Source organism: Silurus aristotelis (assembly GCF_946808225.1).
Source record: "Silurus aristotelis genome assembly, chromosome: 1".
Classification (NCBI taxonomy): domain Eukaryota; kingdom Metazoa; phylum Chordata; class Actinopteri; order Siluriformes; family Siluridae; genus Silurus; species Silurus aristotelis.
This window is the reverse complement of record NC_139574.1, coordinates 27,002,113-27,073,745: the sequence shown is the minus strand read 5'-3', so window position 1 is coordinate 27,073,745 and position 71,633 is coordinate 27,002,113.

Here is a 71,633-nt window from a genome sequence, read left to right as displayed (position 1 = left end):
TTTGTGACATTAAACTGTAAATCAATTTGTTTATTAAAGAGACCTGTTCAAAAGATTGCTTTATTTATTTGTCTTTTGTGAAAAACTTGTTTGGCCTACTTTTAATATGAGTTACATGGTGTTAAAGTATAGAAAAAAGCCATGTTGGTTTATTAGGCTTATTGACTGCTTGATGAAGTCAGAAATGTTAGCTCAGTAGGTTAAGCTGGTGGTTAACTGACTATCAGGTCCCCACAAGGTTGTGGGTTCAAGCCCCAGTATTGGCAAGTAAAAAAATTTAATTCTCTTTTTAAATGTAATAGTTTGTTTGCTTTTGTGACATTAAACTGTAAATCTATTTGTTAATTAAAGAGACCTGTTCAAAAGATTGCTTTTTTTCTTTGTCTTTGTTGAAAGACTTGATTGGCCTACTTTTAATGAGTTTCATGGTGTTGAAGTATGGAAAAGAAGCTATGTTGGTTCATTAGGCTTATTGACTGCTTGCAAAAGTCAGAAGTGGTAGCTCAGTGGGTTAAGCTGGTGGTTAACTGACTAACAGGTCCCCACAAGGTTGTGGGTTCAAGCCCCAGTATTGGCAAGTTAAAAATGTTAATAACTTTCTTAAATGCAATAGTTTGTTTGCTTTTGTGACATTAAACTGTAAATCTATTTGTTAATTAAAGAGACCTGTTCAAAAGATTGCTTTATTTATTTGTCTTTTGTGAAAAACTTGTTTGGCCTACTTTTAATATGAGTTACATGGTGTTGAAGTAAAGAAACAAAGCCATGTTGGTTTATTAGGCTTATTGACTGCTTGAACAAGTCAGAAATGGTAGCTCAGTGGGTTAAGCTCGTGGTTACCTGACTAACAGGTCCGCACAAAGTTGTGGGTTCAAGCCCCAGTATTGGCAAGTAAAAATTTTTAAATGTAATAGTTTGTTTGCTTTTGTTACATTAAACTGTAAATCTATTTGTTAATTAAAGAGACCTGTTCAAAAGATTGCTTTATTTATTTGTCTTTTGTGAAAAACTTGTTTGGCCTACTTTTAATATGAGTTACATGGTGTTGAAGTAAAGAAAAAAGCCATGTTGGTTTATTAGGCTTATTGACTGCTTGAACACGTCAGAAATGGTAGCTCAGTGGGTTAAGCTGGTGGTTAACTGACTAACAGGTCCGCACAAGGTTGTGGGTTTAAGCCCAAGTATTGGCAATTAAACATTTTATTTCTCTTTTGAAATTTAATAGTTTGTTTGCTTTTGTGACATTAAACTGTAAATCTATTTGTTAATTAAAGAGACCTGTTCAAAAGATTGCTTTATTTATTAGTCTTTGTTGAAAGACTTGTTTGGCCTACTTTTAATGAGTTTCATGGTGTTGAAGTATGGAAAAGGAGCTATGTTGGTTTATTAGGCTTATTGACTGCTTGAACAAGTCAGAAATGGTAGCTCAGTAGGTTAAGCTGGTGGTTAACTGACTAACAGGTCCCCACAAGGTTGTGGGTTCAAGCCCCAGTATTGGCCATTAAACTTTTTATTTCTCTTTTGAAATCTAATAGTTTGTTTTCTTTTGTGACATTAAACTGTAAATCAATTTGTTTATTAAAGAGACCTGTTCAAAATATTGCTTTATTTATTTGTTTTTTGTGAAAAACTTGTTTGGCCTACTTTTAATATGAGTTACATGGTGTTGAAGTAAAGAAAAAAAGCCATGTTGGTTTATTAGGCTTATTGACTGCTTGAACAAGTCAGAAATGGTAGCTCAGTGAGTGAAGCTGCTGGTTAACTGACTAACAGGTCCGCACAAGGTTGTGGTTTCAAGCCCCAGTATTGGCCATTAAACATTTTATTTCTCATTTTGAAATCTAATAGTTTGTTTTCTTTTGTGACATTAAACTGTAAATCAATTTGTTTATTAAAGAGACCTGTTCAAAAGATTGCTTTATTTATTTGTCTTTTGTGAAAAACTTGTTTGGCCTACTTTTAATATGAGTTACATGGTGTTAAAGTATAGAAAAAAGCCATGTTGGTTTATTAGGCTTATTGACTGCTTGATGAAGTCAGAAATGTTAGCTCAGTAGGTTAAGCTGGTGGTTAACTGACTATCAGGTCCCCACAAGGTTGTGGGTTCAAGCCCCAGTATTGGCAAGTAAAAAAATTTAATTCTCTTTTTAAATGTAATAGTTTGTTTGCTTTTGTGACATTAAACTGTAAATCTATTTGTTAATTAAAGAGACCTGTTCAAAAGATTGCTTTTTTTCTTTGTCTTTGTTGAAAGACTTGATTGGCCTACTTTTAATGAGTTTCATGGTGTTGAAGTATGGAAAAGAAGCTATGTTGGTTCATTAGGCTTATTGACTGCTTGCAAAAGTCAGAAGTGGTAGCTCAGTGGGTTAAGCTGGTGGTTAACTGACTAACAGGTCCCCACAAGGTTGTGGGTTCAAGCCCCAGTATTGGCAAGTTAAAAATGTTAATAACTTTCTTAAATGCAATAGTTTGTTTGCTTTTGTGACATTAAACTGTAAATCTATTTGTTAATTAAAGAGACCTGTTCAAAAGATTGCTTTATTTATTTGTCTTTGTTGAAAGACTTGTTTGGCCTACTTTTAATGAGTTTCATGGTGTTAAGGTATGGAAAAGAAGCTATGCTGGTTTATTAGGCTTATTGACTGCTTGAACAAGTCAGAAATGGTAGCGCAGTAGGTTAAGCTGGTGGTTAACTGACTAACAGGTCCCCAAAAGGTTGTTGGTTCAAGCCCCAGTATTGGCAAGTAAAAAATTTTAATTCTCTTTTTAAATGTAATAGTTTGTTTGCTTTTGTGACATTAAACTGTAAATCTATTTGTTAATTAAAGAGACCTGTTCAAAAGATTGCTTTATTTATTTGTCTTTTGTGAAAAACTTGTTTGGCCTACTTTTAATATGAGTTACATGGTGTTGAAGTAAAGAAACAAAGCCATGTTGGTTTATTAGGCTTATTGACTGCTTGAACAAGTCAGAAATGGTAGCTCAGTGGGTTAAGCTGGTGGTTAACTGACTAACAGGTCCGCACAAAGTTGTGGGTTCAAGCCCCAGTATTGGCAAGTAAAAATTTTTAAATGTAATAGTTTGTTTGCTTTTGTTACATTAAACTGTAAATCTATTTGTTAATTAAAGAGACCTGTTCAAAAGATTGCTTTATTTATTTGTCTTTTGTGAAAAACTTGTTTGGCCAACTTTTAGTATGAGTTACATGGTGTTGAAGTAAAGAAAAAAGCCATGTTGGTTTATTAGGCTTATTGACTGCTTGAACACGTCAGAAATGGTAGCTCAGTGGGTTAAGCTGGTGGTTAACTGACTAACAGGTCCGCACAAGGTTGTGGGTTTAAGCCCAAGTATTGGCAATTAAACATTTTATTTCTCTTTTGAAATTTAATAGTTTGTTTGCTTTTGTGACATTAAACTGTAAATCTATTTGTTAATTAAAGAGACCTGTTCAAAAGATTGCTTTATTTATTTGTCTTTGTTGAAAGACTTGTTTGGCCTACTTTTAATGAGTTGAAGTATGGAAAAGGAGCTATGTTGGTTTATTAGGCTTATTGACTGCTTGAACAAGCCAGAAATGGTAGCTCAGTAGGTTAAGCTGGTGGTTAACTGACTAACAGGTCCCCACAAGGTTGTGGGTTCAAGCCCCAGTATTGGCAAGTAAAAAATTTTAATTCTCTTTTTAAATGTAATAGTTTGTTTGCTTTTGTGACATTAAACTGTAAATATATTTGTTAATTAAAGAGACCTGTTCAAAAGATTGCTTTATTTATTTGTCTTTTGTGAAAAACTTGTTTGGCCTACTTTTAATATGAGTTACATGGTGTTGAAGTAAAGAAAAAAAGCCATGTTGGTTTATTAGGCTTATTGACTGCTTGAGCAAGTCAGAAATGGTAGCTCAGTGGGTTAAGCTGGTGGTTAACTGACTAACAGGTCCGCACAAGGTTGTGGGTTCAAGCCCCAGTATTGGCCATTAAACATTTTATTTCTCTTTTGAAATCTAATAGTTTGTTTTCTTTTGTGACATTAAACTGTAAATCAATTTGTTTATTAAAGAGACCTGTTCAAAAGATTGCTTTATTTATTTGTCTTTTGTGAAAAACTTGTTTGGCCTACTTTTAATATGAGTTACATGGTGTTAAAGTATAGAAAAAAGCCATGTTGGTTTATTAGGCTTATTGACTGCTTGAAGAAGTCAGAAATGTTAGCTCAGTAGGTTAAGCTGGTGGTTAACTGACTATCAGGTCCCCAAAAGGTTGTGGGTTCAAGCCCCAGTATTGGCAAGTAAAAAAATTTTATTCTCTTTTTAAATGTAATAGTTTGTTTGCTTTTGTGACATTAAACTGTAAATCTATTTGTTAATTAAAGAGACCTGTTCAAAAGATTGCTTTTTTTCTTTGTCTTTGTTGAAAGACTTGATTGGCCTACTTTTAATGAGTTTCATGGTGTTGAAGTATGGAAAAGAAGCTATGTTGGTTCATTAGGCTTATTGACTGCTTGCAAAAGTCAGAAGTGGTAGCTCAGTGGGTTAAGCTGGTGGTTAACTGACTAACAGGTCTGCACAAGGTTGTGGGTTCCAGTATTGGCCATTAAATATTGTATTTCTCTTTTAAAATCTAATAGTTTGTTTTCTTTTGTGACATTAAACTGTAAATCAATTTGTTTATTAAAGAGACCTGTTCAAAAGATTGCTTTATTTATTTGTCTTTTGTGAAAAACTTGTTTGGCCTATTTTTAATGAGTTTCATGGTGTTAAGGTATGGAAAAGAAGCTATGTTGGTTTATTAGGCTTATTGACTGCTTGAACAAGTCAGAAATGGTAGCGCAGTAGGTTAAGCTGGTGGTTAACTGACTAACAGGTCCCCACAAGGTTGTGGGTTCAAGCCCCAGTATTGGCAAGTAAAAAATTTTAATTATTTTTTTTAAATGTAATAGTTTGTTTGCTTTTGTGACATTAAACTGTAAATCTATTTGTTAATTAAAGAGACCTGTTCAAAAGATTGCTTTATTTATTTGTCTTTGTTGAAAGACTTGTTTGGCCTACTTTTAATGAGTTTCATGGTGTTAAGGTATGGAAAAGAAGCTATGCTGGTTTATTAGGCTTATTGACTGCTTGAACAAGTCAGAAATGGTAGCGCAGTAGGTTAAGCTGGTGGTTAACTGACTAACAGGTCCCCACAAGGTTGTGGGTTCAAGCCCCAGTATTGGCAAGTAAAAAAATTTAATTCTCTTTTTAAATGTAATTGTTTGCTTTTGTGACATTAAACTGTAAATCTATTTGTTAATTAAAGAGACCTGTTCTAAAGATTGCTTTATTTATTTGTCTTTTGTGAAAAACTTGTTTGGCCTACTTTTAATATGAGTTACATGGTGTTGAAGTAAAGAAACAAAGCCATGTTGGTTTATTAGGCTTATTGACTGCTTTAACAAGTCAGAAATGGTAGCTCAGTGGGTTAAGCTCGTGGTTAACTTACTAACAGGTCCGCACAAAGTTGTGGGTTCAAGCCCCAGTATTGGCAAGTAAAAATTTTTAAATGTAATAGTTTGTTTGCTTTTGTTACATTAAACTGTAAATCTATTTGTTAATTAAAGAGACCTGTTCAAAAGATTGCTTTATTTATTTGTCTTTTGTGAAAAACTTGTTTGGCCAACTTTTAGTATGAGTTACATGGTGTTGAAGTAAAGAAAAAAGCCATGTTGGTTTATTAGGCTTATTGACTGCTTGAACACGTCAGAAATGGTAGCTCAGTGGGTTAAGCTGGTGGTTAACTGACTAACAGGTCCGCACAAGGTTGTGGGTTTAAGCCCAAGTATTGGCAATTAAACATTTTATTTCTCTTTTGAAATTTAATAGTTTGTTTGCTTTTGTGACATTAAACTGTAAATCTATTTGTTAATTAAAGAGACCTGTTCAAAAGATTGCTTTATTTATTTGTCTTTGTTGAAAGACTTGTTTGGCCTACTTTTAATGAGTTTCATGGTGTTGAAGTATGGAAAAGGAGCTATGTTGGTTTATTAGGCTTATTGACTGCTTGAACAAGCCAGAAATGGTAGCTCAGTAGGTTAAGCTGGTGGTTAACTGACTAACAGGTCCCCACAAGGTTGTGGGTTCAAGCCCCAGTATTGGCAAGTAAAAAATTTTAATTCTCTTTTTAAATGTAATAGTTTGTTTGCTTTTGTGACATTAAACTGTAAATATATTTGTTAATTAAAGAGACCTGTTCAAAAGATTGCTTTATTTATTTGTCTTTTGTGAAAAACTTGTTTGGCCTACTTTTAATATGAGTTACATGGTGTTGAAGTAAAGAAAAAAAGCCATGTTGGTTTATTAGGCTTATTGACTGCTTGAGCAAGTCAGAAATGGTAGCTCAGTGGGTTAAGCTGGTGGTTAACTGACTAACAGGTCCGCACAAGGTTGTGGGTTCAAGCCCCAGTATTGGCCATTAAACATTTTATTTCTCTTTTGAAATCTAATAGTTTGTTTTCTTTTGTGACATTAAACTGTAAATCAATTTGTTTATTAAAGAGACCTGTTCAAAAGATTGCTTTATTTATTTGTCTTTTGTGAAAAACTTGTTTGGCCTACTTTTAATATGAGTTACATGGTGTTAAAGTATAGAAAAAAGCCATGTTGGTTTATTAGGCTTATTGACTGCTTGAAGAAGTCAGAAATGTTAGCTCAGTAGGTTAAGCTGGTGGTTAACTGACTATCAGGTCCCCAAAAGGTTGTGGGTTCAAGCCCCAGTATTGGCAAGTAAAAAAATTTTATTCTCTTTTTAAATGTAATAGTTTGTTTGCTTTTGTGACATTAAACTGTAAATCTATTTGTTAATTAAAGAGACCTGTTCAAAAGATTGCTTTTTTTCTTTGTCTTTGTTGAAAGACTTGATTGGCCTACTTTTAATGAGTTTCATGGTGTTGAAGTATGGAAAAGAAGCTATGTTGGTTCATTAGGCTTATTGACTGCTTGCAAAAGTCAGAAGTGGTAGCTCAGTGGGTTAAGCTGGTGGTTAACTGACTAACAGGTCTGCACAAGGTTGTGGGTTCCAGTATTGGCCATTAAATATTGTATTTCTCTTTTAAAATCTAATAGTTTGTTTTCTTTTGTGACATTAAACTGTAAATCAATTTGTTTATTAAAGAGACCTGTTCAAAAGATTGCTTTATTTATTTGTCTTTTGTGAAAAACTTGTTTGGCCTATTTTTAATGAGTTTCATGGTGTTAAGGTATGGAAAAGAAGCTATGTTGGTTTATTAGGCTTATTGACTGCTTGAGCAAGTCAGAAATGGTAGCGCAGTAGGTTAAGCTGGTGGTTAACTGACTAACAGGTCCCCACAAGGTTGTGGGTTCAAGCCCCAGTATTGGCAAGTAAAAAATTTTAATTATTTTTTTTAAATGTAATAGTTTGTTTGCTTTTGTGACATTAAACTGTAAATCTATTTGTTAATTAAAGAGACCTGTTCAAAAGATTGCTTTATTTATTTGTCTTTGTTGAAAGACTTGTTTGGCCTACTTTTAATGAGTTTCTTGGTGTTAAGGTATGGAAAAGAAGCTATGCTGGTTTATTAGGCTTATTGACTGCTTGAACAAGTCAGAAATGGTAGCGCAGTAGGTTAAGCTGGTGGTTAACTGACTAACAGGTCCCCACAAGGTTGTGGGTTCAAGCCCCAGTATTGGCAAGTAAAAAAATTTAATTCTCTTTTTAAATGTAATTGTTTGCTTTTGTGACATTAAACTGTAAATCTATTTGTTAATTAAAGAGACCTGTTCTAAAGATTGCTTTATTTATTTGTCTTTTGTGAAAAACTTGTTTGGCCTACTTTTAATATGAGTTACATGGTGTTGAAGTAAAGAAACAAAGCCATGTTGGTTTATTAGGCTTATTGACTGCTTGAACAAGTCAGAAATGGTAGCTCAGTGGGTTAAGCTCGTGGTTAACTTACTAACAGGTCCGCACAAAGTTGTGGGTTCAAGCCCCAGTATCGGCAAGTAAAAATTTTTAAATGTAATAGTTTGTTTGCTTTTGTTACATTAAACTGTAAATCTATTTGTTAATTAAAGAGACCTGTTCAAAAGATTGCTTTATTTATTTGTCTTTTGTGAAAAACTTGTGTGGCCAACTTTTAGTATGAGTTACATGGTGTTGAAGTAAAGAAAAAAGCCATGTTGGTTTATTAGGCTTATTGACTGCTTGAACACGTCAGAAATGGTAGCTGAGTGGGTTAAGCTGGTGGTTAACTGACTAACAGGTCCGCACAAGGTTGTGGGTTTAAGCCCAAGTATTGGCAATTAAACATTTTATTTCTCTTTTGAAATTTAATAGTTTGTTTGCTTTTGTGACATTAAACTGTAAATCTATTTGTTAATTAAAGAGACCTGTTCAAAAGATTGCTTTATTTATTTGTCTTTGTTGAAAGACTTGTTTGGCCTACTTTTAATGAGTTTCATGGTGTTGAAGTATGGAAAAGGAGCTATGTTGGTTTATTAGGCTTATTGACTGCTTGAACAAGCCAGAAATGGTAGCTCAGTAGGTTAAGCTGGTGGTTAACTGACTAACAGGTCCCCACAAGGTTGTGGGTTCAAGCCCCAGTATTGGCAAGTAAAACATTTTAATTATCTTTTTAAATGTAATAGTTTGTTTGCTTTTGTGACATTCAACTGTAAATCTATTTGTTAATTAAAGAGACCTGTTCAAAATATTGCTTTATTTATTTGTCTTTTGTGAAAAACTTGTTTGGCCTACTTTTAATATGAGTTACATGGTGTTGAAGTAAAGAAAAAAAGCCATGTTGGTTTATTAGGCTTATTGACTGCTTGAGCAAGTCAGAAATGGTAGCTCAGTTGGTTAAGCTGGTGGTTAACTGACTAACAGGTCCGCACAAAGTTGTGGGTTCAAGCCCCAGTATTGGACATTAAACATTTTATTTCTCTTTTGAAATCTAATAGTTTGTTTTCTTTTGTGACATTAAACTGTAAATCAATTTGTTTATTAAAGAGACCTGTTCAAAAGATTGCTTTATTTATTTGTCTTTTGTGAAAAACTTGTTTGGCCTACTTTTAATATGAGTTACATGGTGTTAAAGTATAGAAAAAAGCCATGTTGGTTTATTAGGCTTATTGACTGCTTGAAGAAGTCAGAAATGTTAGCTCAGTAGGTTAAGCTGGTGGTTAACTGACTATCAGGTCCCCACAAGGTTGTGGGTTCAAGCCCAGCATTGGCAAGTAAAAAAATTTAATTCTCTTTTTAAATGTAATAGTTTGTTTGCTTTTGTGACATTAAACTGTAAATCTATTTGTTAATTAAAGAGACCTGTTCAAAAGATTGCTTTATTTTTTTGTCTTTTTTGAAATACTTGTTTGGCCTACTTTTAATGAGTTTCATGGTGTTGAAGTATGGAAAAGAAGCTATGTTGGTTTATTAGGCTTATTGACTGCTTGAGCAAGTCAGAAATGGTAGCTCAGTGGGTTAAGCTGGTGGTTAACTGACTAACAGGTCCGCACAAGGTTGTGGGTTCAAGCCCCAGTATTGGCCATTAAACATTTTATTTCTCATTTTGAAATCTAATAGTTTGTTTTCTTTTGTGACATTAAACTGTAAATCAATTTGTTTATTAAAGAGACCTGTTCAAAAGATTGCTTTATTTATTTGTCTTTTGTGAAAAACTTGTTTGGCCTATTTTTAATGAGTTTCATGGTGTTAAGGTATGGAAAAGAAGCTATGTTGGTTTATTAGGCTTATTGACTGCTTGAACAAGTCAGAAATGGTAGCGCAGTAGGTTAAGCTGGTGGTTAACTGACTAACAGGTCCCCACAAGGTTGTGGGTTCAAGCCCCAGTATTGGCAAGTAAAAAAATTTAATTCTCTTTTTAAATGTAATAGTTTGTTTGCTTTTGTGACATTAAACTGTAAATCTATTTGTTAATTAAAGAGACCTGTTCAAAAGATTGCTTTATTTATTTGTCTTTTGTGAAAAACTTGTTTGGCCTACTTTTAATATGAATTACATGGTGTTGAAGTAAAGAAACAAAGCCATGTTGGTTTATTAGGCTTATTGACTGCTTGAACAAGTCAGAAATGGTAGCTCAGTGGGTTAAGCTCGTGGTTAACTTACTAACAGGTCCGCACAAAGTTGTGGGTTCAAGCCCCAGTATTGGCAAGTAAAAATTTTTAAATGTAATAGTTTGTTTGCTTTTGTTACATTAAACTGTAAATCTATTTGTTAATTAAAGAGACCTCTTCAAAAGATTGCTTTATTTATTTGTCTTTTGTGAAAAACTTGTTTGGCCAACTTTCAGTATGAGTTACATGGTGTTGAAGTAAAGAAAAAAGCCATGTTGGTTTATTAGGCTTATTGACTGCTTGAACACGTCAGAAATGGTAGCTCAGTGGGTTAAGCTGGTGGTTAACTGACTAACAGGTCCGCACAAGGTTGTGGGTTTAAGCCCAAGTATTGGCAATTAAACATTTTATTTCTCTTTTGAAATTTACTAGTTTGTTTGCTTTTGTGACATTAAACTGTAAATCTATTTGTTAATTAAAGAGACCTGTTCAAAAGATTGCTTTATTTATTTGTCTTTGTTGAAAGACTTGTTTGGCCTACTTTTAATGAGTTTCATGGTGTTGAAGTATGGAAAAGGAGCTATGTTGGTTTATTAGGCTTATTGACTGCTTGAACAAGTCAGAAATGGTAGCTCAGTAGGTTAAGCTGGTGGTTAACTGACTAACAGGTCCCCACAAGGTTGTGGGTTCAAGCCCCAGTATTGGCAAGTAAAACAGTTTAATTCTCTTTTTAAATGTAATAGTTTGTTTGCTTTTGTGACATTAAACTGTAAATCTATTTGTTAATTAAAGAGACCTGTTCAAAATATTGCTTTATTTATTTGTCTTTTGTGAAAAACTTGTTTGGCCTACTTTTAATATGAGTTACATGGTGTTGAAGTAAAGAAAAAAAGCCATGTTGGTTTATTAGGCTTATTGACTGCTTGAGCAAGTCAGAAATGGTAGCTCAGTGGGTTAAGCTGGTGGTTAACTGACTAACAGGTCCGCACAAGGTTGTGGGTTCAAGCCCCAGTATTGGCCATTAAACATTTTATTTCTCTTTTGAAAAATAATAGTTTGTTTTCTTTTGTGACATTAAACTGTAAATCAATTTGTTTATTAAAGAGACCTGTTCAAAAGATTGCTTTATTTATTTGTCTTTTGTGAAAAACTTGTTTGGCCTATTTTTAATATGAGTTACATGGTGTTAAAGTATAGAAAAAAGCCATGTTGGTTTATTAGGCTTATTGACTGCTTGAAGAAGTCAGAAATGTTAGCTCAGTAGGTTAACCTGGTGGTTAACTGACTATCAGGTCCCCACAAAGTTGTGGGTTCAAGCCCCAGTATTGGCAAGTAAAAAAATGTAATTCTCTTTTTAAATGTAATAGTTTGTTTGCTTTTGTGACATTAAACTGTAAATCTATTTGTTAATTAAAGAGACCTGTTCAAAAGATTGCTTTTTTTCTTTGTCTTTGTTGAAAGACTTGATTGGCCTACTTTTAATGAGTTTCATGGTGTTGAAGTATGGAAAAGAAGCTATGTTGGTTCATTAGGCTTATTGACTGCTTGCAAAAGTCAGAAGTGGTAGCTCAGTGGGTTAAGCTGGTGGTTAACTGACTAACAGGTCCCCACAAGGTTGTGGGTTCAAGCCCCAGTATTGGCAAGTAAAAAATGTTAATTATTTTTTTAAATGTAATAGTTTGTTTGCTTTTGTGACATTAAACTGTAAATCTATTTGTTAATTAAAGAGACCTGTTCAAAAGATTGCTTTATTTATTTGTCTTTGTTGAAAGACTTGTTTGGCCTACTTTTAATGAGTTTCATGGTGTTGAAGTATGGAAAAGAAGCTATGTTGGTTTATTAGGCTTATTGACTGCTTGAACAAGTCAGAAATGGTAGCGCAGTAGGGTAAGCTGGTGGTTAACTGACTAACAGGTCCCCACAAGGTTGTGGGTTCAAGCCCCAGTATTGGCAAGTAAAAAATTTTAATTCTCTTTTTAAATGTAATAGTTTGTTTGCTTTTGCGACATTAAACTGTAAATCTATTTGTTAATTAAAGAGACCTGTTCAAAAGATTGCTTTATTTATTTGTCTTTTGTGAAAAACTTGTTTGGCCTACTTTTAATATGAGTTACATGGTGTTGAAGTAAAGAAACAAAGCCATGTTGGTTTATTAGTCTTATTGACTGCTTGAACAAGTCAGAAATGGTAGCTCAGTGGGTTAAGCTCGTGGTTAACTGACTAACAGGTCCGCACAAAGTTGTGGGTTCAAGCCCCAGTATTGGCAAGTAAAAATTTTTAAATGTAATAGTTTGTTTGCTTTTGTTACATTAAACTGTAAATCTATTTGTTAATTAAAGAGACCTGTTCAAAAGATTGCTTTATTTATTTGTCTTTTGTGAAAAACTTGTTTGGCCTACTTTTAATATGAGTTACATGGTGTTGAAGTAAAGAAAAAAAGCCATGTTGGTTTATTAGGCTTATTGACTGCTTGAGCAAGTCAGAAATGGTAGCTCAGTGGGTTAAGCTGGTGGTTAACTGACTAACAGGTCTGCACAAGGTTGTGGGTTCAAGCCCCAGTATTGGCCATTAAACATTTTATTTCTCTTTTGAAATCTAATAGTTTGTTTTCTTTTGTGACATTAAACTGTAAATCAATTTGTTTATTAAAGAGACCTGTTCAAAAGATTGCTTTATTTATTTGTCTTTTGTGAAAAACTTGTTTGGCCTACTTTTAATATGAGTTACATGGTGTTAAAGTATAGAAAAAAGCCATGTTGGTTTATTAGGCTTATTGACTGCTTGAAGAAGTCAGAAATGTTAGCTCAGTAGGTTAAGCTGGTGATTAACTGACTATCAGGTCCCCACAAGGTTGTGGGTTCAAGCCCCAGTATTGGCAAGTAAAAAAATTTAATTTTCTTTTTAAATGTAATAGTTTGTTTGCTTTTGTGACAATAAACTGTAAATCTATTTGTTAATTAAAGAGACCTGTTCAAAAGATTGCTTTTTTTCTTTGTCTTTGTTGAAAGACTTGATTGGCCTACTTTTAATGAGTTTCATGGTGTTAAGGTATGGAAAAGAAGCTATGTTGGTTTATTAGGCTTATTGACTGCTTGAACAAGTCAGAAATGGTAGCGCAGTAGGTTAAGCTGGTGGTTAACTGACTAACAGGTCCCCACAAGGTTGTGGGTTCAAGCCCCAGTATTGGCAAGTAAAAAATGTTAATTATTTTTTTGAATGTAATAGTTTGTTTGCTTTTGTGACATTAAACTGTAAATCTATTTGTTAATTAAAGAGACCTGTTCAAAAGATTGCTTTATTTATTTGTCTTTGTTGAAAGACTTGTTTGGCCTACTTTTAATGAGTTTCATGGTGTTGTAGTATGGAAAATAAGCTATGTTGGTTTATTAGGCTTATTGACTGCTTGAACAAGTCAGAAATGGTAGCGCAGTAGGGTAAGCTGGTGGTTAACTGACTAACAGGTCCCCACAAGGTTGTGGGTTCAAGCCCCAGTATTGGCAAGTAAAAAAATTTAATTCTCTTTTTAAATGTAATAGTTTGTTTGCTTTTGTGACATTAAACTGTAAATCTATTTGTTAATTAAAGAGACCTGTTCAAAAGATTGCTTTATTTATTTGTCTTTTGTGAAAAACTTGTTTGGCCTACTTTTAATATGAGTTACATGGTGTTGAAGTAAAGAAACAAAGCCATGTTGGTTTATTAGGCTTATTGACTGCTTGAACAAGTCAGAAATGGTAGCTCAGTGGGTTAAGCTCGTGGTTAACTGACTAACAGGTCCGCACAAAGTTGTGGGTTCAAGCCCCAGTATTGGCAAGTAAAAATTTTTAAATGTAATAGTTTGTTTGCTTTTGTTACATTAAACTGTAAATCTATTTGTTAATTAAAGAGACCTGTTCAAAAGATTACTTTATTTATTTGTCTTTTGTGAAAAACTTGTTTGGCCTACTTTTAATATGAGTTACATGGTGTTGAAGTAAAGAAAAAAGCCATGTTGGTTTATTAGGCTTATTGACTGCTTGAACACGTCAGAAATGGTAGCTCAGTGGGTTAAGCTGGTGGTTAACTGACTAACAGGTCCGCACAAGGTTGTGGGTTTAAGCCCAAGTATTGGCAATTAAACATTTTATTTCTCTTTTGAAATTTAATAGTTTGTTTGCTTTTGTGACATTAAACTGTAAATCAATTTGTTTATTAAAGAGACCTGTTTAAAAGATTGCTTTTTTTCTTTGTCTTTGTTGAAAGACTTGTTTGGCCTACTTTTAATGAGTTTCATGGTGTTGAAGTATGGAAAAGAAGCTATGTTGGTTCATTAGGCTTCTGGACTGCTTGCAAAAGTCAGAAGTGGTGCTCAGTGGGTTAAGCTGGTGGTTAACTGACTAACAGGTCCCCACAAGGTTGTGGGTTCAAGCCCCAGTATTGGCAAGTAAAACATTTTAATTCTCTTTTTAAATGTAATAGTTTGTTTGCTTTTGTGACATTAAACTGTAAATCTATTTGTTAATTAAAGAGACCTGTTCAAAATATTGCTTTATTTATTTGTCTTTTGTGAAAAACTTGTTTGGCCTACTTTTAATATGAGTTACATGGTGTTGAAGTAAAGAAAAAAAGCCATGTTGGTTTATTAGGCTTATTGACTGCTTGAGCAAGTCAGAAATGGTAGCTCAGTGGGTTAAGCTGGTGGTTAACTGACTAACAGGTCCGCACAAGGTTGTGGGTTCAAGCCCCAGTATTGGCCATTAAACATTTTATTTCTCATTTTGAAATCTAATAGTTTGTTTTCTTTTGTGACATTAAACTGTAAATCAATTTGTTTATTAAAGAGACCTGTTCAAAAGATTGCTTTATTTATTTGTCTTTTGTGAAAAACTTGTTTGGCCTATTTTTAATGAGTTTCATGGTGTTAAGGTATGGAAAAGAAGCTATGTTGGTTTATTAGGCTTATTGACTGCTTGAACAAGTCAGAAATGGTAGCGCAGTAGGTTAAGCTGGTGGTTAACTGACTAACAGGTCCCCACAAGGTTGTGGGTTCAAGCCCCAGTATTGGCAAGTAAAAAAATTTAATTCTCTTTTTAAATGTAATAGTTTGTTTGCTTTTGTGACATTAAACTGTAAATCTATTAGTTAATTAAAGAGACCTGTTCAAAAGATTGCTTTATTTATTTGTCTTTTGTGAAAAACTTGTTTGGCCTACTTTTAATATGAATTACATGGTGTTGAAGTAAAGAAACAAAGCCATGTTGGTTTATTAGGCTTATTGACTGCTTGAACAAGTCAGAAATGGTAGCTCAGTGGGTTAAGCTCGTGGTTAACTGACTAACAGGTCCGCACAAAGTTGTGGGTTCAAGCCCCAGTATTGGCAAGTAAAATTTTTTAAATGTAATAGTTTGTTTGCTTTTGTTACATTAAACTGTAAATCTATTTGTTAATTAAAGAGACCTGTTCAAAAGATTGCTTTATTTATTTGTCTTTTGTGAAAAACTTGTTTGGCCAACTTTTAGTATGAGTTACATGGTGTTGAAGTAAAGAAAAAAGCCATGTTGGTTTATTAGGCTTATTGACTGCTTGAACACGTCAGAAATGGTAGCTCAGTGGGTTAAGCTGGTGTTTAACTGACTAACAGGTCCGCACAAAGTTGTGGGTTTAAGCCCAAGTATTGGCAATTAAACATTTTATTTCTCTTTTGAAATGTAATAGTTTGTTTGCTTTTGTGACATTAAACTGTAAATCTATTTGTTAATTAAAGAGACCTGTTCAAAAGATTGCTTTATTTATTTGTCTTTGTTGAAAGACTTGTTTGGCCTACTTTTAATGAGTTTCATGGTGTTGAAGTATGGAAAAGGAGCTATGTTGGTTTATTAGGCTTATTGACTGCTTGAACAAGTCAGAAATGGTAGCTCAGTAGGTTAAGCTGGTGGTTAACTGACTAACAGGTCCCCACAAGGTTGTGGGTTCAAGCCCCAGTATTGGCAAGTAAAAAATTTTAATTCTCTTTTTAAATGTAATAGTTTGTTTGCTTTTGTGACATTAAACTGTAAATCTATTTGTTAATTAAAGAGACCTGTTCAAAAGATTGCTTTTTTTCTTTGTCTTTGTTGAAAGACTTGATTGGCCTACTTTTAATGAGTTTCATGGTGTTGAAGTATGGAAAAGAAGCTATGTTGGTTCATTAGGCTTATTGACTGCTTGCAAAAGTCAGAAGTGGTAGCTCAGTAGGTTAAGCTGGTGGTTAACTGACTAACTGGTCCCCACAAGGTTGTGGGTTCAAGCCCCAGTATTGGCAAGTAAAAAATGTTAATTATTTTTTTGAATGTAATAGTTTGTTTGCTTTTGTGACATTAAACTGTAAATCTATTTGTTAATTAAAGAGACCTGTTCAAAAGATTGCTTTATTTATTTGTCTTTGTTGAAAGACTTGTTTGGCCTACTTTTAATGAGTTTCATGGTGTTGAAGTATGGAAAAGGAGCTATGTTGGTTTATTAGGCTTATTGACTGCTTGAACAAGTCAGAAATGGTAGCTCAGTAGGTTAAGCTGGTTGTTAACTGACTAACAGGTCCCCACAAGGTTGTGGGTTCAAGCCCCAGTATTGGCAAGTAAAAAATTTTAATTCTCTTTTTAAATGTAATAGTTTGTTTGCTTTTGTGACATTTAACTGTAAATCTATTTGTTAATTAAAGAGACCTGTTCAAAAGATTGCTTTTTTTCTTTGTCTTTGTTGAAAGACTTGATTGGCCTACTTTTAATGAGTTTCATGGTGTTGAAGTATGGAAAAGAAGCTATGTTGGTTCATTAGGCTTATTGACTGCTTGCAAAAGTCAGAAGTGGTAGCTCAGTAGGTTAAGCTGGTGGTTAACTGACTAACAGGTCCCCACAAGGTTGTGGGTTCAAGCCCCAGTATTGGCAAGTAAAAAATGTTAATTATTTTTTTGAATGTAATAGTTTGTTTGCTTTTGTGACATTAAACTGTAAATCTATTTGTTAATTAAAGAGACCTGTTCAAAAGATTGCTTTATTTATTTGTCTTTGTTGAAAGACTTGTTTGGCCTACTTTTAATGAGTTTCATGGTGTTGAAGTATGGAAAAGAAGCTATGTTGGTTTATTAGGCTTATTGACTGCTTGAGCAAGTCAGAAATGGTAGCTCAGTGGGTTAAGCTGGTGGTTAACTGACTAACAGGTCCGCACAAGGTTGTGGGTTCAAGCCCCAGTATTGGCAAGTAAAACATTTTATTTCTCATTTTGAAATCTAATAGTTTGTTTTCTTTTGTGACATTAAACTGTAAATCAATTTGTTAATTAAAGAGACCTGTTCAAAATATTGCTTTATTTATTTGTCTTTTGTGAAAAACTTGTTTGGCCTACTTTTAATATGAGTTACATGGTGTTGAAGTAAAGAAAAAAAGCCATGTTGGTTTATTAGGCTTATTGACTGCTTAAACAAGTCAGAAATGGTAGCTCAGTGGGTTAAGCTGGTGGTTAACTGACTAACAGGTCCGCACAAGGTTGTGGGTTCAAGCCCCAGTATTGGCCATTAAACATTTTATTTCTCTTTTGAAATCTAATAGTTTGTTTTCTTTTGTGACATTAAACTGTAAATCAATTTGTTTATTAAAGAGACCTGTTCAAAAGATTGCTTTATTTATTTGTCTTTTGTGAAAAACTTGTTTGGCCTATTTTTAATATGAGTTACATGGTGTTAAAGTATAGAAAAAAGCCATGTTGGTTTATTAGGCTTATTGACTGCTTGAAGAAGTCAGAAATGTTAGCTCAGTAGGTTAAGCTGGTGGTTAACTGACTATCAGGTCCCCCCAAAGTTGTGGGTTCAAGCCCCAGTATTGGCAAGTAAAAAAATGTAATTCTCTTTTTAAATGTAATAGTTTGTTTGCTTTTGTGACATTAAACTGTAAATCTATTTGTTAATTAAAGAGACCTGTTCAAAAGATTGCTTTTTTTCTTTGTCTTTGTTGAAAGACTTGATTGGCCTACTTTTAATGAGTTTCATGGTGTTGAAGTATGGAAAAGAAGCTATGTTGGTTCATTAGGCTTATTGACTGCTTGCAAACGTCAGAAGTGGTAGCTCAGTAGGTTAAGCTGGTGGTTAACTGACTAACAGGTCCCCACAAGGTTGTGGGTTCAAGCCCCAGTATTGGCAAGTAAAAAATGTTAATTATTTTTTTGAATGTAATAGTTTGTTTGCTTTTGTGACATTAAACTGTAAATCTATTTGTTAATTAAAGAGACCTGTTCAAAAGATTGCTTTATTTATTTGTCTTTGTTGAAAGACTTGTTTGGCCTACTTTTAATGAGTTTCATGGTGTTGAAGTATGGAAAAGAAGCTATGTTGGTTTATTAGGCTCATTGACTGCTTGAGCAAGTCAGAAATGGTAGCTCAGTGGGTTAAGCTTGTGGTTAACTGACTAACAGGTCCGCACAAGGTTGTGGGTTCAAGCCCCAGTATTGGCAAGTAAAACATTTTATTTCTCATTTTGAAATCTAATAGTTTGTTTTCTTTTGTGACATTAAACTGTAAATCAATTTGATAATTAAAGAGACCTGTTCAAAATATTGCTTTATTTATTTGTCTTTTGTGAAAAACTTGTTTGGCCTACTTTTAATATGAGTTACATGGTGTTGAAGTAAAGAAAAAAAGCCATGTTGGTTTATTAGGCTTATTGACTGCTTAAACAAGTCAGAAATGGTAGCTCACTGGGTTAAGCTGGTGGTTAACTGACTAACAGGTCCGCACAAGGTTGTGGGTTCAAGCCCCAGTATTGGCCATTAAACATTTTATTTCTCTTTTGAAATCTAATAGTTTGTTTTCTTTTGTGACATTAAACTGTAAATCAATTTGTTTATTAAAGAGACCTGTTCAAAAGATTGCTTTATTTATTTGTCTTTTGTGAAAAACTTGTTTGGCCTATTTTTAATATGAGTTACATGGTGTTAAAGTATAGAAAAAAGCCATGTTGGTTTATTAGATTTATTGACTGCTTGAAGGAGTCAGAAATGTTAGCTCAGTAGGTTAAGCTGGTGGTTAACTGACTATCAGGTCCCCACAAAGTTGTGGGTTCAAGCCCCAGTATTGGCAAGTAAAAAAATGTAATTCTCTTTTTAAATGTAATAGTTTGTTTGCTTTTGTTACATTAAACTGTAAATCTATTTGTTAATTAAAGAGACCTGTTCAAAAGATTACTTTATTTATTTGTCTTTTGTGAAAAACTTGTTTGGCCTACTTTTAATATGAGTTACATGGTGTTGAAGTAAAGAAAAAAGCCATGTTGGTTTATTAGGCTTATTGACTGCTTGAACACGTCAGAAATGGTAGCTCAGTGGGTTAAGCTGGTGGTTAACTGACTAACAGGTCCGCACAAGGTTGTGGGTTTAAGCCCAAGTATTGGCAATTAAACATTTTATTTCTCTTTTGAAATTTAATAGTTTGTTTGCTTTTGTGACATTAAACTGTAAATCAATTTGTTTATTAAAGAGACCTGTTTAAAAGATTGCTTTTTTTCTTTGTCTTTGTTGAAAGACTTGTTTGGCCTACTTTTAATGAGTTTCATGGTGTTGAAGTATGGAAAAGAAGCTATGTTGGTTCATTAGGCTTCTGGACTGCTTGCAAAAGTCAGAAGTGGTGCTCAGTGGGTTAAGCTGGTGGTTAACTGACTAACAGGTCCCCACAAGGTTGTGGGTTCAAGCCCCAGTATTGGCAAGTAAAACATTTTAATTCTCTTTTTAAATGTAATAGTTTGTTTGCTTTTGTGACATTAAACTGTAAATCTATTTGTTAATTAAAGAGACCTGTTCAAAATATTGCTTTATTTATTTGTCTTTTGTGAAAAACTTGTTTGGCCTACTTTTAATATGAGTTACATGGTGTTGAAGTAAAGAAAAAAAGCCATGTTGGTTTATTAGGCTTATTGACTGCTTGAGTAAGTCAGAAATGGTAGCTCAGTGGGTTAAGCTGGTTAACTGACTAACAGGTCCGCACAAGGTTGTGGGTTCAAGCCCCAGTATTGGCCATTAAACATTTTATTTCTCATTTTGAAATCTAATAGTTTGTTTTCTTTTGTGACATTAAACTGTAAATCAATTTGTTTATTAAAGAGACCTGTTCAAAAGATTGCTTTATTTATTTGTCTTTTGTGAAAAACTTGTTTGGCCTATTTTTAATGAGTTTCATGGTGTTAAGGTATGGAAAAGAAGCTATGTTGGTTTATTAGGCTTATTGACTGCTTGAACAAGTCAGAAATGGTAGCGCAGTAGGTTAAGCTGGTGGTTAACTGACTAACAGGTCCCCACAAGGTTGTGGGTTCAAGCCCCAGTATTGGCAAGTAAAAAAATTTAATTCTCTTTTTAAATGTAATAGTTTGTTTGCTTTTGTGACATTAAACTGTAAATCTATTAGTTAATTAAAGAGACCTGTTCAAAAGATTGCTTTATTTATTTGTCTTTTGTGAAAAACTTGTTTGGCCTACTTTTAATATGAATTACATGGTGTTGAAGTAAAGAAACAAAGCCATGTTGGTTTATTAGGCTTATTGACTGCTTGAACAAGTCAGAAATGGTAGCTCAGTGGGTTAAGCTCGTGGTTAACTGACTAACAGGTCCGCACAAAGTTGTTGGTTCAAGCCCCAGTATTGGCAAGTAAAATTTTTTAAATGTAATAGTTTGTTTGCTTTTGTTACATTAAACTGTAAATCTATTTGTTAATTAAAGAGACCTGTTCAAAAGATTGCTTTATTTATTTGTCTTTTGTGAAAAACTTGTTTGGCCAACTTTTAGTATGAGTTACATGGTGTTGAAGTAAAGAAAAAAGCCATGTTGGTTTATTAGGCTTATTGACTGCTTGAACACGTCAGAAATGGTAGCTCAGTGGGTTAAGCTGGTGTTTAACTGACTAACAGGTCCGCACAAGGTTGTGGGTTTAAGCCCAAGTATTGGCAATTAAACATTTTATTTCTCTTTTGAAATGTAATAGTTTGTTTGCTTTTGTGACATTAAACTGTAAATCTATTTGTTAATTAAAGAGACCTGTTCAAAAGATTGCTTTATTTATTTGTCTTTGTTGAAAGACTTGTTTGGCCTACTTTTAATGAGTTTCATGGTGTTGAAGTATGGAAAAGGAGCTATGTTGGTTTATTAGGCTTATTGACTGCTTGAACAAGTCAGAAATGGTAGCTCAGTAGGTTAAGCTGGTGGTTAACTGACTAACAGGTCCCCACAAGGTTGTGGGTTCAAGCCCCAGTATTGGCAAGTAAAAAATGTTAATTCTCTTTTTAAATGTAATAGTTTGTTTGCTTTTGTGACATTAAACTGTAAATCTATTTGTTAATTAAAGAGACCTGTTCAAAATATTGCTTTATTTATTTGTCTTTTGTGAAAAACTTGTTTGGCCTACTTTTAATATGAGTTACATGGTGTTGAAGTAAAGAAAAAAAGCCATGTTGGTTTATTAGGCTTATTGACTGCTTGAGCAAGTCAGAAAAGGTAGCTCAGTGGGTTAAGCTGGTGGTTAACTGACTAACAGGTCCGCACAAGGTTGTGGGTTCAAGCCCCAGTATTGGCCATTAAACATTTTATTTCTCTTTTGAAAAATAATAGTTTGTTTTCTTTTGTGACATTAAACTGTAAATCAATTTGTTTATTAAAGAGACCTGTTCAAAAGATTGCTTTATTTATTTGTCTTTTGTGAAAAACTTGTTTGGCCTATTTTTAATATGAGTTACATGGTGTTAAAGTATAGAAAAAAGCCATGTTGGTTTATTAGGCTTATTGACTGCTTGAAGAAGTCAGAAATGTGAGCTCAGTAGGTTAAGCTGGTGGTTAACTGACTATCAGGTCCCCACAAAGTTGTGGGTTCAAGCCCCAGTATTGGCAAGTAAAAAAATATAATTCTCTTTTTAAATGTAATAGTTTGTTTGCTTTTGTGACATTAAACTGTAAATCTATTTGTTAATTAAAGAGACCTGTTCAAAGATTGCTTTTTTTCTTTGTCTTTGTTGAAAGACTTGTTTGGCCTACTTTTAATGAGTTTCATGGTGTTGAAGTATGGAAAAGAAGCTATGTTGGTTCATTAGGCTTCTGGACTGCTTGCAAAAGTCAGAAGTGGTGCTCAGTGGGTTAAGCTGGTGGTTAACTGACTAACAGGTCCCCACAAGGTTGTGGGTTCAAGCCCCAGTATTGGCAAGTAAAACATTTTAATTCTCTTTTTAAATGTAATAGTTTGTTTGCTTTTGTGACATTAAACTGTAAATCTATTTGTTAATTAAAGAGACCTGTTCAAAATATTGCTTTATTTATTTGTCTTTTGTGAAAAACTTGTTTGGCCTACTTTTAATATGAGTTACATGGTGTTGAAGTAAAGAAAAAAAGCCATGTTGGTTTATTAGGCTTATTGACTGCTTGAGCAAGTCAGAAATGGTAGCTCAGTGGGTTAAGCTGGTTAACTGACTAACAGGTCCGCACAAGGTTGTGGGTTCAAGCCCCAGTATTGGCCATTAAACATTTTATTTCTCATTTTGAAATCTAATAGTTTGTTTTCTTTTGTGACATTAAACTGTAAATCAATTTGTTTATTAAAGAGACCTGTTCAAAAGATTGCTTTATTTATTTGTCTTTTGTGAAAAACTTGTTTGGCCTATTTTTAATGAGTTTCATGGTGTTAAGGTATGGAAAAGAAGCTATGTTGGTTTATTAGGCTTATTGACTGCTTGAACAAGTCAGAAATGTTAGCTCAGTAGGTTAAGCTGGTGGTTAACTGACTAACAGGTCCCCACAAGGTTGTGGGTTCAAGCCCCAGTATTGGCAAGTAAAAAAATTTAATTCTCTTTTTAAATGTAATAGTTTGTTTGCTTTTGTGACATTAAACTGTAAATCTATTAGTTAATTAAAGAGACCTGTTCAAAAGATTGCTTTATTTATTTGTCTTTTGTGAAAAACTTGTTTGGCCTACTTTTAATATGAATTACATGGTGTTGAAGTAAAGAAACAAAGCCATGTTGGTTTATTAGGCTTATTGACTGCTTGAACAAGTCAGAAATGGTAGCTCAGTGGGTTAAGCTCGTGGTTAACTGACTAACAGGTCCGCACAAAGTTGTTGGTTCAAGCCCCAGTATTGGCAAGTAAAATTTTTTAAATGTAATAGTTTGTTTGCTTTTGTTACATTAAACTGTAAATCTATTTGTTAATTAAAGAGACCTGTTCAAAAGATTGCTTTATTTATTTGTCTTTTGTGAAAAACTTGTTTGGCCAACTTTTAGTATGAGTTACATGGTGTTGAAGTAAAGAAAAAAGCCATGTTGGTTTATTAGGCTTATTGACTGCTTGAACACGTCAGAAATGGTAGCTCAGTGGGTTAAGCTGGTGTTTAACTGACTAACAGGTCCGCACAAGGTTGTGGGTTTAAGCCCAAGTATTGGCAATTAAACATTTTATTTCTCTTTTGAAATGTAATAGTTTGTTTGCTTTTGTGACATTAAACTGTAAATCTATTTGTTAATTAAAGAGACCTGTTCAAAAGATTGCTTTATTTATTTGTCTTTGTTGAAAGACTTGTTTGGCCTACTTTTAATGAGTTTCATGGTGTTGAAGTATGGAAAAGGAGCTATGTTGGTTTATTAGGCTTATTGACTGCTTGAACAAGTCAGAAATGGTAGCTCAGTAGGTTAAGCTGGTGGTTAACTGACTAACAGGTCCCCACAAGGTTGTGGGTTCAAGCCCCAGTATTGGCAAGTAAAAAATTTTAATTCTCTTTTTAAATGTAATAGTTTGTTTGCTTTTGTGACATTAAACTGTAAATCTATTTGTTAATTAAAGAGACCTGTTCAAAATATTGCTTTATTTATTTGTCTTTTGTGAAAAACTTGTTTGGCCTACTTTTAATATGAGTTACATGGTGTTGAAGTAAAGAAAAAAAGCCATGTTGGTTTATTAGGCTTATTGACTGCTTGAGCAAGTCAGAAAAGGTAGCTCAGTGGGTTAAGCTGGTGGTTAACTGACTAACAGGTCCGCACAAGGTTGTGGGTTCAAGCCCCAGTATTGGCCATTAAACATTTTATTTCTCTTTTGAAAAATAATAGTTTGTTTTCTTTTGTGACATTAAACTGTAAATCAATTTGTTTATTAAAGAGACCTGTTCAAAAGATTGCTTTATTTATTTGTCTTTTGTGAAAAACTTGTTTGGCCTATTTTTAATATGAGTTACATGGTGTTAAAGTATAGAAAAAAGCCATGTTGGTTTATTAGGCTTATTGACTGCTTGAAAAAGTCAGAAATGTTAGCTCAGTAGGTTAAGCTGGTGGTTAACTGACTATCAGGTCCCCACAAAGTTGTGGGTTCAAGCCCCAGTATTGGCAAGTAAAAAAATATAATTCTCTTTTTAAATGTAATAGTTTGTTTGCTTTGGTGACATTAAACTGTAAATCTATTTGTTAATTAAAGAGACCTGTTCAAAGATTGCTTTTTTTCTTTGTCTTTGTTGAAAGACTTGATTAGCCTACTTTTAATGAGTTTCATGGTGTTGAAGTATGGAAAAGAAGCTATGTTGGTTCATTAGGTTTATTGACTGCTTGCAAAAGTCAGAAGTGGTAGCTCAGTAGGTTAAGCTGGTGGTTAACTGACTAACAGGTCCCCACAAGGTTGTGGGTTCAAGCCCCAGTATTGGCAAGTAAAAAATGTTAATTCTCTTTTTAAATGTAATAGTTTGTTTGCTTTTGTGACATTAAACTGTAAATCAATTTGTTAATTAAAGAGACCTGTTCAAAATATTGCTTTATTTATTTGTCTTTTGTGAAAAACTTGTTTGGCCTACTTTTAATATGAGTTACATGGTGTTGAAGTAAAGAAAAAAAGCCATGTTGGTTTATTAGGCTTATTGACTGCTTAAACAAGTCAGAAATGGTAGCTCAGTGGGTTAAGCTGGTGGTTAACTGACTAACAGGTCCGCACAAGGTTGTGGGTTCAAGCCCCAGTATTGGCCATTAAACATTTTATTTCTCTTTTGAAATCTAATAGTTTGTTTTCTTTTGTGACATTAAACTGTAAATCAATTTGTTTATTAAAGAGACCTGTTCAAAAGATTGCTTTATTTATTTGTCTTTTGTGAAAAACTTGTTTGGCCTATTTTTAATATGAGTTACATGGTGTTAAAGTATAGAAAAAAGCCATGTTGGTTTATTAGGCTTATTGACTGCTTGAAGAAGTCAGAAATGTTAGCTCAGTAGGTTAAGCTGGTGGTTAACTGACTATCAGGTCCCCACAAAGTTGTGGGTTCAAGCCCCAGTATTGGCAAGTAAAAAAATGTAATTCTCTTTTTAAATGTAATAGTTTGTTTGCTTTTGTGACATTAAACTGTAAATCTATTTGTTAATTAAAGAGACCTGTTCAAAAGATTGCTTTTTTTCTTTGTCTTTGTTGAAAGACTTGATTGGCCTACTTTTAATGAGTTTCATGGTGTTGAAGTATGGAAAAGAAGCTATGTTGGTTCATTAGGCTTATTGACTGCTTGCAAAAGTCAGAAGTGGTAGCTCAGTAGGTTAAGCTGGTGGTTAACTGACTAACAGGTCCCCACAAGGTTGTGGGTTCAAGCCCCAGTATTGGCAAGTAAAAAATGTTAATTATTTTTTTGAATGTAATAGTTTGTTTGCTTTTGTGACATTAAACTGTAAATCTATTTGTTAATTAAAGAGACCTGTTCAAAAGATTGCTTTATTTATTTGTCTTTGTTGAAAGACTTGTTTGGCCTACTTTTAATGAGTTTCATGGTGTTGAAGTATGGAAAAGAAGCTATGTTGGTTTATTAGGCTTATTGACTGCTTGAACAAGTCAGAAATGGTAGCTCAGTAGGTTAAGCTGGTGGTTAACTGACTAACAGGTCCCCACAAGGTTGTGGGTTCAAGCCCCAGTATTGGCAAGTAAAACATTTTAATTCTCTTTTTAAATGTAATAGTTTGTTTGCTTTTGTGACATTAAACTGTAAATCTATTTGTTAATTAAAGAGACCTGTTCAAAATATTGCTTTATTTATTTGTCTTTAGTGAAAAACTTGTTTGGCCTACTTTTAATATGAGTTACATGGTGTTGAAGTAAAGAAAAAAAGCCATGTTGGTTTATTAGGCTTATTGACTGCTTAAGCAAGTCAGAAATGGTAGATCAGTGGGTTAAGCTGGTGGTTAACTGACTAACAGGTCCGCACAAGGTTGTGGGTTCAAGCCCCAGTATTGGACATTAAACATTTTATTTCTCTTTTGAAAAATAATAGTTTGTTTTCTTTTGTGACATTAAACTGTAAATCAATTTGTTTATTAAAGAGACCTGTTCAAAAGATTGCTTTATTTATTTGTCTTTTGTGAAAAACTTGTTTGGCCTATTTTTAATATGAGTTACATGGTGTTAAAGTATAGAAAAAAGCCATGTTGGTTTATTAGGCTTATTGACTGCTTGAAAAAGTCAGAAATGTTAGCTCAGTAGGTTAAGCTGGTGGTTAACTGACTATCAGGTCCCCACAAAGTTGTGGGTTCAAGCCCCAGTATTGGCAAGTAAAAAAATATAATTCTCTTTTTAAATGTAATAGTTTGTTTGCTTTTGTGACATTAAACTGTAAATCTATTTGTTAATTAAAGAGACCTGTTCAAAGATTGCTTTTTTTCTTTGTCTTTGTTGAAAGACTTGATTAGCCTACTTTTAATGAGTTTCATGGTGTTAAAGTATGGAAAAGAAGCTATGTTGGTTCATTAGGCTTATTGACTGCTTGCAAAAGTCAGAAGTGGTAGCTCAGTAGGTTAAGCTGGTGGTTAACTGACTAACAGGTCCCCACAAGGTTGTGGGTTCAAGCCCCAGTATTGGCAAGTAAAAAATGTTAATTCTCTTTTTAAATGTAATAGTTTGTTTGCTTTTGTGACATTAAACTGTAAATCAATTTGTTAATTAAAGAGACCTGTTCAAAATATTGCTTTATTTATTTGTCTTTTGTGAAAAACTTGTTTGGCCTACTTTTAATATGAGTTACATGGTGTTGAAGTAAAGAAAAAAAGCCATGTTGGTTTATTAGGCTTATTGACTGCTTAAACAAGTCAGAAATGGTAGCTCAGTGGGTTAAGCTGGTGGTTAACTGACTAACAGGTCCGCACAAGGTTGTGGGTTCAAGCCCCAGTATTGGCCATTAAACATTTTATTTCTCTTTTGAAATCTAATAGTTTGTTTTCTTTTGTGACATTAAACTGTAAATCAATTTGTTTATTAAAGAGACCTGTTCAAAAGATTGCTTTATTTATTTGTCTTTTGTGAAAAACTTGTTTGGCCTATTTTTAATATGAGTTACATGGTGTTAAAGTATAGAAAAAAGCCATGTTGGTTTATTAGGCTTATTGACTGCTTGAAGAAGTCAGAAATGTTAGCTCAGTAGGTTAAGCTGGTGGTTAACTGACTATCAGGTCCCCACAAAGTTGTGGGTTCAAGCCCCAGTATTGGCAAGTAAAAAAATGTAATTCTCTTTTTAAATGTAATAGTTTGTTTGCTTTTGTGACATTAAACTGTAAATCTATTTGTTAATTAAAGAGACCTGTTCAAAAGATTGCTTTTTTTCTTTGTCTTTGTTGAAAGACTTGATTGGCCTACTTTTAATGAGTTTCATGGTGTTGAAGTATGGAAAAGAAGCTATGTTGGTTCATTAGGCTTATTGACTGCTTGCAAGAGTCAGAAGTGGTAGCTCAGTAGGTTAAGCTGGTGGTTAACTGACTAACAGGTCCCCACAAGGTTGTGGGTTCAAGCCCCAGTATTGGCAAGTAAAAAATGTTAATTATTTTTTTGAATGTAATAGTTTGTTTGCTTTTGTGACATTAAACTGTAAATCTATTTGTTAATTAAAGAGACCTGTTCAAAAGATTGCTTTATTTATTTGTCTTTGTTGAAAGACTTGTTTGGCCTACTTTTAATGAGTTTCATGGTGTTGAAGTATGGAAAAGAAGCTATGTTGGTTTATTAGGCTTATTGACTGCTTGAACAAGTCAGAAATGGTAGCTCAGTAGGTTAAGCTGGTGGTTAACTGACTAACAGGTCCCCACAAGGTTGTGGGTTCAAGCCCCAGTATTGGCAAGTAAAACATTTTAATTCTCTTTTTAAATGTAATAGTTTGTTTGCTTTTGTGACATTAAACTGTAAATCTATTTGTTAATTAAAGAGACCTGTTCAAAAGATTGCTTTATTTATTTGTCTTTTGTGAAAAACTTGTTTGGCCTACTTTTAATATGAGTTACATGGTGTTGAAGTAAAGAAACAAAGCCATGTTGGTTTATTAGGCTTATTGACTGCTTAAGCAAGTCAGAAATGGTAGATCAGTGGGTTAAGCTGGTGGTTAACTGACTAACAGGTCCGCACAAGGTTGTGGGTTCAAGCCCCAGTATTGGCCATTAAACTTTTTATTTCTCTTTTGAAATCTAATAGTTTGTTTTCTTTTGTGACATTAAACTGTAAATCAATTTGTTTATTAAAGAGACCTGTTCAAAAGATTGCTTTATTTATGTGTCTTTTGTGAAAAACTTGTTTGGCCTACTTTTAATATGAGTTACATGGTGTTAAAGTATAGAAAAAAGCCATGTTGGTTTATTAGGCTTATTGACTGCTTGAAGAAGTCAGAAATTTTAGCTCAGTAGGTTAAGCTGGTGGTTAACTGACTATCAGGTCCCCACAAGGTTGTGGGTTCAAGCCCCAGTATTGGCAAGTAATAAAAATTAATTCTCTTTTTAAATGTAATAGTTTGTTTGCTTTTGTGACATTAAACTGTAAATCTATTTGTTAATTAAAGAGACCTGTTCAAAAGATTGCTTTTTTTCTTTGTCTTTGTTGAAAGACTTGATTGGCCTACTTTTAATGAGTTTCATGGTGTTGAAGTATGGAAAAGAAGCTATGTTGGTTCATTAGGCTTATTGACTGCTTGAACAAGTCAGAAATGGTAGCGCAGTAGGGTAAGCTGGTGGTTAACTGACTAACAGGTCCCCACAAGGTTGTGGGTTCAAGCCCCAGTATTGGCAAGTAAAAATTTTTAATTCTCTTTTTAAATGTAATAGTTTGTTTGCTTTTGTGACATTAAACTGTAAATCTATTTGTTAATTAAAGAGACCTGTTCAAAAGATTGCTTTATTTATTTGTCTTTTGTGAAAAACTTGTTTGGCCTACTTTTAATGAGTTTCATGGTGTTGAAGTATGGAAAAGAAGCTATGTTGGTTTATTAGGCTTATTGACTGCTTGAACACGTCAGAAATGGTAGCTCAGTGGGTTAAGCTCGTGGTTAACTGGCTAACAGGTCCGCACAAAGTTGTGGGTTCAAGCCCCAGTATTGGCAAGTAAAAAATTTTAAATGTAATAGTTTGTTTGCTTTTGTTACATTAAACTGTAAATCTATTTGTTAATTAAAGAGACCTGTTCAAAAGATTGCTTTATTTATTTGTCTTTTGTGAAAAACTTGTTTGGCCTACTTTTAATATGAGTTACATGGTGTTGAAGTAAAGAAAAAAGCCATGTTGGTTTATTAGCCTTATTGACTGCTTGAACACGTCAGAAATGGTAGCTCAGTGGGTTAAGCTGGTGGTTAACTGACTAACAGGTCCGCACAAGGTTGTGGGTTTAAGCCCAAGTATTGGCAATTAAACATTTTATTTCTCTTTTGAAATTTAATAGTTTGTTTGCTTTTGTGACATTAAACTGTAAATCTATTTGTTAATTAAAGAGACCTGTTCAAAAGATTGCTTTTTTTCTTTGTCTTTGTTGAAAGACTTGATTGGCCTACTTTTAATGAGTTTCATGGTGTTGAAGTATGGAAAAGAAGCTATGTTGGTTCATTAGGCTTATTGACTGCTTGCAAAAGTCAGAAGTGGTAGCTCAGTAGGTTAAGCTGGTGGTTAACTGACTAACAGGTCCCCACAAGGTTGTGGGTTCAAGCCCCAGTATTGGCAAGTAAAAAATGTTAATTATTTTTTTGAATGTAATAGTTTGTTTGCTTTTGTGACATTAAACTGTAAATCTATTTGTTAATTAAAGAGACCTGTTCAAAAGATTGCTTTATTTATTTGTCTTTGTTGAAAGACTTGTTTGGCCTACTTTTAATGAGTTTCATGGTGTTGAAGTATGGAAAAGAAGCTATGTTGGTTTATTAGGCTTATTGACTGCTTGAACAAGCCAGAAATGGTAGCTCAGTAGGTTAAGCTGGTGGTTAACTGACTAACAGGTCCCCACAAGGTTGTGGGTTCAAGCCCCAGTATTGGCAAGTAAAACATTTTAATTCTCTTTTTAAATGTAATAGTTTGTTTGCTTTTGTGACATTAAACTGTAAATCTATTTGTTAATTAAAGAGACCTGTTCAAAATATTGCTTTATTTATTTGTCTTTAGTGAAAAACTTGTTTGGCCTACTTTTAATATGAGTTACATGGTGTTGAAGTAAAGAAAAAAAGCCATGTTGGTTTATTAGGCTTATTGACTGCTTAAGCAAGTCAGAAATGGTAGATCAGTGGGTTAAGCTGGTGGTTAACTGACTAACAGGTCCGCACAAGGTTGTGGGTTCAAGCCCCAGTATTGGCCATTAAACATTTTATTTCTCTTTTGAAAAATAATAGTTTGTTTTCTTTTGTGACATTAAACTGTAAATCAATTTGTTTATTAAAGAGACCTGTTCAAAAGATTGCTTTATTTATTTGTCTTTTGTGAAAAACTTGTTTGGCCTATTTTTAATATGAGTTACATGGTGTTAAAGTATAGAAAAAAGCCATGTTGGTTTATTAGGCTTATTGACTGCTTGAAAAAGTCAGAAATGTTAGCTCAGTAGGTTAAGCTGGTGGTTAACTGACTATCAGGTCCCCACAAAGTTGTGGGTTCAAGCCCCAGTATTGGCAAGTAAAAAAATATAATTCTCTTTTTAAATGTAATAGTTTGTTTGCTTTTGTGACATTAAACTGTAAATCTATTTGTTAATTAAAGAGACCTGTTCAAAGATTGCTTTTTTTCTTTGTCTTTGTTGAAAGACTTGATTAGCCTACTTTTAATGAGTTTCATGGTGTTAAAGTATGGAAAAGAAGCTATGTTGGTTCATTAGGCTTATTGACTGCTTGCAAAAGTCAGAAGTGGTAGCTCAGTAGGTTAAGCTGGTGGTTAACTGACTAACAGGTCCCCACAAGGTTGTGGGTTCAAGCCCCAGTATTGGCAAGTAAAAAATGTTAATTCTCTTTTTAAATGTAATAGTTTGTTTGCTTTTGTGACATTAAACTGTAAATCAATTTGTTAATTAAAGAGACCTGTTCAAAATATTGCTTTATTTATTTGTCTTTTGTGAAAAACTTGTTTGGCCTACTTTTAATATGAGTTACATGGTGTTGAAGTAAAGAAAAAAAGCCATGTTGGTTTATTAGGCTTATTGACTGCTTAAACAAGTCAGAAATGGTAGCTCAGTGGGTTAAGCTGGTGGTTAACTGACTAACAGGTCCGCACAAGGTTGTGGGTTCAAGCCCCAGTATTGGCCATTAAACATTTTATTTCTCTTTTGAAATCTAATAGTTTGTTTTCTTTTGTGACATTAAACTGTAAATCAATTTGTTTATTAAAGAGACCTGTTCAAAAGATTGCTTTATTTATTTGTCTTTTGTGAAAAACTTGTTTGGCCTATTTTTAATATGAGTTACATGGTGTTAAAGTATAGAAAAAAGCCATGTTGGTTTATTAGGCTTATTGACTGCTTGAAGAAGTCAGAAATGTTAGCTCAGTAGGTTAAGCTGGTGGTTAACTGACTATCAGGTCCCCACAAAGTTGTGGGTTCAAGCCCCAGTATTGGCAAGTAAAAAAATGTAATTCTCTTTTTAAATGTAATAGTTTGTTTGCTTTTGTGACATTAAACTGTAAATCTATTTGTTAATTAAAGAGACCTGTTCAAAAGATTGCTTTTTTTCTTTGTCTTTGTTGAAAGACTTGATTGGCCTACTTTTAATGAGTTTCATGGTGTTGAAGTATGGAAAAGAAGCTATGTTGGTTCATTAGGCTTATTGACTGCTTGCAAAAGTCAGAAGTGGTAGCTCAGTAGGTTAAGCTGGTGGTTAACTGACTAACAGGTCCCCACAAGGTTGTGGGTTCAAGCCCCAGTATTGGCAAGTAAAAAATGTTAATTATTTTTTTGAATGTAATAGTTTGTTTGCTTTTGTGACATTAAACTGTAAATCTATTTGTTAATTAAAGAGACCTGTTCAAAAGATTGCTTTATTTATTTGTCTTTGTTGAAAGACTTGTTTGGCCTACTTTTAATGAGTTTCATGGTGTTGAAGTATGGAAAAGAAGCTATGTTGGTTTATTAGGCTTATTGACTGCTTGAACAAGTCAGAAATGGTAGCTCAGTAGGTTAAGCTGGTGGTTAACTGACTAACAGGTCCCCACAAGGTTGTGGGTTCAAGCCCCAGTATTGGCAAGTAAAACATTTTAATTCTCTTTTTAAATGTAATAGTTTGTTTGCTTTTGTGACATTAAACTGTAAATCTATTTGTTAATTAAAGAGACCTGTTCAAAATATTGCTTTATTTATTTGTCTTTAGTGAAAAACTTGTTTGGCCTACTTTTAATATGAGTTACATGGTGTTGAAGTAAAGAAAAAAAGCCATGTTGGTTTATTAGGCTTATTGACTGCTTAAGCAAGTCAGAAATGGTAGATCAGTGGGTTAAGCTGGTGGTTAACTGACTAACAGGTCCGCACAAGGTTGTGGGTTCAAGCCCCAGTATTGGCCATTAAACTTTTTATTTCTCTTTTGAAATCTAATAGTTTGTTTTCTTTTGTGACATTAAACTGTAAATCAATTTGTTTATTAAAGAGACCTGTTCAAAAGATTGCTTTATTTATGTGTCTTTTGTGAAAAACTTGTTTGGCCTACTTTTAATATGAGTTACATGGTGTTAAAGTATAGAAAAAAGCCATGTTGGTTTATTAGGCTTATTGACTGCTTGAAGAAGTCAGAAATTTTAGCTCAGTAGGTTAAGCTGGTGGTTAACTGACTATCAGGTCCCCACAAGGTTGTGGGTTCAAGCCCCAGTATTGGCAAGTAATAAAATTTAATTCTCTTTTTAAATGTAATAGTTTGTTTGCTTTTGTGACATTAAACTGTAAATATATTTGTTAATTAAAGAGACCTGTTCAAAAGATTGCTTTTTTTCTTTGTCTTTGTTGAAAGACTTGATTGGCCTACTTTTAATGAGTTTCATGGTGTTGAAGTATGGAAAAGAAGCTATGTTGGTTCATTAGGCTTATTGACTGCTTGAACAAGTCAGAAATGGTAGCGCAGTAGGGTAAGCTGGTGGTTAACTGACTAACAGGTCCCCACAAGGTTGTGGGTTCAAGCCCCAGTATTGGCAAGTAAAAATTTTTAATTCTCTTTTTAAATGTAATAGTTTGTTTGCTTTTGTGACATTAAACTGTAAATCTATTTGTTAATTAAAGAGACCTGTTCAAAAGATTGCTTTATTTATTTGTCTTTTGTGAAAAACTTGTTTGGCCTACTTTTAATGAGTTTCATGGTGTTGAAGTATGGAAAAGAAGCTATGTTGGTTTATTAGGCTTATTGACTGCTTGAACACGTCAGAAATGGTAGCTCAGTGGGTTAAGCTCGTGGTTAACTGGCTAACAGGTCCGCACAAAGTTGTGGGTTCAAGCCCCAGTATTGGCAAGTAAAAAATTTTAAATGTAATAGTTTGTTTGCTTTTGTTACATTAAACTGTAAATCTATTTGTTAATTAAAGAGACCTGTTCAAAAGATTGCTTTATTTATTTGTCTTTTGTGAAAAACTTGTTTGGCCTACTTTTAATATGAGTTACATGGTGTTGAAGTAAAGAAAAAAGCCATGTTGGTTTATTAGCCTTATTGACTGCTTGAACACGTCAGAAATGGTAGCTCAGTGGGTTAAGCTGGTGGTTAACTGACTAACAGGTCCGCACAAGGTTGTGGGTTTAAGCCCAAGTATTGGCAATTAAACATTTTATTTCTCTTTTGAAATTTAATAGTTTGTTTGCTTTTGTGACATTAAACTGTAAATCAATTTGTTTATTAAAGAGACCTGTTCAAAAGATTGCTTTTTTTCTTTGTCTTTGTTGAAAGACTTGTTTGGCCTACTTTTAATGAGTTTCATGGTGTTGAAGTATGGAAAAGAAGCTATGTTGGTTCATTAGGCTTATGGACTGCTTGCAAAAGTCAGAAGTGGTGCTCAGTGGGTTAAGCTGGTGGTTAACTGACTAACAGGTCCCCACAAGGTTGTGGGTTCAAGCCCCAGTATTGGCAAGTAAAAAATGTTAATTATTTTTTTAAATGTAATTGTTTGTTTGCTTTTGTGACATTAAACTGTAAATCTATTTGTTAATTAAAGAGACCTGTTCAAAAGATTGCTTTATTTATTTGTCTTTGTTGAAAGACTTGTTTGGCCTACTTTTAATGAGTTTCATGGTGTTGAAGTATGGAAAAGAAGCTATGTTGGTTTATTAGGCTTATTGACTGCTTGAACAAGTCAGAAATGGTAGCGCAGTAGGTTAAGCTGGTGGTTAACAGACTAACAGGTCCCCACAAGGTTGTGGGTTCAAGCCCCAGTATTGGCAAGTAAAAAAATTTAATTCTCTTTTTAAATGTAATAGTTTGTTTGCTTTTGTGACATTCAACTGTAAATCTATTTGTTAATTAAAGAGACCTGTTCAAAAGATTGCTTTATTTATTTGTCTTTGTTGAAAGACTTGTTTGGCCTACTTTTAATGAGTTTCATGGTGTTGAAGTATGGAAAAGAAGCTATGTTGGTTTATTAGGCTTATTGACTGCTTGAACAAGTCAGAAATGGTAGCGCAGTCGGTTAAGCTGGTGGTTAACAGACTAACAGGTCCCCACAAGGTTGTGGGTTCAAGCCCCAGTATTGGCAAGTAAAAAAATTTAATTCTCTTTTTAAATGTAATAGTTTGTTTGCTTTTGTGACATTCAACTGTAAATCTATTTGTTAATTAAAGAGACCTGTTCAAAAGATTGCTTTATTTATTTGTCTTTTCTGAAAAACTTGTTTGGCCTACTTTTAATATGAGTTACATGGTGTTGAAGTAAAGAAAAAAAGCCATGTTGGTTTATTAGGCTTATTGACTGCTTGAGCAAGTCAGAAATGGTAGCTCAGTGGGTTAAGCTGGTGGTTAACTGACTAACAGGTCTGCACAAGGTTGTGGGTTCAAGCCCCAGTATTAGCCATTAAACATTTTATTTCTCTTTTGAAATCTAATAGTTTGTTTGCTTTTGTGACATTAAACTGTAAATCAATTTGTTTATTAAAGAGACCTGATCAAAAGATTGCTTTATTTTTTTGTCTTTTGTGAAAAACTTGTTTGGCCTACTTTTAATGAGTTACATGGTGTTAAAGTATAGAAAAAAGCCATGTTGGTTTATTAGGCTTATTGACTGCTTGAAGAAGTCAGAAATGGTAGCTCAGTAGGTTAAGCTGGTGGTTAACTGACTATCAAGTCCCCACAAGGTTGTGGGTTCAAGCCCCAGTATTGGCAAGTAAAAAATGTTAATTAATTTTTTAAATGTAATAGTTTGTTTGCTTTTGTGACATTAAACTGTAAATCTATTTGTTAATTAAAGAGACCTGTTCAAAAGATTGCTTTATTTATTTGTCTTTTGTGAAAAACTTGTTTGGCCTACTTTTAATATGAGTTACATGGTGTTGAAGTAAAGAAACAAAGCCATGTTGGTTTATTAGGCTTATTGACTGCTTGAACAAGTCAGAAATGGTAGCTCAGTGGGTTAAGCTGGTGGTTAACTGACTAACAGGTCCGCACAAGGTTGTGGGTTCAAGCCCCAGTATTGGCAAGTAAAAAAATTTTAATTCTCTTTTAAATTTAATAGTTTGTTTGCTTTTGTTACATTAAACTGTAAATCTATTTGTTAATTAAAGAGACCTGTTCAAAAGATTGCTTTATTTATTTGTCTTTTGTGAAAAACTTGTTTGGCCTACTTTTAATATGAGTTACATGGTGTTGAAGTAAAGAAAATAGCCATGTTGGTTTATTAGGCTTATTGACTGCTTGAACACGTCAGAAATGGTAGCTCAGTGGGTTAAGCTGGTGGTTAACTGACTAACAGGTCCGCACAAGGTTGTGGGTTTAAGCCCAAGTATTGGCAATTAAACATTTTATTTCTCTTTTGAAATTTAATAGTTTGTTTGCTTTTGTGACATTAAACTGTAAATCAATTTGTTTATTAAAGAGACCTGTTCAAAAGATTGCTTTTTTTCTTTGTCTTTGTTGAAAGACTTGTTTGGCCTACTTTTAATGAGTTTCATGGTGTTGAAGTATGGAAAAGAAGCTATGTTGGTTTATTAGGCTTATTGACTGCTTGAACAAGTCAGAAATGGTAGCTCAGTAGGTTAAGCTGGTGGTTAACTGACTAACAGGTCCCCACAAGGTTGTGGGTTCAAGCCCCAGTATTGGCAAGTAAAACATTTTAATTCTCTTTTTAAATGTAATAGTTTGTTTGCTTTTGTGACATTAAACTGTAAATCTATTTGTTAATTAAAGAGACCTGTTCAAAATATTGCTTTATTTATTTGTCTTTAGTGAAAAACTTGTTTGGCCTACTTTTAATATGAGTTACATGGTGTTGAAGTAAAGAAAAAAAGCCATGTTGGTTTATTAGGCTTATTGACTGCTTAAGCAAGTCAGAAATGGTAGATCAGTGGGTTAAGCTGGTGGTTAACTGACTAACAGGTCCGCACAAGGTTGTGGGTTCAAGCCCCAGTATTGGCCATTAAACATTTTATTTCTCTTTTGAAAAATAATAGTTTGTTTTCTTTTGTGACATTAAACTGTAAATCAATTTGTTTATTAAAGAGACCTGTTCAAAAGATTGCTTTATTTATTTGTCTTTTGTGAAAAACTTGTTTGGCCTATTTTTAATATGAGTTACATGGTGTTAAAGTATAGAAAAAAGCCATGTTGGTTTATTAGGCTTATTGACTGCTTGAAAAAGTCAGAAATGTTAGCTCAGTAGGTTAAGCTGGTGGTTAACTGACTATCAGGTCCCCACAAAGTTGTGGGTTCAAGCCCCAGTATTGGCAAGTAAAAAAATATAATTCTCTTTTTAAATGTAATAGTTTGTTTGCTTTTGTGACATTAAACTGTAAATCTATTTGTTAATTAAAGAGACCTGTTCAAAGATTGCTTTTTTTCTTTGTCTTTGTTGAAAGACTTGATTAGCCTACTTTTAATGAGTTTCATGGTGTTAAAGTATGGAAAAGAAGCTATGTTGGTTCATTAGGCTTATTGACTGCTTGCAAAAGTCAGAAGTGGTAGCTCAGTAGGTTAAGCTGGTGGTTAACTGACTAACAGGTCCCCACAAGGTTGTGGGTTCAAGCCCCAGTATTGGCAAGTAAAAAATGTTAATTCTCTTTTTAAATGTAATAGTTTGTTTGCTTTTGTGACATTAAACTGTAAATCAATTTGTTAATTAAAGAGACCTGTTCAAAATATTGCTTTATTTATTTGTCTTTTGTGAAAAACTTGTTTGGCCTACTTTTAATATGAGTTACATGGTGTTGAAGTAAAGAAAAAAAGCCATGTTGGTTTATTAGGCTTATTGACTGCTTAAACAAGTCAGAAATGGTAGCTCAGTGGGTTAAGCTGGTGGTTAACTGACTAACAGGTCCGCACAAGGTTGTGGGTTCAAGCCCCAGTATTGGCCATTAAACATTTTATTTCTCTTTTGAAATCTAATAGTTTGTTTTCTTTTGTGACATTAAACTGTAAATCAATTTGTTTATTAAAGAGACCTGTTCAAAAGATTGCTTTATTTATTTGTCTTTTGTGAAAAACTTGTTTGGCCTATTTTTAATATGAGTTACATGGTGTTAAAGTATAGAAAAAAGCCATGTTGGTTTATTAGGCTTATTGACTGCTTGAAGAAGTCAGAAATGTTAGCTCAGTAGGTTAAGCTGGTGGTTAACTGACTATCAGGTCCCCACAAAGTTGTGGGTTCAAGCCCCAGTATTGGCAAGTAAAAAAATGTAATTCTCTTTTTAAATGTAATAGTTTGTTTGCTTTTGTGACATTAAACTGTAAATCTATTTGTTAATTAAAGAGACCTGTTCAAAAGATTGCTTTTTTTCTTTGTCTTTGTTGAAAGACTTGATTGGCCTACTTTTAATGAGTTTCATGGTGTTGAAGTATGGAAAAGAAGCTATGTTGGTTCATTAGGCTTATTGACTGCTTGCAAAAGTCAGAAGTGGTAGCTCAGTAGGTTAAGCTGGTGGTTAACTGACTAACAGGTCCCCACAAGGTTGTGGGTTCAAGCCCCAGTATTGGCAAGTAAAAAATGTTAATTATTTTTTTGAATGTAATAGTTTGTTTGCTTTTGTGACATTAAACTGTAAATCTATTTGTTAATTAAAGAGACCTGTTCAAAAGATTGCTTTATTTATTTGTCTTTGTTGAAAGACTTGTTTGGCCTACTTTTAATGAGTTTCATGGTGTTGAAGTATGGAAAAGAAGCTATGTTGGTTTATTAGGCTTATTGACTGCTTGAACAAGTCAGAAATGGTAGCTCAGTAGGTTAAGCTGGTGGTTAACTGACTAACAGGTCCCCACAAGGTTGTGGGTTCAAGCCCCAGTATTGGCAAGTAAAACATTTTAATTCTCTTTTTAAATGTAATAGTTTGTTTGCTTTTGTGACATTAAACTGTAAATCTATTTGTTAATTAAAGAGACCTGTTCAAAATATTGCTTTATTTATTTGTCTTTAGTGAAAAACTTGTTTGGCCTACTTTTAATATGAGTTACATGGTGTTGAAGTAAAGAAAAAAAGCCATGTTGGTTTATTAGGCTTATTGACTGCTTAAGCAAGTCAGAAATGGTAGATCAGTGGGTTAAGCTGGTGGTTAACTGACTAACAGGTCCGCACAAGGTTGTGGGTTCAAGCCCCAGTATTGGCCATTAAACTTTTTATTTCTCTTTTGAAATCTAATAGTTTGTTTTCTTTTGTGACATTAAACTGTAAATCAATTTGTTTATTAAAGAGACCTGTTCAAAAGATTGCTTTATTTATGTGTCTTTTGTGAAAAACTTGTTTGGCCTACTTTTAATATGAGTTACATGGTGTTAAAGTATAGAAAAAAGCCATGTTGGTTTATTAGGCTTATTGACTGCTTGAAGAAGTCAGAAATTTTAGCTCAGTAGGTTAAGCTGGTGGTTAACTGACTATCAGGTCCCCACAAGGTTGTGGGTTCAAGCCCCAGTATTGGCAAGTAATAAAATTTAATTCTCTTTTTAAATGTAATAGTTTGTTTGCTTTTGTGACATTAAACTGTAAATCTATTTGTTAATTAAAGAGACCTGTTCAAAAGATTGCTTTTTTTCTTTGTCTTTGTTGAAAGACTTGATTGGCCTACTTTTAATGAGTTTCATGGTGTTGAAGTATGGAAAAGAAGCTATGTTGGTTCATTAGGCTTATTGACTGCTTGAACAAGTCAGAAATGGTAGCGCAGTAGGGTAAGCTGGTGGTTAACTGACTAACAGGTCCCCACAAGGTTGTGGGTTCAAGCCCCAGTATTGGCAAGTAAAAATTTTTAATTCTCTTTTTAAATGTAATAGTTTGTTTGCTTTTGTGACATTAAACTGTAAATCTATTTGTTAATTAAAGAGACCTGTTCAAAAGATTGCTTTATTTATTTGTCTTTTGTGAAAAACTTGTTTGGCCTACTTTTAATGAGTTTCATGGTGTTGAAGTATGGAAAAGAAGCTATGTTGGTTTATTAGGCTTATTGACTGCTTGAACACGTCAGAAATGGTAGCTCAGTGGGTTAAGCTCGTGGTTAACTGGCTAACAGGTCCGCACAAAGTTGTGGGTTCAAGCCCCAGTATTGGCAAGTAAAAAATTTTAAATGTAATAGTTTGTTTGCTTTTGTTACATTAAACTGTAAATCTATTTGTTAATTAAAGAGACCTGTTCAAAAGATTGCTTTATTTATTTGTCTTTTGTGAAAAACTTGTTTGGCCTACTTTTAATATGAGTTACATGGTGTTGAAGTAAAGAAAAAAGCCATGTTGGTTTATTAGCCTTATTGACTGCTTGAACACGTCAGAAATGGTAGCTCAGTGGGTTAAGCTGGTGGTTAACTGACTAACAGGTCCGCACAAGGTTGTGGGTTTAAGCCCAAGTATTGGCAATTAAACATTTTATTTCTCTTTTGAAATTTAATAGTTTGTTTGCTTTTGTGACATTAAACTGTAAATCTATTTGTTAATTAAAGAGACCTGTTCAAAAGATTGCTTTTTTTCTTTGTCTTTGTTGAAAGACTTGATTGGCCTACTTTTAATGAGTTTCATGGTGTTGAAGTATGGAAAAGAAGCTATGTTGGTTCATTAGGCTTATTGACTGCTTGCAAAAGTCAGAAGTGGTAGCTCAGTAGGTTAAGCTGGTGGTTAACTGACTAACAGGTCCCCACAAGGTTGTGGGTTCAAGCCCCAGTATTGGCAAGTAAAAAATGTTAATTATTTTTTTGAATGTAATAGTTTGTTTGCTTTTGTGACATTAAACTGTAAATCTATTTGTTAATTAAAGAGACCTGTTCAAAAGATTGCTTTATTTATTTGTCTTTGTTGAAAGACTTGTTTGGCCTACTTTTAATGAGTTTCATGGTGTTGAAGTATGGAAAAGAAGCTATGTTGGTTTATTAGGCTTATTGACTGCTTGAACAAGTCAGAAATGGTAGCTCAGTAGGTTAAGCTGGTGGTTAACTGACTAACAGGTCCCCACAAGGTTGTGGGTTCAAGCCCCAGTATTGGCAAGTAAAACATTTTAATTCTCTTTTTAAATGTAATAGTTTGTTTGCTTTTGTGACATTAAACTGTAAATCTATTTGTTAATTAAAGAGACCTGTTCAAAATATTGCTTTATTTATTTGTCTTTAGTGAAAAACTTGTTTGGCCTACTTTTAATATGAGTTACATGGTGTTGAAGTAAAGAAAAAAAGCCATGTTGGTTTATTAGGCTTATTGACTGCTTAAGCAAGTCAGAAATGGTAGATCAGTGGGTTAAGCTGGTGGTTAACTGACTAACAGGTCCGCACAAGGTTGTGGGTTCAAGCCCCAGTATTGGCCATTAAACATTTTATTTCTCTTTTGAAAAATAATAGTTTGTTTTCTTTTGTGACATTAAACTGTAAATCAATTTGTTTATTAAAGAGACCTGTTCAAAAGATTGCTTTATTTATTTGTCTTTTGTGAAAAACTTGTTTGGCCTATTTTTAATATGAGTTACATGGTGTTAAAGTATAGAAAAAAGCCATGTTGGTTTATTAGGCTTATTGACTGCTTGAAAAAGTCAGAAATGTTAGCTCAGTAGGTTAAGCTGGTGGTTAACTGACTATCAGGTCCCCACAAAGTTGTGGGTTCAAGCCCCAGTATTGGCAAGTAAAAAAATATAATTCTCTTTTTAAATGTAATAGTTTGTTTGCTTTTGTGACATTAAACTGTAAATCTATTTGTTAATTAAAGAGACCTGTTCAAAGATTGCTTTTTTTCTTTGTCTTTGTTGAAAGACTTGATTAGCCTACTTTTAATGAGTTTCATGGTGTTAAAGTATGGAAAAGAAGCTATGTTGGTTCATTAGGCTTATTGACTGCTTGCAAAAGTCAGAAGTGGTAGCTTAGTAGGTTAAGCTGGTGGTTAACTGACTAACAGGTCCCCACAAGGTTGTGGGTTCAAGCCCCAGTATTGGCAAGTAAAAAATGTTAATTCTCTTTTTAAATGTAATAGTTTGTTTGCTTTTGTGACATTAAACTGTAAATCAATTTGTTAATTAAAGAGACCTGTTCAAAATATTGCTTTATTTATTTGTCTTTTGTGAAAAACTTGTTTGGCCTACTTTTAATATGAGTTACATGGTGTTGAAGTAAAGAAAAAAAGCCATGTTGGTTTATTAGGCTTATTGACTGCTTAAACAAGTCAGAAATGGTAGCTCAGTGGGTTAAGCTGGTGGTTAACTGACTAACAGGTCCGCACAAGGTTGTGGGTTCAAGCCCCATTATTGGCCATTAAACATTTTATTTCTCTTTTGAAATCTAATAGTTTGTTTTCTTTTGTGACATTAAACTGTAAATCAATTTGTTTATTAAAGAGACCTGTTCAAAAGATTGCTTTATTTATTTGTCTTTTGTGAAAAACTTGTTTGGCCTATTTTTAATATGAGTTACATGGTGTTAAAGTATAGAAAAAAGCCATGTTGGTTTATTAGGCTTATTGACTGCTTGAAGAAGTCAGAAATGTTAGCTCAGTAGGTTAAGCTGGTGGTTAACTGACTATCAGGTCCCCACAAAGTTGTGGGTTCAAGCCCCAGTATTGGCAAGTAAAAAAATGTAATTCTCTTTTTAAATGTAATAGTTTGTTTGCTTTTGTGACATTAAACTGTAAATCTATTTGTTAATTAAAGAGACCTGTTCAAAAGATTGCTTTTTTTCTTTGTCTTTGTTGAAAGACTTGATTGGCCTACTTTTAATGAGTTTCATGGTGTTGAAGTATGGAAAAGAAGCTATGTTGGTTCATTAGGCTTATTGACTGCTTGCAAAAGTCAGAAGTGGTAGCTCAGTAGGTTAAGCTGGTGGTTAACTGACTAACAGGTCCCCACAAGGTTGTGGGTTCAAGCCCCAGTATTGGCAAGTAAAAAATGTTAATTATTTTTTTGAATGTAATAGTTTGTTTGCTTTTGTGACATTAAACTGTAAATCTATTTGTTAATTAAAGAGACCTGTTCAAAAGATTGCTTTATTTATTTGTCTTTGTTGAAAGACTTGTTTGGCCTACTTTTAATGAGTTTCATGGTGTTGAAGTATGGAAAAGAAGCTATGTTGGTTTATTAGGCTTATTGACTGCTTGAACAAGTCAGAAATGGTAGCTCAGTAGGTTAAGCTGGTGGTTAACTGACTAACAGGTCCCCACAAGGTTGTGGGTTCAAGCCCCAGTATTGGCAAGTAAAACATTTTAATTCTCTTTTTAAATGTAATAGTTTGTTTGCTTTTGTGACATTAAACTGTAAATCTATTTGTTAATTAAAGAGACCTGTTCAAAATATTGCTTTATTTATTTGTCTTTAGTGAAAAACTTGTTTGGCCTACTTTTAATATGAGTTACATGGTGTTGAAGTAAAGAAAAAAAGCCATGTTGGTTTATTAGGCTTATTGACTGCTTAAGCAAGTCAGAAATGGTAGATCAGTGGGTTAAGCTGGTGGTTAACTGACTAACAGGTCCGCACAAGGTTGTGGGTTCAAGCCCCAGTATTGGCCATTAAACTTTTTATTTCTCTTTTGAAATCTAATAGTTTGTTTTCTTTTGTGACATTAAACTGTAAATCAATTTGTTTATTAAAGAGACCTGTTCAAAAGATTGCTTTATTTATGTGTCTTTTGTGAAAAACTTGTTTGGCCTACTTTTAATATGAGTTACATGGTGTTAAAGTATAGAAAAAAGCCATGTTGGTTTATTAGGCTTATTGACTGCTTGAAGAAGTCAGAAATTTTAGCTCAGTAGGTTAAGCTGGTGGTTAACTGACTATCAGGTCCCCACAAGGTTGTGGGTTCAAGCCCCAGTATTGGCAAGTAATAAAATTTAATTCTCTTTTTAAATGTAATAGTTTGTTTGCTTTTGTGACATTAAACTGTAAATCTATTTGTTAATTAAAGAGACCTGTTCAAAAGATTGCTTTTTTTCTTTGTCTTTGTTGAAAGACTTGATTGGCCTACTTTTAATGAGTTTCATGGTGTTGAAGTATGGAAAAGAAGCTATGTTGGTTCATTAGGCTTATTGACTGCTTGAACAAGTCAGAAATGGTAGCGCAGTAGGGTAAGCTGGTGGTTAACTGACTAACAGGTCCCCACAAGGTTGTGGGTTCAAGCCCCAGTATTGGCAAGTAAAAATTTTTAATTCTCTTTTTAAATGTAATAGTTTGTTTGCTTTTGTGACATTAAACTGTAAATCTATTTGTTAATTAAAGAGACCTGTTCAAAAGATTGCTTTATTTATTTGTCTTTTGTGAAAAACTTGTTTGGCCTACTTTTAATGAGTTTCATGGTGTTGAAGTATGGAAAAGAAGCTATGTTGGTTTATTAGGCTTATTGACTGCTTGAACACGTCAGAAATGGTAGCTCAGTGGGTTAAGCTCGTGGTTAACTGGCTAACAGGTCCGCACAAAGTTGTGGGTTCAAGCCCCAGTATTGGCAAGTAAAAAATTTTAAATGTAATAGTTTGTTTGCTTTTGTTACATTAAACTGTAAATCTATTTGTTAATTAAAGAGACCTGTTCAAAAGATTGCTTTATTTATTTGTCTTTTGTGAAAAACTTGTTTGGCCTACTTTTAATATGAGTTACATGGTGTTGAAGTAAAGAAAAAAGCCATGTTGGTTTATTAGCCTTATTGACTGCTTGAACACGTCAGAAATGGTAGCTCAGTGGGTTAAGCTGGTGGTTAACTGACTAACAGGTCCGCACAAGGTTGTGGGTTTAAGCCCAAGTATTGGCAATTAAACATTTTATTTCTCTTTTGAAATTTAATAGTTTGTTTGCTTTTGTGACATTAAACTGTAAATCAATTTGTTTATTAAAGAGACCTGTTCAAAAGATTGCTTTTTTTCTTTGTCTTTGTTGAAAGACTTGTTTGGCCTACTTTTAATGAGTTTCATGGTGTTGAAGTATGGAAAAGAAGCTATGTTGGTTCATTAGGCTTATGGACTGCTTGCAAAAGTCAGAAGTGGTGCTCAGTGGGTTAAGCTGGTGGTTAACTGACTAACAGGTCCCCACAAGGTTGTGGGTTCAAGCCCCAGTATTGGCAAGTAAAAAATGTTAATTATTTTTTTAAATGTAATTGTTTGTTTGCTTTTGTGACATTAAACTGTAAATCTATTTGTTAATTAAAGAGACCTGTTCAAAAGATTGCTTTATTTATTTGTCTTTGTTGAAAGACTTGTTTGGCCTACTTTTAATGAGTTTCATGGTGTTGAAGTATGGAAAAGAAGCTATGTTGGTTTATTAGGCTTATTGACTGCTTGAACAAGTCAGAAATGGTAGCGCAGTAGGTTAAGCTGGTGGTTAACAGACTAACAGGTCCCCACAAGGTTGTGGGTTCAAGCCCCAGTATTGGCAAGTAAAAAAATTTAATTCTCTTTTTAAATGTAATAGTTTGTTTGCTTTTGTGACATTCAACTGTAAATCTATTTGTTAATTAAAGAGACCTGTTCAAAAGATTGCTTTATTTATTTGTCTTTGTTGAAAGACTTGTTTGGCCTACTTTTAATGAGTTTCATGGTGTTGAAGTATGGAAAAGAAGCTATGTTGGTTTATTAGGCTTATTGACTGCTTGAACAAGTCAGAAATGGTAGCGCAGTCGGTTAAGCTGGTGGTTAACAGACTAACAGGTCCCCACAAGGTTGTGGGTTCAAGCCCCAGTATTGGCAAGTAAAAAAATTTAATTCTCTTTTTAAATGTAATAGTTTGTTTGCTTTTGTGACATTCAACTGTAAATCTATTTGTTAATTAAAGAGACCTGTTCAAAAGATTGCTTTATTTATTTGTCTTTTCTGAAAAACTTGTTTGGCCTACTTTTAATATGAGTTACATGGTGTTGAAGTAAAGAAAAAAAGCCATGTTGGTTTATTAGGCTTATTGACTGCTTGAGCAAGTCAGAAATGGTAGCTCAGTGGGTTAAGCTGGTGGTTAACTGACTAACAGGTCTGCACAAGGTTGTGGGTTCAAGCCCCAGTATTAGCCATTAAACATTTTATTTCTCTTTTGAAATCTAATAGTTTGTTTGCTTTTGTGACATTAAACTGTAAATCAATTTGTTTATTAAAGAGACCTGATCAAAAGATTGCTTTATTTTTTTGTCTTTTGTGAAAAACTTGTTTGGCCTACTTTTAATGAGTTACATGGTGTTAAAGTATAGAAAAAAGCCATGTTGGTTTATTAGGCTTATTGACTGCTTGAAGAAGTCAGAAATGGTAGCTCAGTAGGTTAAGCTGGTGGTTAACTGACTATCAAGTCCCCACAAGGTTGTGGGTTCAAGCCCCAGTATTGGCAAGTAAAAAATGTTAATTAATTTTTTAAATGTAATAGTTTGTTTGCTTTTGTGACATTAAACTGTAAATCTATTTGTTAATTAAAGAGACCTGTTCAAAAGATTGCTTTATTTATTTGTCTTTTGTGAAAAACTTGTTTGGCCTACTTTTAATATGAGTTACATGGTGTTGAAGTAAAGAAACAAAGCCATGTTGGTTTATTAGGCTTATTGACTGCTTGAACAAGTCAGAAATGGTAGCTCAGTGGGTTAAGCTGGTGGTTAACTGACTAACAGGTCCGCACAAGGTTGTGGGTTCAAGCCCCAGTATTGGCAAGTAAAAAAATTTTAATTCTCTTTTAAATTTAATAGTTTGTTTGCTTTTGTTACATTAAACTGTAAATCTATTTGTTAATTAAAGAGACCTGTTCAAAAGATTGCTTTATTTATTTGTCTTTTGTGAAAAACTTGTTTGGCCTACTTTTAATATGAGTTACATGGTGTTGAAGTAAAGAAAATAGCCATGTTGGTTTATTAGGCTTATTGACTGCTTGAACACGTCAGAAATGGTAGCTCAGTGGGTTAAGCTGGTGGTTAACTGACTAACAGGTCCGGACAAGGTTGTGGGTTTAAGCCCAAGTATTGGCAATTAAACATTTTATTTCTCTTTTGAAATTTAATAGTTTGTTTGCTTTTGTGACATTAAACTGTAAATCAATTTGTTTATTAAAGAGACCTGTTCAAAAGATTGCTTTTTTTCTTTGTCTTTGTTGAAAGACTTGTTTGGCCTACTTTTAATGAGTTTCATGGTGTTGAAGTATGGAAAAGAAGCTATGTTGGTTTATTAGGCTTATTGACTGCTTGAACAAGTCAGAAATGGTAGCTCAGTAGGTTAAGCTGGTGGTTAACTGACTAACAGGTCCCCACAAGGTTGTGGGTTCAAGCCCCAGTATTGGCAAGTAAAACATTTTAATTCTCTTTTTAAATGTAATAGTTTGTTTGCTTTTGTGACATTAAACTGTAAATCTATTTGTTAATTAAAGAGACCTGTTCAAAATATTGCTTTATTTATTTGTCTTTAGTGAAAAACTTGTTTGGCCTACTTTTAATATGAGTTACATGGTGTTGAAGTAAAGAAAAAAAGCCATGTTGGTTTATTAGGCTTATTGACTGCTTGAGCAAGTCAGAAAAGGTAGCTCAGTGGGTTAAGCTGGTGGTTAACTGACTAACAGGTCCGCACAAGGTTGTGGGTTCAAGCCCCAGTATTGGCCATTAAACATTTTATTTCTCTTTTGAAAAATAATAGTTTGTTTTCTTTTGTGACATTAAACTGTAAATCAATTTGTTTATTAAAGAGACCTGTTCAAAAGATTGCTTTATTTATTTGTCTTTTGTGAAAAACTTGTTTGGCCTATTTTTAATATGAGTTACATGGTGTTAAAGTATAGAAAAAAGCCATGTTGGTTTATTAGGCTTATTGACTGCTTGAAAAAGTCAGAAATGTTAGCTCAGTAGGTTAAGCTGGTGGTTAACTGACTATCAGGTCCCCACAAAGTTGTGGGTTCAAGCCCCAGTATTGGCAAGTAAAAAAATATAATTCTCTTTTTAAATGTAATAGTTTGTTTGCTTTTGTGACATTAAACTGTAAATCTATTTGTTAATTAAAGAGACCTGTTCAAAGATTGCTTTTTTTCTTTGTCTTTGTTGAAAGACTTGATTAGCCTACTTTTAATGAGTTTCATGGTGTTGAAGTATGGAAAAGAAGCTATGTTGGTTCATTAGGTTTATTGACTGCTTGCAAAAGTCAGAAGTGGTAGCTCAGTAGGTTAAGCTGGTGGTTAACTGACTAACAGGTCCCCACAAGGTTGTGGGTTCAAGCCCCAGTATTGGCAAGTAAAAAATGTTAATTCTCTTTTTAAATGTAATAGTTTGTTTGCTTTTGTGACATTAAACTGTAAATCAATTTGTTAATTAAAGAGACCTGTTCAAAATATTGCTTTATTTATTTGTCTTTTGTGAAAAACTTGTTTGGCCTACTTTTAATATGAGTTACATGGTGTTGAAGTAAAGAAAAAAAGCCATGTTGGTTTATTAGGCTTATTGACTGCTTAAACAAGTCAGAAATGGTAGCTCAGTGGGTTAAGCTGGTGGTTAACTGACTAACAGGTCCGCACAAGGTTGTGGGTTCAAGCCCCAGTATTGGCCATTAAACATTTTATTTCTCTTTTGAAATCTAATAGTTTGTTTTCTTTTGTGACATTAAACTGTAAATCAATTTGTTTATTAAAGAGACCTGTTCAAAAGATTGCTTTATTTATTTGTCTTTTGTGAAAAACTTGTTTGGCCTATTTTTAATATGAGTTACATGGTGTTAAAGTATAGAAAAAAGCCATGTTGGTTTATTAGGCTTATTGACTGCTTGAAGAAGTCAGAAATGTTAGCTCAGTAGGTTAAGCTGGTGGTTAACTGACTATCAGGTCCCCACAAAGTTGTGGGTTCAAGCCCCAGTATTGGCAAGTAAAAAAATGTAATTCTCTTTTTAAATGTAATAGTTTGTTTGCTTTTGTGACATTAAACTGTAAATCTATTTGTTAATTAAAGAGACCTGTTCAAAAGATTGCTTTTTTTCTTTGTCTTTGTTGAAAGACTTGATTGGCCTACTTTTAATGAGTTTCATGGTGTTGAAGTATGGAAAAGAAGCTATGTTGGTTCATTAGGCTTATTGACTGCTTGCAAAAGTCAGAAGTGGTAGCTCAGTAGGTTAAGCTGGTGGTTAACTGACTAACAGGTCCCCACAAGGTTGTGGGTTCAAGCCCCAGTATTGGCAAGTAAAAAATGTTAATTATTTTTTTGAATGTAATAGTTTGTTTGCTTTTGTGACATTAAACTGTAAATCTATTTGTTAATTAAAGAGACCTGTTCAAAAGATTGCTTTATTTATTTGTCTTTGTTGAAAGACTTGTTTGGCCTACTTTTAATGAGTTTCATGGTGTTGAAGTATGGAAAAGAAGCTATGTTGGTTTATTAGGCTTATTGACTGCTTGAACAAGTCAGAAATGGTAGCTCAGTAGGTTAAGCTGGTGGTTAACTGACTAACAGGTCCCCACAAGGTTGTGGGTTCAAGCCCCAGTATTGGCAAGTAAAACATTTTAATTCTCTTTTTAAATGTAATAGTTTGTTTGCTTTTGTGACATTAAACTGTAAATCTATTTGTTAATTAAAGAGACCTGTTCAAAATATTGCTTTATTTATTTGTCTTTAGTGAAAAACTTGTTTGGCCTACTTTTAATATGAGTTACATGGTGTTGAAGTAAAGAAAAAAAGCCATGTTGGTTTATTAGGCTTATTGACTGCTTAAGCAAGTCAGAAATGGTAGATCAGTGGGTTAAGCTGGTGGTTAACTGACTAACAGGTCCGCACAAGGTTGTGGGTTCAAGCCCCAGTATTGGCCATTAAACTTTTTATTTCTCTTTTGAAATCTAATAGTTTGTTTTCTTTTGTGACATTAAACTGTAAATCAATTTGTTTATTAAAGAGACCTGTTCAAAAGATTGCTTTATTTATTTGTCTTTTGTGAAAAACTTGTTTGGCCTACTTTTAATATGAGTTACATGGTGTTAAAGTATAGAAAAAAGCCATGTTGGTTTATTAGGCTTATTGACTGCTTGAAGACGTCAGAAATTTTAGCTCAGTAGGTTAAGCTGGTGGTTAACTGACTATCAGGTCCCCACAAGGTTGTGGGTTCAAGCCCCAGTATTGGCAAGTAATAAAATTTAATTCTCTTTTTAAATGTAATAGTTTGTTTGCTTTTGTGACATTAAACTGTAAATCTATTTGTTAATTAAAGAGACCTGTTCAAAAGATTGCTTTTTTTCTTTGTCTTTGTTGAAAGACTTGATTGGCCTACTTTTAATGAGTTTCATGGTGTTGAAGTATGGAAAAGAAGCTATGTTGGTTCATTAGGCTTATTGACTGCTTGAACAAGTCAGAAATGGTAGCGCAGTAGGGTAAGCTGGTGGTTAACTGACTAACAGGTCCCCACAAGGTTGTGGGTTCAAGCCCCAGTATTGGCAAGTAAAAATTTTTAATTCTCTTTTTAAATGTAATAGTTTGTTTGCTTTTGTGACATTAAACTGTAAATCTATTTGTTAATTAAAGAGACCTGTTCAAAAGATTGCTTTATTTATTTGTCTTTTGTGAAAAACTTGTTTGGCCTACTTTTAATGAGTTTCATGGTGTTGAAGTATGGAAAAGAAGCTATGTTGGTTTATTAGGCTTATTGACTGCTTGAACACGTCAGAAATGGTAGCTCAGTGGGTTAAGCTCGTGGTTAACTGGCTAACAGGTCCGCACAAAGTTGTGGGTTCAAGCCCCAGTATTGGCAAGTAAAAAATTTTAAATGTAATAGTTTGTTTGCTTTTGTTACATTAAACTGTAAATCTATTTGTTAATTAAAGAGACCTGTTCAAAAGATTGCTTTATTTATTTGTCTTTTGTGAAAAACTTGTTTGGCCTACTTTTAATATGAGTTACATGGTGTTGAAGTAAAGAAAAAAGCCATGTTGGTTTATTAGCCTTATTGACTGCTTGAACACGTCAGAAATGGTAGCTCAGTGGGTTAAGCTGGTGGTTAACTGACTAACAGGTCCGCACAAGGTTGTGGGTTTAAGCCCAAGTATTGGCAATTAAACATTTTATTTCTCTTTTGAAATTTAATAGTTTGTTTGCTTTTGTGACATTAAACTGTAAATCAATTTGTTTATTAAAGAGACCTGTTCAAAAGATTGCTTTTTTTCTTTGTCTTTGTTGAAAGACTTGTTTGGCCTACTTTTAATGAGTTTCATGGTGTTGAAGTATGGAAAAGAAGCTATGTTGGTTCATTAGGCTTATGGACTGCTTGCAAAAGTCAGAAGTGGTGCTCAGTGGGTTAAGCTGGTGGTTAACTGACTAACAGGTCCCCACAAGGTTGTGGGTTCAAGCCCCAGTATTGGCAAGTAAAAAATGTTAATTATTTTTTTAAATGTAATTGTTTGTTTGCTTTTGTGACATTAAACTGTAAATCTATTTGTTAATTAAAGAGACCTGTTCAAAAGATTGCTTTATTTATTTGTCTTTGTTGAAAGACTTGTTTGGCCTACTTTTAATGAGTTTCATGGTGTTGAAGTATGGAAAAGAAGCTATGTTGGTTTATTAGGCTTATTGACTGCTTGAACAAGTCAGAAATGGTAGCGCAGTAGGTTAAGCTGGTGGTTAACAGACTAACAGGTCCCCACAAGGTTGTGGGTTCAAGCCCCAGTATTGGCAAGTAAAAAAATTTAATTCTCTTTTTAAATGTAATAGTTTGTTTGCTTTTGTGACATTCAACTGTAAATCTATTTGTTAATTAAAGAGACCTGTTCAAAAGATTGCTTTATTTATTTGTCTTTGTTGAAAGACTTGTTTGGCCTACTTTTAATGAGTTTCATGGTGTTGAAGTATGGAAAAGAAGCTATGTTGGTTTATTAGGCTTATTGACTGCTTGAACAAGTCAGAAATGGTAGCGCAGTCGGTTAAGCTGGTGGTTAACAGACTAACAGGTCCCCACAAGGTTGTGGGTTCAAGCCCCAGTATTGGCAAGTAAAAAAATTTAATTCTCTTTTTAAATGTAATAGTTTGTTTGCTTTTGTGACATTCAACTGTAAATCTATTTGTTAATTAAAGAGACCTGTTCAAAAGATTGCTTTATTTATTTGTCTTTTCTGAAAAACTTGTTTGGCCTACTTTTAATATGAGTTACATTGTGTTGAAGTAAAGAAAAAAAGCCATGTTGGTTTATTAGGCTTATTGACTGCTTGAGCAAGTCAGAAATGGTAGCTCAGTGGGTTAAGCTGGTGGTTAACTGACTAACAGGTCTGCACAAGGTTGTGGGTTCAAGCCCCAGTATTAGCCATTAAACATTTTATTTCTCTTTTGAAATCTAATAGTTTGTTTGCTTTTGTGACATTAAACTGTAAATCAATTTGTTTATTAAAGAGACCTGATCAAAAGATTGCTTTATTTTTTTGTCTTTTGTGAAAAACTTGTTTGGCCTACTTTTAATGAGTTACATGGTGTTAAAGTATAGAAAAAAGCCATGTTGGTTTATTAGGCTTATTGACTGCTTGAAGAAGTCAGAAATGGTAGCTCAGTAGGTTTAGCTGGTGGTTAACTGACTATCAAGTCCCCACAAGGTTGTGGGTTCAAGCCCCAGTATTGGCAAGTAAAAAATGTTAATTAATTTTTTAAATGTAATAGTTTGTTTGCTTTTGTGACATTAAACTGTAAATCTATTTGTTAATTAAAGAGACCTGTTCAAAAGATTGCTTTATTTATTTGTCTTTTGTGAAAAACTTGTTTGGCCTACTTTTAATATGAGTTACATGGTGTTGAAGTAAAGAAACAAAGCCATGTTGGTTTATTAGGCTTATTGACTGCTTGAACAAGTCAGAAATGGTAGCTCAGTGGGTTAAGCTGGTGGTTAACTGACTAACAGGTCCGCACAAGGTTGTGGGTTCAAGCCCCAGTATTGGCAAGTAAAAAAATTTTAATTCTCTTTTAAATTTAATAGTTTGTTTGCTTTTGTTACATTAAACTGTAAATCTATTTGTTAATTAAAGAGACCTGTTCAAAAGATTGCTTTATTTATTTGTCTTTTGTGAAAAACTTGTTTGGCCTACTTTTAATATGAGTTACATGGTGTTGAAGTAAAGAAAATAGCCATGTTGGTTTATTAGGCTTATTGACTGCTTGAACACGTCAGAAATGGTAGCTCAGTGGGTTAAGCTGGTGGTTAACTGACTAACAGGTCCGCACAAGGTTGTGGGTTTAAGCCCAAGTATTGGCAATTAAACATTTTATTTCTCTTTTGAAATTTAATAGTTTGTTTGCTTTTGTGACATTAAACTGTAAATCAATTTGTTTATTAAAGAGACCTGTTCAAAAGATTGCTTTTTTTCTTTGTCTTTGTTGAAAGACTTGTTTGGCCTACTTTTAATGAGTTTCATGGTGTTGAAGTATGGAAAAGAAGCTATGTTGGTTTATTAGGCTTATTGACTGCTTGAACAAGTCAGAAATGGTAGCTCAGTAGGTTAAGCTGGTGGTTAACTGACTAACAGGTCCCCACAAGGTTGTGGGTTCAAGCCCCAGTATTGGCAAGTAAAACATTTTAATTCTCTTTTTAAATGTAATAGTTTGTTTGCTTTTGTGACATTAAACTGTAAATCTATTTGTTAATTAAAGAGACCTGTTCAAAATATTGCTTTATTTATTTGTCTTTAGTGAAAAACTTGTTTGGCCTACTTTTAATATGAGTTACATGGTGTTGAAGTAAAGAAAAAAAGCCATGTTGGTTTATTAGGCTTATTGACTGCTTGAGCAAGTCAGAAAAGGTAGCTCAGTGGGTTAAGCTGGTGGTTAACTGACTAACAGGTCCGCACAAGGTTGTGGGTTCAAGCCCCAGTATTGGCCATTAAACATTTTATTTCTCTTTTGAAATCTAATAGTTTGTTTTCTTTTGTGACATTAAACTGTAAATCAATTTGTTTATTAAAGAGACCTGTTCAAAAGATTGCTTTATTTATTTGTCTTTTGTGAAAAACTTGTTTGGCCTATTTTTAATATGAGTTACATGGTGTTAAAGTATAGAAAAAAGCCATGTTGGTTTATTAGGCTTATTGACTGCTTGAAGAAGTCAGAAATGTTAGCTCAGTAGGTTAAGCTGGTGGTTAACTGACTATCAGGTCCCCACAAAGTTGTGGGTTCAAGCCCCAGTATTGGCAAGTAAAAAAATGTAATTCTCTTTTTAAATGTAATAGTTTGTTTGCTTTTGTGACATTAAACTGTAAATCTATTTGTTAATTAAAGAGACCTGTTCAAAAGATTGCTTTTTTTCTTTGTCTTTGTTGAAAGACTTGATTGGCCTACTTTTAATGAGTTTCATGGTGTTGAAGTATGGAAAAGAAGCTATGTTGGTTCATTAGGCTTATTGACTGCTTGCAAAAGTCAGAAGTGGTAGCTCAGTAGGTTAAGCTGGTGGTTAACTGACTAACAGGTCCCCACAAGGTTGTGGGTTCAAGCCCCAGTATTGGCAAGTAAAAAATGTTAATTATTTTTTTGAATGTAATAGTTTGTTTGCTTTTGTGACATTAAACTGTAAATCTATTTGTTAATTAAAGAGACCTGTTCAAAAGATTGCTTTATTTATTTGTCTTTGTTGAAAGACTTGTTTGGCCTACTTTTAATGAGTTTCATGGTGTTGAAGTATGGAAAAGAAGCTATGTTGGTTTATTAGGCTTATTGACTGCTTGAACAAGTCAGAAATGGTAGCTCAGTAGGTTAAGCTGGTGGTTAACTGACTAACAGGTCCCCACAAGGTTGTGGGTTCAAGCCCCAGTATTGGCAAGTAAAACATTTTAATTCTCTTTTTAAATGTAATAGTTTGTTTGCTTTTGTGACATTAAACTGTAAATCTATTTGTTAATTAAAGAGACCTGTTCAAAATATTGCTTTATTTATTTGTCTTTAGTGAAAAACTTGTTTGGCCTACTTTTAATATGAGTTACATGGTGTTGAAGTAAAGAAAAAAAGCCATGTTGGTTTATTAGGCTTATTGACTGCTTAAGCAAGTCAGAAATGGTAGATCAGTGGGTTAAGCTGGTGGTTAACTGACTAACAGGTCCGCACAAGGTTGTGGGTTCAAGCCCCAGTATTGGCCATTAAACTTTTTATTTCTCTTTTGAAATCTAATAGTTTGTTTTCTTTTGTGACATTAAACTGTAAATCAATTTGTTTATTAAAGAGACCTGTTCAAAAGATTGCTTTATTTATTTGTCTTTTGTGAAAAACTTGTTTGGCCTACTTTTAATATGAGTTACATGGTGTTAAAGTATAGAAAAAAGCCATGTTGGTTTATTAGGCTTATTGACTGCTTGAAGACGTCAGAAATTTTAGCTCAGTAGGTTAAGCTGGTGGTTAACTGACTATCAGGTCCCCACAAGGTTGTGGGTTCAAGCCCCAGTATTGGCAAGTAATAAAATTTAATTCTCTTTTTAAATGTAATAGTTTGTTTGCTTTTGTGACATTAAACTGTAAATCTATTTGTTAATTAAAGAGACCTGTTCAAAAGATTGCTTTTTTTCTTTGTCTTTGTTGAAAGACTTGATTGGCCTACTTTTAATGAGTTTCATGGTGTTGAAGTATGGAAAAGAAGCTATGTTGGTTCATTAGGCTTATTGACTGCTTGAACAAGTCAGAAATGGTAGCGCAGTAGGGTAAGCTGGTGGTTAACTGACTAACAGGTCCCCACAAGGTTGTGGGTTCAAGCCCCAGTATTGGCAAGTAAAAATTTTTAATTCTCTTTTTAAATGTAATAGTTTGTTTGCTTTTGTGACATTAAACTGTAAATCTATTTGTTAATTAAAGAGACCTGTTCAAAAGATTGCTTTATTTATTTGTCTTTTGTGAAAAACTTGTTTGGCCTACTTTTAATGAGTTTCATGGTGTTGAAGTATGGAAAAGAAGCTATGTTGGTTTATTAGGCTTATTGACTGCTTGAACACGTCAGAAATGGTAGCTCAGTGGGTTAAGCTCGTGGTTAACTGGCTAACAGGTCCGCACAAAGTTGTGGGTTCAAGCCCCAGTATTGGCAAGTAAAAAATTTTAAATGTAATAGTTTGTTTGCTTTTGTTACATTAAACTGTAAATCTATTTGTTAATTAAAGAGACCTGTTCAAAAGATTGCTTTATTTATTTGTCTTTTGTGAAAAACTTGTTTGGCCTACTTTTAATATGAGTTACATGGTGTTGAAGTAAAGAAAAAAGCCATGTTGGTTTATTAGCCTTATTGACTGCTTGAACACGTCAGAAATGGTAGCTCAGTGGGTTAAGCTGGTGGTTAACTGACTAACAGGTCCGCACAAGGTTGTGGGTTTAAGCCCAAGTATTGGCAATTAAACATTTTATTTCTCTTTTGAAATTTAATAGTTTGTTTGCTTTTGTGACATTAAACTGTAAATCAATTTGTTTATTAAAGAGACCTGTTCAAAAGATTGCTTTTTTTCTTTGTCTTTGTTGAAAGACTTGTTTGGCCTACTTTTAATGAGTTTCATGGTGTTGAAGTATGGAAAAGAAGCTATGTTGGTTCATTAGGCTTATGGACTGCTTGCAAAAGTCAGAAGTGGTGCTCAGTGGGTTAAGCTGGTGGTTAACTGACTAACAGGTCCCCACAAGGTTGTGGGTTCAAGCCCCAGTATTGGCAAGTAAAAAATGTTAATTATTTTTTTAAATGTAATTGTTTGTTTGCTTTTGTGACATTAAACTGTAAATCTATTTGTTAATTAAAGAGACCTGTTCAAAAGATTGCTTTATTTATTTGTCTTTGTTGAAAGACTTGTTTGGCCTACTTTTAATGAGTTTCATGGTGTTGAAGTATGGAAAAGAAGCTATGTTGGTTTATTAGGCTTATTGACTGCTTGAACAAGTCAGAAATGGTAGCGCAGTAGGTTAAGCTGGTGGTTAACAGACTAACAGGTCCCCACAAGGTTGTGGGTTCAAGCCCCAGTATTGGCAAGTAAAAAAATTTAATTCTCTTTTTAAATGTAATAGTTTGTTTGCTTTTGTGACATTCAACTGTAAATCTATTTGTTAATTAAAGAGACCTGTTCAAAAGATTGCTTTATTTATTTGTCTTTGTTGAAAGACTTGTTTGGCCTACTTTTAATGAGTTTCATGGTGTTGAAGTATGGAAAAGAAGCTATGTTGGTTTATTAGGCTTATTGACTGCTTGAACAAGTCAGAAATGGTAGCGCAGTCGGTTAAGCTGGTGGTTAACAGACTAACAGGTCCCCACAAGGTTGTGGGTTCAAGCCCCAGTATTGGCAAGTAAAAAAATTTAATTCTCTTTTTAAATGTAATAGTTTGTTTGCTTTTGTGACATTCAACTGTAAATCTATTTGTTAATTAAAGAGACCTGTTCAAAAGATTGCTTTATTTATTTGTCTTTTCTGAAAAACTTGTTTGGCCTACTTTTAATATGAGTTACATGGTGTTGAAGTAAAGAAAAAAAGCCATGTTGGTTTATTAGGCTTATTGACTGCTTAAACAAGTCAGAAATGGTAGCTCAGTGGGTTAAGCTGGTGGTTAACTGACTAACAGGTCCGCACAAGGTTGTGGGTTCAAGCCCCAGTATTGGCCATTAAACATTTTATTTCTCTTTTGAAATCTAATAGTTTGTTTTCTTTTGTGACATTAAACTGTAAATCAATTTGTTTATTAAAGAGACCTGTTCAAAAGATTGCTTTATTTATTTGTCTTTTGTGAAAAACTTGTTTGGCCTATTTTTAATATGAGTTACATGGTGTTAAAGTATAGAAAAAAGCCATGTTGGTTTATTAGGCTTATTGACTGCTTGAAGAAGTCAGAAATGTTAGCTCAGTAGGTTAAGCTGGTGGTTAACTGACTATCAGGTCCCCACAAAGTTGTGGGTTCAAGCCCCAGTATTGGCAAGTAAAAAAATGTAATTCTCTTTTTAAATGTAATAGTTTGTTTGCTTTTGTGACATTAAACTGTAAATCTATTTGTTAATTAAAGAGACCTGTTCAAAAGATTGCTTTTTTTCTTTGTCTTTGTTGAAAGACTTGATTGGCCTACTTTTAATGAGTTTCATGGTGTTGAAGTATGGAAAAGAAGCTATGTTGGTTCATTAGGCTTATTGACTGCTTGCAAAAGTCAGAAGTGGTAGCTCAGTAGGTTAAGCTGGTGGTTAACTGACTAACAGGTCCCCACAAGGTTGTGGGTTCAAGCCCCAGTATTGGCAAGTAAAAAATGTTAATTATTTTTTTGAATGTAATAGTTTGTTTGCTTTTGTGACATTAAACTGTAAATCTATTTGTTAATTAAAGAGACCTGTTCAAAAGATTGCTTTATTTATTTGTCTTTGTTGAAAGACTTGTTTGGCCTACTTTTAATGAGTTTCATGGTGTTGAAGTATGGAAAAGAAGCTATGTTGGTTTATTAGGCTTATTGACTGCTTGAACAAGTCAGAAATGGTAGCTCAGTAGGTTAAGCTGGTGGTTAACTGACTAACAGGTCCCCACAAGGTTGTGGGTTCAAGCCCCAGTATTGGCAAGTAAAACATTTTAATTCTCTTTTTAAATGTAATAGTTTGTTTGCTTTTGTGACATTAAACTGTAAATCTATTTGTTAATTAAAGAGACCTGTTCAAAATATTGCTTTATTTATTTGTCTTTAGTGAAAAACTTGTTTGGCCTACTTTTAATATGAGTTACATGGTGTTGAAGTAAAGAAAAAAAGCCATGTTGGTTTATTAGGCTTATTGACTGCTTAAGCAAGTCAGAAATGGTAGATCAGTGGGTTAAGCTGGTGGTTAACTGACTAACAGGTCCGCACAAGGTTGTGGGTTCAAGCCCCAGTATTGGCCATTAAACTTTTTATTTCTCTTTTGAAATCTAATAGTTTGTTTTCTTTTGTGACATTAAACTGTAAATCAATTTGTTTATTAAAGAGACCTGTTCAAAAGATTGCTTTATTTATTTGTCTTTTGTGAAAAACTTGTTTGGCCTACTTTTAATATGAGTTACATGGTGTTAAAGTATAGAAAAAAGCCATGTTGGTTTATTAGGCTTATTGACTGCTTGAAGACGTCAGAAATTTTAGCTCAGTAGGTTAAGCTGGTGGTTAACTGACTATCAGGTCCCCACAAGGTTGTGGGTTCAAGCCCCAGTATTGGCAAGTAATAAAATTTAATTCTCTTTTTAAATGTAATAGTTTGTTTGCTTTTGTGACATTAAACTGTAAATCTATTTGTTAATTAAAGAGACCTGTTCAAAAGATTGCTTTTTTTCTTTGTCTTTGTTGAAAGACTTGATTGGCCTACTTTTAATGAGTTTCATGGTGTTGAAGTATGGAAAAGAAGCTATGTTGGTTCATTAGGCTTATTGACTGCTTGAACAAGTCAGAAATGGTAGCGCAGTAGGGTAAGCTGGTGGTTAACTGACTAACAGGTCCCCACAAGGTTGTGGGTTCAAGCCCCAGTATTGGCAAGTAAAAATTTTTAATTCTCTTTTTAAATGTAATAGTTTGTTTGCTTTTGTGACATTAAACTGTAAATCTATTTGTTAATTAAAGAGACCTGTTCAAAAGATTGCTTTATTTATTTGTCTTTTGTGAAAAACTTGTTTGGCCTACTTTTAATGAGTTTCATGGTGTTGAAGTATGGAAAAGAAGCTATGTTGGTTTATTAGGCTTATTGACTGCTTGAACACGTCAGAAATGGTAGCTCAGTGGGTTAAGCTCGTGGTTAACTGGCTAACAGGTCCGCACAAAGTTGTGGGTTCAAGCCCCAGTATTGGCAAGTAAAAAATTTTAAATGTAATAGTTTGTTTGCTTTTGTTACATTAAACTGTAAATCTATTTGTTAATTAAAGAGACCTGTTCAAAAGATTGCTTTATTTATTTGTCTTTTGTGAAAAACTTGTTTGGCCTACTTTTAATATGAGTTACATGGTGTTGAAGTAAAGAAAAAAGCCATGTTGGTTTATTAGCCTTATTGACTGCTTGAACACGTCAGAAATGGTAGCTCAGTGGGTTAAGCTGGTGGTTAACTGACTAACAGGTCCGCACAAGGTTGTGGGTTTAAGCCCAAGTATTGGCAATTAAACATTTTATTTCTCTTTTGAAATTTAATAGTTTGTTTGCTTTTGTGACATTAAACTGTAAATCAATTTGTTTATTAAAGAGACCTGTTCAAAAGATTGCTTTTTTTCTTTGTCTTTGTTGAAAGACTTGTTTGGCCTACTTTTAATGAGTTTCATGGTGTTGAAGTATGGAAAAGAAGCTATGTTGGTTCATTAGGCTTATGGACTGCTTGCAAAAGTCAGAAGTGGTGCTCAGTGGGTTAAGCTGGTGGTTAACTGACTAACAGGTCCCCACAAGGTTGTGGGTTCAAGCCCCAGTATTGGCAAGTAAAAAATGTTAATTATTTTTTTAAATGTAATTGTTTGTTTGCTTTTGTGACATTAAACTGTAAATCTATTTGTTAATTAAAGAGACCTGTTCAAAAGATTGCTTTATTTATTTGTCTTTGTTGAAAGACTTGTTTGGCCTACTTTTAATGAGTTTCATGGTGTTGAAGTATGGAAAAGAAGCTATGTTGGTTTATTAGGCTTATTGACTGCTTGAACAAGTCAGAAATGGTAGCGCAGTAGGTTAAGCTGGTGGTTAACAGACTAACAGGTCCCCACAAGGTTGTGGGTTCAAGCCCCAGTATTGGCAAGTAAAAAAATTTAATTCTCTTTTTAAATGTAATAGTTTGTTTGCTTTTGTGACATTCAACTGTAAATCTATTTGTTAATTAAAGAGACCTGTTCAAAAGATTGCTTTATTTATTTGTCTTTGTTGAAAGACTTGTTTGGCCTACTTTTAATGAGTTTCATGGTGTTGAAGTATGGAAAAGAAGCTATGTTGGTTTATTAGGCTTATTGACTGCTTGAACAAGTCAGAAATGGTAGCGCAGTCGGTTAAGCTGGTGGTTAACAGACTAACAGGTCCCCACAAGGTTGTGGGTTCAAGCCCCAGTATTGGCAAGTAAAAAAATTTAATTCTCTTTTTAAATGTAATAGTTTGTTTGCTTTTGTGACATTCAACTGTAAATCTATTTGTTAATTAAAGAGACCTGTTCAAAAGATTGCTTTATTTATTTGTCTTTTCTGAAAAACTTGTTTGGCCTACTTTTAATATGAGTTACATGGTGTTGAAGTAAAGAAAAAAAGCCATGTTGGTTTATTAGGCTTATTGACTGCTTGAGCAAGTCAGAAATGGTAGCTCAGTGGGTTAAGCTGGTGGTTAACTGACTAACAGGTCTGCACAAGGTTGTGGGTTCAAGCCCCAGTATTAGCCATTAAACATTTTATTTCTCTTTTGAAATCTAATAGTTTGTTTGCTTTTGTGACATTAAACTGTAAATCAATTTGTTTATTAAAGAGACCTGATCAAAAGATTGCTTTATTTTTTTGTCTTTTGTGAAAAACTTGTTTGGCCTACTTTTAATGAGTTACATGGTGTTAAAGTATAGAAAAAAGCCATGTTGGTTTATTAGGCTTATTGACTGCTTGAAGAAGTCAGAAATGGTAGCTCAGTAGGTTAAGCTGGTGGTTAACTGACTATCAAGTCCCCACAAGGTTGTGGGTTCAAGCCCCAGTATTGGCAAGTAAAAAATGTTAATTAATTTTTTAAATGTAATAGTTTGTTTGCTTTTGTGACATTAAACTGTAAATCTATTTGTTAATTAAAGAGACCTGTTCAAAAGATTGCTTTATTTATTTGTCTTTTGTGAAAAACTTGTTTGGCCTACTTTTAATATGAGTTACATGGTGTTGAAGTAAAGAAACAAAGCCATGTTGGTTTATTAGGCTTATTGACTGCTTGAACAAGTCAGAAATGGTAGCTCAGTGGGTTAAGCTGGTGGTTAACTGACTAACAGGTCCGCACAAGGTTGTGGGTTCAAGCCCCAGTATTGGCAAGTAAAAAAATTTTAATTCTCTTTTAAATGTAATAGTTTGTTTGCTTTTGTTACATTAAACTGTAAATCTATTTGTTAATTAAAGAGACCTGTTCAAAAGATTGCTTTATTTATTTGTCTTTTGTGAAAAACTTGTTTGGCCTACTTTTAATATGAGTTACATGGTGTTGAAGTAAAGAAAATAGCCATGTTGGTTTATTAGGCTTATTGACTGCTTGAACACGTCAGAAATGGTAGCTCAGTGGGTTAAGCTGGTGGTTAACTGACTAACAGGTCCGCACAAGGTTGTGGGTTTAAGCCCAAGTATTGGCAATTAAACATTTTATTTCTCTTTTGAAATTTAATAGTTTGTTTGCTTTTGTGACATTAAACTGTAAATCAATTTGTTTATTAAAGAGACCTGTTCAAAAGATTGCTTTTTTTCTTTGTCTTTGTTGAAAGACTTGTTTGGCCTACTTTTAATGAGTTTCATGGTGTTGAAGTATGGAAAAGAAGCTATGTTGGTTCATTAGGCTTATGGACTGCTTGCAAAAGTCAGAAGTGGTGCTAAGTGGGTTAAGCTGGTGGTTAACTGACTAACAGGTCCCCACAAGGTTGTGGGTTCAAGCCCCAGTATTGGCAAGCAAAACATTTTAATTCTCTTTAAAATGTAATAGTTTGTTTGCTTTTGTGACATTAAACTGTAAATCTATTTGTTAATTAAAGAGACCTGTTCAAAATATTGCTTTATTTATTTGTCTTTTGTGAAAAACTTGTTTGGCCTACTTTTAATATGAGTTACATGGTGTTGAAGTAAAGAAAAAAAGCCATGTTGGTTTATTAGGCTTATTGACTGCTTGAGCAAGTCAGAAATGGTAGCTCAGTGGGTTAAGCTGGTGGTTAACTGACTAACAGGTCCGCACAAGGTTGTGGGTTCAAGCCCCAGTATTGGCCATTAAACATTTTATTTCTCATTTTGAAATCTAATAGTTTGTTTTCTTTTGTGACATTAAACTGTAAATCAATTTGTTTATTAAAGAGACCTGTTCAAAAGATTGCTTTATTTATTTGTCTTTTGTGAAAAACTTGTTTGGCCTATTTTTAATATGAGTTACATGGTGTTAAAGTATAGAAAAAAGCCATGTTGGTTTATTAGGCTTATTGACTGCTTGAAGAAGTCAAAAATGTTAGCTCAGTAGGTTAAGCTGGTGGTTAACTGACTATCAGGTCCCCACAAAGTTGTGGGTTCAAGCCCCAGTATTGGCAAGTAAAAAAATTTAATTCTCTTTTTAAATGTAATAGTTTGTTTGCTTTTGTGACATTAAACTGTAAATCTATTTGTTAATTAAAGAGACCTGTTCAAAAGATTGCTTTTTTTCTTTGTCTTTGTTGAAAGACTTGATTGGCCTACTTTTAATGAGCTTCATGGTGTTGAAGTATGGAAAAGAAGCTATGTTGGTTCATTAGGCTTATTGACTGCTTGCAAAAGTCAGAAGTGGTAGCTCAGTAGGTTAAGCTGGTGGTTAACTGACTAACAGGTCCCCACAAGGTTGTGGGTTCAAGCCCCAGTATTGGCAAGTAAAAAATTTTAATTATTTTTTTGAATGTAATAGTTTGTTTGCTTTTGTGACATTAAACTGTAAATCTATTTGTTAATTAAAGAGACCTGTTCAAAAGATTGCTTTATTTATTTGTCTTTGTTGAAAGACTTGTTTGGCCTACTTTTAATGAGTTTCATGTTGTTGATGTATGGAAAAGAAGCTATGTTGGTTTATTAGGCTCATTGACTGCTTGAACAAGTCAGAAATGGTAGCTCAGTAGGTTAAGCTGGTGTTTAACTGACTAACAGGTCCCCACAAGGTTGTGGGTTCAAGCCCCAGTATTGGCAAGCAAAACATTTTAATTCTCTTTTTAAATGTAATAGTTTGTTTGCTTTTGTGACATTAAACTGTAAATCTATTTGTTAATTAAAGAGACCTGTTTAAAATATTGCTTTATTTATTTGTCTTTTGTGAAAAACTTGTTTGGCCTACTTTTAATATGAGTTACATGGTGTTGAAGTAAAGAAAAAAAGCCATGTTGGTTTATTAGGCTTATTGACTGCTTGAACAAGTCAGAAATGGTAGCTCAGTGGGTTAAGCTGGTGGTTAACTGACTAACAGGTCCGCACAAGGTTGTGGGTTCAAGCCCCAGTATTGGCCATTAAACATTTTATTTCTCTTTTGAAATCTAATAGTTTGTTTTCTTTTGTGACATTAAACTGTAAATCAATTTGTTTATTAAAGAGACCTGTTCAAAAGATTGCTTTATTTATTTGTCTTTTGTGAAAAACTTGTTTGGCCTACTTTTAATATGAGTTACATGGTGTTAAAGTATAGAAAAAAGCCATGTTGGTTTATTAGGCTTATTGACTGCTTGAAGAAGTCAGAAATGTTAGCTCAGTAGGTTAAGCTGGTGGTTAACTGACTATCAGGTCCCCACAAGGTTGTGGGTTCAAGCCCCAGTATTGGCAAGTAAAAAAATGTAATTCTCTTTTTAAATGTAATAGTTTGTTTGCTTTTGTGACATTAAACTGTAAATCTATTTGTTAATTAAAGAGACCTGTTCAAAATATTGCTTTTTTTCTTTGTCTTTTGTGAAAAACTTGTTTGGCCTACTTTTAATATGAGTTACATGGTGTTGAAGTAAAGAAAAAAAGCCATGTTTGTTTATTAGGCTTATTGACTGTTTGAGCAAGTCAGAAATGGTAGCTCAGTGGGTTAAGCTGGTGGTTAACTGACTAACAGGTCCCCACAAGGTTGTGGGTTCAAGCCCTAGTATTGGCAAGTAAAAAATGTTAATTATTTTTTTAAATGTATAAGTTTGTTTGCTTTTGTGACATTAAACTGTAAATCTATTTGTTAATTAAAGAGACCTGTTCAAAAGATTGCTTTATTTATTTGTCTTTGTTGAAAGACTTGTTTGGCCTACTTTTAATGAGTTTCATGGTGTTGAAGTATGGAAAAGAAGCTATGTTGGTTTATTAGGCTTATTGACTGCTTGAACAAGTCAGAAATGGTAGCGCAGTAGGTTAAGCTGGTGGTTAACTGACTAACAGGTCCCCACAAGGTTGTAGGTTCAAGCCCCAGTATTGGCAAGTAAAACATTTTAATTCTCTTTTTAAATGTAATAGTTTGTTTGCTTTTGTGACATTAAACTGTAAATCTATTTGTTAATTAAAGAGACCTGTTCAAAAGATTGCTTTATTTATTTGTCTTTTGTGAAAAACTTGTTTGGCCTACTTTTAATATGAGTTACATGGTGTTAAAGTATAGAAAAAAGCCATGTTGGTTTATTATGCTTATTGACTGCTTGAAGAAGTCAGAAGTGGTAGCTCAGTGGGTTAAGCTGGTGGTTAACTGACTAACAGGTCCCCACAAGGTTGTGGGGTCAAACCCCAGTATTGGCAAGTAAAAAATTTCAATTCTCTTTTAAAATGTATTAGTTTGTTTGCTTTTGTGAAATTAAACTGTAAATCTATTTGTTAATTAAAGAGACCTGTTCAAAAGATTGCTTTATTTATTTGTCTTTTGTGAAAAACTTGTTTGGCCTACTTTTAATATGAGTTACATGGTGTTAAAGTATAGAAAAAAAGCCATGTTGGTTTATTAGGCTTATTGACTGCTTGAACAAGTCAGAAATAGTAGCTCAGTAGGTTAAGCTGGTGGTTAACTGACTAACAGGTCCCCACAAGGTTGTGGGTTCAAGCCCCAGTATTGGCAAGTAAAAATTTTTAATTCTCTTTTAAATGTAATTGTTTGTTTGCTTTTGTGACATTAAACTGTAAATCTATTTGTTAATTAAAGAGACCTGTTCAAAAGATTGCTTTATTTATTTGTCTTTGTTGAAAGACTTGTTTGGCCTACTTTTAATGAGTTTCATGGTGTTGAAGTATGGAAAAGAAGCTATGTTGGTTTATCAGGCTTATTGACTGCTTGAACAAGTCAGAAATGGTAGGTCAGTAGGTTAAGCTGGTGGTTAACTGACTAACAGGTCCCCACAAGGTTGTGGTTTTAAGCCCCAGTATTGGCAAGTAAAAAATTTTAATTCTCTTTTAAATGTAATAGATTGTTTGCTTTTGTTACATTTAACTGTAAATCTATTTGTTAATTAAAGAGACCTGTTCAAAAGATTGCTTTATTTATTTGTCTTTTGTGAAAAACTTGTTTGGCCTACTTTTAATATGAGTTACATGGTGTTAAAGTAAAAAAAAAAAAAAACCCTTGTTGGTTTATTAGGCTTATTGACTGCTTGAGCAAGACAGAAATGGTAGCTCATTGGGTTAAGCTGGTGGTTAACTGACTAACAGGTCTGCACAAGGTTGTGGGTTTAAGTTCAAGTATTGGCAATTAAACATTTTATTTCTCTTTTGAAATGTAATAGTTTGTTTGCTTTTGTGACATTAAACTGTAAATCAATTTGTTTATTAAAGAGACCTGTTCAAAAGATTGCTTTTTTTCTTTGTCTTTGTTGAAAGACTTGATTGGCCTACTTTTAATGAGTTTCATGGTGTTGAAGTATGGAAAAGAAGCTATGTTGGTTCATTAGGCTTATGGACTGTTTGCAAAAGTCAGAAGTGGTAGCTCAGTAGGTTAAGCTGGTGGTTAACTGACTAACAGGTCCCCACAAGGTTGTGGGTTCAAGCCCCAGTATTGGCAAGTAAAAAATGTTAATTATTTTTTTAAATGTAATAGTTTGTTTGCTTTTGTGACATTAAACTGTAAATCTATTTGTTAATTAAAGAGACCTGTTCAAAAGATTGCTTTATTTATTTGTCTTTGTTGAAAGACTTGTTTGGCCTACTTTTAATGAGTTTGATGGTGTTGAAGTATGGAAAAGAAGCTATGTTGGTTTATTAGGCTTATTGACTGCTTGAACAAGTCAGAAATGGTAGCGCAGTAGGTTAAGCTGGTGGTTAACTGACTAACAGGTCCCCACAAGGTTGTGGGTTCAAGCCCCAGTATTGGCAAGTAAAAAATTTTAATTCTCTTTTTAAATGTAATAGTTTGTTTGCTTTTGTGACATTAAACTGTAAATCTATTTGTTAATTAAAGAGACCTGTTCAATAGATTGCTTTATTTATTTGTCTTTTGTGACAAACTTGTTTGGCCTAATTTTAATATGAGTTACATGGTGTTAAAGTATAGAAAAAAGCCATGTTGGTTTATTAGGCTTATTGACTGCTTGAAGAAGTCAGAAATGGTAGCTCAGTAGGTTAAGCTGGTGGTTAACTGACTATCAGGTCCCCACAAGGTTGTGGTTTCAAGCTCCAGTATTGGCAAGTAAAAAAATTTAATTCTCTTTTTAAATGGAATAGTTTGTTTGCTTTTGTGACATTAAACTGTAAATCTATTTGTTAATTAAAGAGACCTGTTCAAAAGATTGCTTTATTTATTTGTCTTTGTGAAAAACTTGTTTGGCCTACTTTTAATATGAGTTACATGGTGTTGAAGTAAAGAAACAAAGCCATGTTGGTTTATTAGGCTTATTGACTGCTTGAACAAGTCAGAAATGGTAGCTCAGTGGGTTAAGCTGGTGGTTAACTGACTAACAGGTCCGCACAAGGTTGTGGGTTCAAGCCCCAGTATTGGCAAGTAAAATTTTTTAATTCTCTTTTAAATGTAATAGTTTGTTTGCTTTTGTTACATTAAACTGTAAATCTATTTGTTAATTAAAGAGACCTGTTCAAAAGATTGCTTTATTTATTTGTCTTTTGTGAAAAACTTGTTTGGCCTACTTTTAATATGAGTTACATGGTGTTGAAGTAAAAAAAAAAAAAAAAAACCTTGTTGGTTTATTAGGCTTTTTGACTGCTTGAGCAAGTCAGAAATGGTAGCTCAGTGGGTTAAGCTGGTGGTTAACTGACTAACAGGTCCGCACAAGGTTGTGGGTTCAAGCCCAGTATTGGCCATTAAACATTTTATTTCTCTTTTGAAATCTAATAGTTTGTTTGCTTTTGTGACATTAAACTGTAAATCAATTTGTTTATTAAAGAGACCTGTTCAAAAGATTGCTTTATTTATTTGTCTTTTGTGAAAAACTTGTTTGGCCTACTTTTAATATGAGTTACATGGTGTTAAAGTATAGAAAAAAGCCATGTTGGTTTATTAGGCTTATTGACTGCTTGAAGAAGTCAGAAATGGTAGCTCAGTCGGTTAAGCTGGTGGTTAACTGACTATCAGGTCCCCACAAGGTTGTGGGTTCAAGCCCCTGTATTGGCAAGTAAAAAATGTTAATTAATTTTTTAAATGTAATAGTTTGTTTGCTTTTTTGACATTAAACTGTAAATCAATTTGTTTATTAAAGAGACCTGTTCAAAAGATTGCTTTATTTATTTGTCTTTTGTGAAAAACTTGTTTGGCCTACTTTTAATATGAGTTACATGGTGTTGAAGTAAAGAAAAAAGCCATGTTGGTTTATTAGGCTTATTGACTGCTTGAATACATCAGAAATGGTAGCTCAGTGGGTTAAGCTGGTGGTTAACTGACTAACAGGTCCGCACAAGGTTGTGGGTTTAAGCCCAAGTATTGGCAATTAAACATTTTATTTCTCTTTTGAAATGTAATAGTTTGTTTGCTTTTGTGACATTAAACTGTAAATCAATTTGTTTATTAAAGAGACCTGTTCAAAAGATTGCTTTTTTTCTTTGTCTTTGTTGAAAGACTTGATTGGCCTACTTTTAATGAGTTTCATGGTGTTGAAGTATGGAAAAGAAGCTATATTGGTTCATTAGGCTTATGGACTGCTTGCAAAAGTCAGAAGTGTTTGCTCAGTGGGTTAAGCTGGTGGTTAACTGACTAACAGGTCCCCAAAAGGTTGTGGGTTCAAGCCCTAGTATTGGCAAGTAAAAAATGTTAATTATTTTTTTAAATGTATAAGTTTGTTTGCTTTTGTGACATTAAACTGTAAATCTATTTGTTAATTAAAGAGACCTGTTCAAAAGATTGCTTTATTTATTTGTCTTTTGTGAAAAACTTGTTTGGCCTACTTTTAATATGAGTTACATGGTGTTAAAGTATAGAAAAAAGCCATGTTGGTTTATTAGGCTTATTTACTGCTTGAAGAAGTCAGAAGTGGTAGCTCAGTGGGTTAGGCTGGTGGTTAACTGACTAACAGGTCCCCACAAGGTTGTGGGTTCAAGCCCCAGTATTGGCAAGCAAAAAAAATTTAATTCTCTTTTTAAATGTAATAGTTTGTTTGCTTTTGTGACATTAAACTGTAAATCTATTTGTTAATTAAAGAGACCTGTTCAAAAGAGTGCTTTATTTATTTGTCTTTTGTGAAAAACTTGTTTGGCCTACTTTTAATATGAGTTACATGGTGTTGAAGTAAAAAAAAAAAAAAAAAACCTTGTTGGTTTATTAGGCTTATTGACTGCTTGAAGAAGTCAGAAGTGGTAGCTCAGTGGGTTAAGCTGGTGGTTAACTGACTAACAGGTCCCCACAAGGTTGTGGGTTCAAGCCCCAGTATCGGCAAGTAAAAAATTTCAATTCTCTTTTAAAATGTATTAGTTTGTTTGCTTTTGTGAAATTAAACTGTAAATCTATTTGTTAATTAAAGAGACCTGTTCAAAAGATTGCTTTATTTATTTGTCTTTGTTGAAAGACTTGTTTGGCCTACTTTTAATGAGTTTCATGGTGTTGAAGTATGGAAAAGAAGCTATGTTGGTTTATCAGGCTTATTGACTGCTTGAACAAGTCAGAAATGGTAGCTCAGTAGGTTAAGCTGGTGGTTAACTGACTAACAGGTCCGCACAAGGTTGTGGGTTCAAGCCCAGTATTGGCCATTAAACATTTTATTTCTCTTTTGAAATCTAATTGTTTGTTTGCTTTTGTGACATTAAACTGTAAATCAATTTGTTAATTAAAGAGACCTGTTCAAAAGATTGCTTTATTTATTTGTCTTTGTTGAAAGACTTGTTTGGCCTACTTTTAATGAGTTTCATGGTGTTGAAGTATGGAAAAGAAGCTATGTTGGTTTATCAGGCTTATTGACTGCTTGAACAAGTCAGAAATGGTAGGTCAGTAGGTTAAGCTGGTGGTTAACTGACTAACAGGTCCCACAAGGTTGTGGTTTCAAGCCCCAGTATTGGCAAGTAAAAAATTTTAATTCTCTTTTAAATGTAATAGATTGTTTGCTTTTGTTACATTAAACTGTAAATCTATTTGTTAATTAAAGAGACCTGTTCAAAAGATTGCTTTATTTATTTGTCTTTTGTGAAAAACTTGTTTGGCCTACTTTTAATATGAGTTACATGGTGTTAAAGTAAAAAAAAAAAAAAACCCTTGTTGGTTTATTAGGCTTATTGACTGCTTGAGCAAGACAGAAATGGTAGCTCAGTGGGTTAAGCTGGTGGTTAACTGACTAACAGGTCTGCACAAGGTTGTGGGTTTAAGTTCAAGTATTGGCAATTAAACATTTTATTTCTCTTTTGAAATGTAATAGTTTGTTTGCTTTTGTGACATTAAACTGTAAATCAATTTGTTTATTAAAGAGACCTGTTCAAAAGATTGCTTTTTTTCTTTGTCTTTGTTGAAAGACTTGATTGGCCTACTTTTAATGAGTTTCATGGTGTTGAAGTATGGAAAAGAAGCTATGTTGGTTCATTAGGCTTATGGACTGTTTGCAAAAGGCAGAAGTGGTAGCTCAGTAGGTTAAGCTGGTGGTTAACTGACTAACAGGTCCCCACAAGGTTGTGGGTTCAAGCCCCAGTATTGGCAAGTAAAAAATGTTAATTATTTTTTTAAATGTAATAGTTTGTTTGCTTTTGTGACATTAAACTGTAAATCTATTTGTTAATTAAAGAGACCTGTTCAAAAGATTGCTTTATTTATTTGTCTTTGTTGAAAGACTTGTTTGGCCTACTTTTAATGAGTTTGATGGTGTTGAAGTATGGAAAAGAAGCTATGTTGGTTTATTAGGCTTATTGACTGCTTGAACAAGTCAGAAATGGTAGCGCAGTAGGTTAAGCTGGTGGTTAACTGACTAACAGGTCCCCACAAGGTTGTGGGTTCAAGCCCCAGTATTGGCAAGTAAAAAATTTTAATTCTCTTTTTAAATGTAATAGTTTGTTTGCTTTTGTGACATTAAACTGTAAATCTATTTGTTAATTAAAGAGACCTGTTCAATAGATTGCTTTATTTATTTGTCTTTTGTGACAAACTTGTTTGGCCTAATTTTAATATGAGTTACATGGTGTTAAAGTATAGAAAAAAGCCATGTTGGTTTATTAGGCTTATTGACTGCTTGAAGAAGTCAGAAATGGTAGCTCAGTAGGTTAAGCTGGTGGTTAACTGACTATCAGGTCCCCACAAGGTTGTGGTTTCAAGCTCCAGTATTGGCAAGTAAAAAAATTTAATTCTCTTTTTAAATGGAATAGTTTGTTTGCTTTTGTGACATTAAACTGTAAATCTATTTGTTAATTAAAGAGACCTGTTCAAAAGATTGCTTTATTTATTTGTCTTTGTGAAAAACTTGTTTGGCCTACTTTTAATATGAGTTACATGGTGTTGAAGTAAAGAAACAAAGCCATGTTGGTTTATTAGGCTTATTGACTGCTTGAACAAGTCAGAAATGGTAGCTCAGTGGGTTAAGCTGGTGGTTAACTGACTAACAGGTCCGCACAAGGTTGTGGGTTCAAGCCCCAGTATTGGCAAGTAAAATTTTTTAATTCTCTTTTAAATGTAATAGTTTGTTTGCTTTTGTTACATTAAACTGTAAATCTATTTGTTAATTAAAGAGACCTGTTCAAAAGATTGCTTTATTTATTTGTCTTTTGTGAAAAACTTGTTTGGCCTACTTTTAATATGAGTTACATGGTGTTGAAGTAAAAAAAAAAAAAAAAAACCTTGTTGGTTTATTAGGCTTTTTGACTGCTTGAGCAAGTCAGAAATGGTAGCTCAGTGGGTTAAGCTGGTGGTTAACTGACTAA